The sequence below is a fragment of the Eutrigla gurnardus genome (assembly GCF_963514095.1).
Source record: "Eutrigla gurnardus genome assembly, chromosome: 6".
Classification (NCBI taxonomy): Eukaryota; Metazoa; Chordata; class Actinopteri; order Perciformes; family Triglidae; genus Eutrigla; species Eutrigla gurnardus.
Window position 1 is genome coordinate 11,881,359 of NC_139920.1, and position 72,089 is coordinate 11,953,447.

General features: G+C 41.0%; 1 protein-coding gene across 2 annotated transcripts; it reads right to left on the reverse strand.

Annotated features, from left to right (window-relative positions):
• Positions 1–3,548: 3,548 nt before the first annotated feature.
• On the reverse strand, positions 3,549–50,736 carry LOC311014705 (BMP/retinoic acid-inducible neural-specific protein 3-like). Of its 2 annotated transcripts, none has more exons than XM_084011466.1 (8): positions 50,148–50,736; positions 49,545–49,852; positions 33,988–34,178; positions 30,694–30,878; positions 15,235–15,340; positions 14,533–14,769; positions 10,219–10,441; positions 3,549–5,485 (listed from the first exon to the last, which is right to left on the reverse strand). In XM_084011466.1, exons 2-8 carry the CDS (start codon positions 49,796–49,798, stop codon positions 4,369–4,371), a joined length of 2,313 nt encoding a protein of 770 aa, XP_083867592.1. In that variant the 5' UTR covers positions 49,799–49,852; positions 50,148–50,736; the 3' UTR covers positions 3,549–4,368. The 2 variants fall into 2 exon arrangements, with proteins under 2 accessions (XP_083867592.1, XP_083867593.1); XM_084011467.1 differs by having other exon boundaries at positions 49,545–49,855.
• Positions 50,737–72,089: the final 21,353 nt, after the last annotated feature.

Below are 72,089 nucleotides of genomic sequence, written 5' to 3' on the forward strand. Positions count from 1 at the left end.
GACCACTGCCAATTTTCCTGGATGTTCAAGCCAAGGTTCAAGGAGGTTAAAGCGATGCACTCTTTGATAAATGTTATTTGTCTTAATCATTAAACATTTTTCACTTTCCTACCAAAATAGACTTGATTAAAAGCCATATGTGGATTGATAGCCATACGCTATTGATCCGCCCTCTCTGTACTCAGTTGCAGACATTCACCTAAGTAGGTGGCTGGAGGCATGGGTGCTCTATTCTGCCGGCGCTCCCTCCTCCTCTCAGTCCCTGTCATACGAGTGAGCGAGTACAAAAGTGATGGTTGAGCTGAGATTTCTCCTCCTCCAGGCATTTAAAATGCTTGATCAATATATCAGTGGGATGCTGATGTAGCGAACGCCGATGAGATATTATCATCGACATCATCTGCAGTCAGAGCTGGTGACTCAGCAGGGATGACCGGAGGCAGTAGATCATTGGCGGCTGGAGTGGAGACTTTGACGCCATCAGCCTCGAGCAACAGCTCGCTCACCACTGTTGGCATCCAATCTTGGGCAGCACTCGCCAGGCAAGCTTGGCTTGATGCTGCTGACCAACGCTCTCTGCATTCAAAGCAGGCATTGTGTAGATGAGGCCGGGACATGATGGAAACTGAAGTTCTTAAAGCAGCGACTCCATCTGCAGAGGCTAGCAGTCAGTAGGCAAATTTTCATTTGCTGAAGTGAAAAAGGATGGCAGACAGTGGCGTGTGCTTCCTTATATACTGTGAGGTCCACACATTATCAGGTAGGTATGTTGTGATCAGTGTTTGGAATAACCTAACGTTATTTTTTCAGTAACGGGGTAATCTAACTAATTACTGTTTCCGTCGTTACAACGCCATTATCGTTACTGAACGTTAAATGTGGTGTGTTACTATGAATTGAATTTGTCGGTTGTCGGTTAAAAAAAAAAGTCAGGATTGTGTTCTGCTTGCGCGCCGCTCGTGCCTGGTCTCGGCAGCCTGTTGTCCGTGGAGAAACGGGCAAACTTTCCGCGAGCTGGAACCGGAGTTGGGGCTGCTGCTGGTCTGAGCGGCGCCACGCGGGCCCCGGTGTCCCGCCGTTCTGGTGTTGGACGGCAATCCGATGCAGCTGTGGAGTGCGGATGGTGAAGACGGTGGTGATGATGATGATGATGAACGGCCTGGCGGCTCGTGGAGGCACCGGGGTCTCGCCGTCATTATGTCTACTGCTGTGCGCTCTGACCCTGTTTTGTGATATATGACAGACACAGCGTCTCCCACTGTATAATTTCTCCTCAAGTTTGAATTATTCCCACATGCGAGGTGCGGAGAATGCAGACTCGATGTTTCGCGCTGTAGGGGATTTAAAAAAGTGACGTGAGTGGAAGGGCGGCGCCAGGGCAGTGTGTGTGACTGAGTCGGAGACAGAACGGGAGAGAGATAAGCAGCAAGCGCGAATCGAAATCAGGGGGGGGGGGGGGGGGGCATTTTAATAGCGCATTTAATAGCGCATTTTAATCTGATCAGTTAACCGGTTTCAACCGGTTAATGAGGCTTGGTGGTCGGTCAAAAATATTTTTAGTTTTGGCCATCCCTAATTCGAAGAAGCAGCAGAGATGACGAGTCCGGAGCAATCCGATGAAAAGTTGGCATTTTCAAGGTGGAGATGTCTGTTCTACTCATTTCAACTGACTTGTGAAAACTGCTCAGAAAAATCCAAATTCTTTGACATAAAGCAACTTTTTTTTTTTTTTTACAGTAACGCAAATAGTTACTTTCCCTGGTAACTAGTTACTTTTATTATAAAGTAATTCAGTTACTAACTCAGTTACTTTTTGGAACAAGTAGTGAGTAACTATAACTAATTACTTTTTTAAAGTAACATTCCCAACACTGGTTGTGATTGACCAGTTATAGTTTTTCAATTTTCAGTGGTTGAATGTGTGCTCCAGATTGGAGGAGAATATTTCACATCGAGTCCATCAGAGGGCCGACCTGGCATGAGTAATGCTTGTCTGTATTAATGACAAAGTTTACATATTTTTATAACTGCTAAATTATTCAATCTGATTTCTATAGATTGAAACATGAGGCCAGATTATCAGCAGAACTCAGTAATACAGTAAGTATTTCTTTGTCTGGTAACAGTATCTTATTAACCAGATGCACTAATAGTTCTGTGGAGAGAGAGGGAGACAGTTTGTCCTTCTACAGCTCCAACAGACTGCTGCAAAATGATATGGAGATTGATCTGCCCTGGCAATGTGGAAAAACACATGAATTCCAATATTCACAGCAGTGGCAGGGCCAATGATTAGATATTATATTGAGGACCACATATGAAAATGGCCACACTACTTTGAAAATCAATGTAACTTGAACTTCCTTTTCTCAGTCGGTGATGCCATCACTGTTACACTATGAAATTGCCTACTGTGCCATGGCTTTGGCATTGTGAAGGTCTGGAGATTTTGAGATGGATCGCTTGAATGTTCTGGGAGGAGAAAAGCTAAAATGGTGGATCGTCACATGACCTATTACATCATTGTTCAAGGAGTATTCCTTTGCACTTTGGTATCACATTGGTCAGAAGGTTATACCAGTCCAATTTGAAACAAATCCTCAGGAGTTGGAAACAGTTTGCATAAATATTCCAAATGATTCAGAATGGCTGGAATGATGGTGTGGGCGGAGCTCATGAATGCCAATCTGACATAATGTCCAAAATGAGGGCAAATGGGCCCCAAATTTAGTGAATAATGTAGGCCTTATAAACCTGATAAACACAGATTAACCCAATCTATTCACATTCTCGTCGCATTGACAGGTTTTAAAGTGCTCACCATGTTTTCAGAGTTGGAGTATACAAGGGCTTCAGAAATGCATTTGAATGCTGAAAGTGATTAGGGTGCGCTTTAGAGCATGCCACACTCAAACCCAACTGGGACATCAACACATGTGTGCAAAATGTTTGTACATCCTGAATTCCTCAACCATGTCCTCAAAAATGAATACACAAAATCCAGGATGGCTGACTTCCCGTTGGGTGAAAACATTGTAAAATATTTGATCCTAAAAAATCGTGTGAAAATCAAAGTAACCTCATCCCAACACAGGCTTGCGTTTGGAGGTGCTACGAAGCCCACAGGCCACTCAGCAATTACTGCAGACATTTTTGCCAATGCTGAAAGAGTATTTCACCATTGTTGTGCTTTTAGGCATCTCAAGCCCCTAAAAAAATTACATAATGTGAATGCAACCTAAGCCAGGCTTGTGTCAAATCTTTGACAATCAAGTTGTCAAGCTAACTTTGCTCCGTTCTGTGTTCCTCATGAACAGGGCTCAGAGATTGTTCACAGCAGACATTTGACATGCCATGACAAGGAAAGTACAGGTGTTATTAATAACCTCAATAAAGGGCTGCAATCAAGCTAAAGGGCATTTTCCTCCTGCATGCTGTTTCAGTGTCACGTCCATATATAAATGCCTCCTTATTAATGGTGCTGGTTTTCACTGTTTCGCGGTATTGCGCATGAAGAGTACATCATGTATAGACCACACATAAAAATGTTTTATTTAGTGTATTAACAAATTGTATTATACATTTTATAGACAGGGTTTTTTTTATTTTACTTTTGTTTCACAAACAACAGCATTATAAAAATAAAAGCACATGTAACATATATTGTGATCATGGTGTCTTTTTTTTCTCTGCAAATCTGGAGTAATACAGCATCTATTTAGTCATTTGTTTAAAATGTTTTTTTTTTGTTTTGTTTTTTTTTTCTTACAAAAATGTGTAGTACAGTTAAAAAACAAAAAAGAGTGAGTTCATTGACGAATGGTAAATGAGGTGCCCATCATGTGCCAGGTTAAAAAGGGCCATGACAGAAAAAAGAAAAAATCATGTTTTTTTTGCACCTGGGAAATAAATGTGATGGGAGTCCAAACAATAAGCATGCTGCTCTTGAAATGTGTATATCAGTGAGATGATTACATTGCTTGGGTAATACTTCATCAGCAAAAGCTTTTGTTTACGTATGTGAGCGATTTTAAATTTGTGTAACCTACAAACGTCAGCACACTGGCAACATATCTGTTGTGGTAGAGCTTTAAATTCACATCATTAACTGTCAAACTGTTATTTTTATCAGGAGAGAAAAAGAAAAAAAGCTATGAGGCAAGTATGGTGAAATCCTCAATTCTACAATGTTGTACAAATTTATACCAAAAGCTGACATGAGAATCTCAAATGCACTCTTTAAATCCTTGACGCCGGTGAAAATGTCCCCTAAATGTCCCTTGCTCAGCTCCAGATTTGCTCTTAACCATCATCGGGCCTATGCGATAACTGCCTCACCATCTGTGCACCTGGCCGCCGGCCCACTTATTAGCTACATAATTTGGTTGTTTCATATTCCATTGAGTTGGGCTGCTTGGCACTGAAAGTCTGCAGTGCTGCCTGGATCCTGGCAACGTCCGTGGTGGACAGTTTGAGCCGGTGCCGCAGCAGACAGGAGAAGAGATCCAGAGGCTGAGCTCCGGGTGGGGAAAGCCTGTTGACCCGGTCCCGGATCTCCAGCAGCTGCAGCAAGGCAGAGTCCTGCGATCCCTGAGTATATGGGTAGTCCAGCTGTAAAATCAAGTCCTGGATCGCCTCCGGGTCGAAGTGCATACTATAGCCGTACACCTGGATGCTGTTTATCTTCATGTAGCCAAGATTTCGCCCCGGTTCCAGGTACTCCAAGGGTTCGTAATATACAGTTCCATTCCCGGTGCTCGAGGGCCCTCTGATCCGGCTTCGTAGGTAAAAGTGGACCGTCTCAAAAAACGTTTTCCACTTGTTGCCCAAAGTCAAAGTCCAGTTATAACAGTCATAGGGAAGGTCTAATTTAGTCCTCTCCCAGTCTGGGTAGTTGTTTTGATCAATGGGCATGATCCAACTCTCTGAGTGGCTCCCCCCGAACGGATTGATATAGACCGACAGCAAGGGGTCCAGAGTGCTGTTCTTGGTAAGGCAGATCTGTAGAGACATCCCCAGGAGCATGTGGACATGGTTTGACTTGTATTTGTTACTTTTCAGCGTCAGCAGCATCCTCTTCCTCCATGACGGGTCGAACCAGTTATTCAGCCTGACGTCGTTGCTGACAAAGATCCCGTGGATGCCGATGCGGTTGTCACGTTTCTGCAGTAGGTAGCGCAGCTCCAGGTCCTGCAGGTCCGTCTCGAAGCCGATGTAGTGGTCTGTGGAGTCGGGCACTTCGTTGCGGCACATGCCTTGACTCAGCATGTAACCCTGGTTACAGGTGGCGCAGCGGGAGCGGTTCTCGTAGGAGCAGGACGCACACGAGGTGCCCTCGCCCACCGTGCAGGGGATCACACCCTGGCAGGGGGGGTGCTCGTAGGGGCAGGAGCAGCTCCTGGTCTCCTCCACGTAGGAGCCGATGCGGTTGTTCTCGCTGCAGTACATGATAGAGAGGATGTAGTTCAGCCAGTAGCTGAAGGGCCTGCAATCGAAATAGAGGAGTATCAAAGATTTACTGACATGAATATATAATAAAATAAAAGTAGACACCGAAATAAATCTATCTTCCTCCAAAACATTTTTGTCATGCGTCATGCAGTTTTGAGTAATGTGAACATATTCCAAGGCACTTAGAAATAAATGATAATGATACAGAATGTCTTAATTGTTCAGCCATCTCTATCTGTCAAGTATGAATATAGTAACATAAAATAATAGATTATATTATCATCAAGATGCCTCTTTTCTCTTCCTGTATAACATGGAACAATTTTTGAAGATTGATCCATAATTCTATTAGTGTGATTTATGGAAACCTACTTAACACTCTCATTATATAAAACCATATTTTATCATTCATGTGCAGTCACATAGGAGAGAGATATGTGTTATATTAATGGCAAAAACACAACACAAAACGTGGCTAATATTTCCCTTTTCAGCTTCTTGGGTGAGGGGAATATAATAAATGGTAAAATGGTAAATGGTCCTCATTTATATAGCGCTTATATCCAAAGCGCTTTACAGTAATGACTGACATTCACCCATTCACACACACATTCACACACCGACGGCGGAGTCAACCACGCAGGGCGACAGCCAGCTCATCAGGGTCAAGGCCCTCCACAGTTCTGTATTGCTTCATATTGTCCAGAGACTCACGTCGCTGAGCAAGGCCCAAATTTAAGCATTCATTAAATCCCTTCATATTTTGATAAAATCCTTCTTGTATTATATTATATTTTTCAGTCTCAAAATACTTAACCTTGCAGAATCTGTTATGTATCTAAGCGAAAAAACAAATCCACATCTCTATATTTAAGCTAAAGATGTAAAATAAGCTGAAATCCGAAAGCCACTAATCAGATTCTGATCATGTTTTTGATTTGTGATAATAACATTTCTTTTCCCCCAACAAATCTCGTCCACTTTATATGATTGAGAAGAGCTCAGACACAAACTATCTATTCATACAAATACAGAAATTGTATTTGTATGAATAGATTCTAAGAAACAAACTCAAAATCAAAATTCCTGAAATTGTTCCATGAAAACAGGAGCAGATGGACTGCATGACAAGAATATAATGTAGTAAATCAGCCTTTCATTTTCTTTGTTCCACATCTGTCACTTTTTCTGAATCCTCTTTTGTTCCCTCGCGGAGTAAGCAGTTTTGTTATTGTGCTCATGTGCAGCTGCTAAATTAATTTAGGGCAAACAACGATGCATGTAAGTGATTTACATTCCAAAAATATAACATTCAACCATCAACCAACAGTTGTTTGACTAAGTAGACATCGGGCTGCATTTTAATGTATGTGCGATCAAAGCCATTAAAAGTCAGCCAAGTTTCCTTCCACAATTTCAGAAACGTACTTTAAAGCAAAGGCTCAAGGCTTATTTCAACATTTCAAAATAAAAGCCTACCATACACTGCCAATATTAACCAGAAGTAAGTAAGTAATTTGCAAAAAATAAATAAAAAGTTATTGAATAGATCTATGCTGCGTATTTTAAGTGCAACGGGGGCTCCTGGAAATCATCATTGTGCAGGCATCCCATAGAAACTGCAAAGTTAGTGTGATAATAGTATTTACATGTGTTGAATAATGGTACAATTGTACATGCAGGCAGCATTTTTAAGTCATGTTGTAATATAGAATCTTAGAAATTAAAAGAATACATTAGTAAAGCATTAATTAAGAAGTGTGAACAAGTGGAGATATAAATGCTAGATATAATTTCATTCCACTGCAAAATCATCACTTTTAAAAATATAAAAGTTAAAATAAATCAAGGCTGATTACACCTTCTAAATATAAAAGAAAACAAAGCACCAAAACTGTGAATGCTTTTTTTTCCTGTTTGGTGAAGAAAACCATGTAGAGCCAACGTGTATAGAGACAAAAGCAAAGTGAACCAGCAATCCACTTTAATCCAATATTCCATCATCAAAAGCTGCCAGCAATTTCATCAAAAGAGTATATACAATGCGTCAACAGTCTCAACAGAAATCAGCTTCTCCGAAACCCATCAGTTGGAGTCAGTTGTGCATATCTCCCCAGCAGAGAGGAGGCTGTGCACAGCAAGGCACAGGAAGCTGCCCCGCCACCATAAAGTGCATCATAGCAGCAGGACACGTAGTGTCATGGAGATGCAGTGTGCAGTGTGGGCCAAAGGGAAGCTGGGTGTTCACTCTGCAATCTGTTCTTTGTCTGTCAGCTCATTTCACACTGATCAATGCACCACGAAAACTTTCTACTTTTGCTAAAGTTTAAGATTTCACCAGTAAGCAAACTTTACTGAGAGGCACTCTTTTCGATTTATTCACCACTGCAAAAAAAAAAAAAAACACCCCAACACATCAGATGTTTTGCGCAGCTCCATCAATGAGATTCAGACACCTTGCATTCTCAAAGAGTGCAGCTGAAAACCAAAAAAAAAAGCATACTGTCCTTATCTTCAAAGACTGTACTGGCGTTAGAAGAGAAACTCCAAAATGGATTTGTGGCGTCACGTTACAAAGCATATCATATTTTTCTGTTTGCTTTTCCTTCATCTGACAAAGACCACGATGCTTCTGTACATGAATAATGCTTGCAGTGAAATATGATGTTTCCTTTATAAAGAATTTAAACAAGTAGGTCATTCCAAACGAGGCAATACATAACAAAGCTGTGAAATTGAGGAAATCAATGTATTTTATAGTGTATAACAAGAGAATTGTGCATTGCTGTGGAGTCTGTCAAAGTCAAACGTCGTTTCGTGCAAAGTTATGTCCCACAGTTAAAAGGATTTTTAATATAGAGGGAAATGCAATATTTCATTTGAGGAAGGGACTTTATCTTTTCTTTTTCCAATTGCTTGGCTTTGAACTGCGTTAATATGAAATAACAGACACTCCCTTAGATCTTTGAAAGCACAAGGTTATAACACAGCAGGATCCAAAATATCCAGTTTAAGTATTTACTTTCATCACCCTCACTATATCTCATGACTGCATTTACCTGCTCTCCCAAAATTTGCCCCAGATACTGTCCAGCTTAAGTGTTGAAAAATATTGATATCAGATTCAGTGCAGATGCTGCTGCACATATGAATTTGCCCTATTTATCTCAACATACTCCTACAAATCACTTATAACGTCATCATCCAATTTCACTGTTGTTAATAAGTGCTACTGACACTACTGCTTTTCAAGTCGTTTTGCCTCCAACCAGCATTGTCCTTCAAAATAAAAGCACCAGCCTTTAGAATATAAGGGACTAATAATAACACAGCAGCCTGAAGGAACCACTTTAAGTGCACAGACATGAAGAACAAAAGGTAATTTAATCATGCTGAACTTCACTACCGGCATTTTACAATTTCTTAAGGAAATATTCGTTAAATAGCCTGATGGCAGCTCAAAAAAGACATCCATGACGACTCAATTTATGGAAATGTTGAAGATTAGCAACATTTTTAAAATCCTTTAAGGAGATTATTTCTGTAAAGGTATAATGTCACAGCCTGCTCAATGACTATTACTGGACTGGAGCCGCTGTGAGCCATATAAAGTCAGGAAAAAGGGAAAAGTCATGTCGTATAACTGCTCTATCTATTTGGGTTGTGGCCGGCACTTTTACACCTGATTTTCATACACTTTCAATTCCACATGCAGTTTATTCTGTAGCAATGGTCAGTCTGCAGTGATAGATTATTACCCATTCATGCTCCCTTATGTTGCGTCTTCATAAAATACATATTACATGAGACCAAACCCACAATTTTGAGCCATGCTGCTCCCCTTTCATTTTAGTGGGATAATTATGGAATTATATTCGTAACTAACTAATGCAATTTGGCTTTTTAATGGATGGATTTAATGAATTACCCAATAGTGTGCACATCTGCAGATCACTGGCTATTGTGCTCTATGCTGATAATATTTTAGAGATGAAAACATGTTGGTATAAATAATGGACAGGTATTATATTCCCTTAGGTGATGGGCAATGAGAGACTACAGTTGCAGTTGAAAATCACATTGCCGGGGATGAATATTTAGTTTCTCAATATATCTCCTAAAATAAACCTGGCTGCATTAGCTGTACCGACTGGAGCGCATTTCTTTTTTTTTTTCATGAGATTCGGATCTTCCGACTATACCACTTTTAGAAAAAACACAAAAATAGATCGAATGATGTACTGAGCAGACATGGAAAACTTTTTAAGTCTACGATTTAATCAAAAGCTATATAGTTAACCAACAGGAAGATCTCCCAAACTTAGCATATTCCCTTTAAAACAATGCACACTTTAATTTCACAGGACGATGGCTTTGATTTCCTGAATGCGAAAGGAGACCCGGGCTGGGAGTGCAGCCAAGTCATCAGGTGTGATACTATATTTCACTTCAGTAGGACCTTGGCTAAATATGAAAAGCACTGACGTATTGTATGTATTATTAGCATAATGCATATGAGGGGATAACAAAAGCGCTGCACACAGAGTGGGCTGAAGAAAATAAATGAGCACTGCCGTTCAAAGCTTGCTTGAAAGGACTTGTAATGTGGCTGCAGGCTTCGAAAATATATTTTCACACATGCATACCACACCACGCACGCACGCACACACACACACACACACACACACAAACACACATGCACACATACATGCAGACACACATCTGTATGAACAGAGAAGTCAGCAGGAATATATATCAGCTTCTCACCTCTCCCTCAGCATAATAATTTTGGGCTGCGTTCGACACCTCTTGCTGAGGGTGAAGAGCTTGTTGATGATGCGTCGTGCTTTGCTCAGGAGCTGCTGGGTGCTGAGCTCCAGCTGTTTGTAGCGCTGGTGAATGGTCGGCTCCATCTTCCAGAAGTATTGGATGGCGGACGTGTTCAGGGCGTAGAAGGTGGGAAGCCTTCGCACGAAGTTCTGAAACTCATCTGGAAGGCAGGGAGAGATGCTAGATGAGCACTTCTCGAAAGAAAACTAACCCGCTCATTTCCTTCCAACTCTATTTGGCTAATCTCGTCGGAGTGAATGAGAGAATCACTTTGCAGAGGCCAAATGATCTCAAGAGCTGCAGGGCAAACTGGAAGTGATGTTCTTTGACACCGATGCTAATGGAAAAAGGCAGAGCTAAATATGAGGTTGGGGTAAGAGTTTTGTGCTTCCATTAATAAACAGCCAACAGCTTTACCAGGGCTAATTCTGCTGGACGGCCTGTGATATAATAGTATGGACAAGGAGCACAGAGGATAATATATGTCAACCGTTCAGAGCCGCAATCTGCCGAAAGCAATGCACAGCAAACTGATTACATTTCCAAAGCATTCAATAACAATATCATCATCAGTAATTATGATTGGTTGTATGGGAAATTGATGCAAAGAGCAACACTGATGAGAAAATGACTGCACTGTTTGTAATTAGTTAACGTTATCTTGATGACACAGCATCTGATTAGAAAACCAATTAAGTGTCAATGGCTTCCCTGGTGATTATGTGAGGTGTATTACATGTTCCTATGAAATTAATAAGTTGATTAAACCGCTCGTAATAAAATATATTAAAAGGGTATTCGGGGGTGCTTTCCATGGCCTACATTTTAAAATGAAAGACATTCTCCTGAGGAGAAAAGAAACTACAAGGTGCGGCTTCCATGTTCATGTTCATTTAATTCCTTGTATTCAGTTAAGATCTACAAATTCCCTGAAAAGACCCACACCAACTGAATTACCGCCTCATGATTTTATACCTCCGTCAACCATGTCTGTCCAAAATGTCATCCTTATCCTTAGCCTATTTGAGTAAAATTGGCATAATTAACCGGTTAATTCTTGGGTTATGGCCACAATTGTGTTTTCTGAGGTCAAGGTGACCTTTGACAACAAAAGTGGATATTTGTGACCAATTGTAGAGAAATTCCCGCAAGACTTTTCTGATGGAATAAATGGAACGGACTTGAGGGCACATTGACCTTGACCTGTGGCCACCAAAATCTAATCATTTTACCCCGTTAGTTCAGGTTGACGTTGATGCCATATTTGAAGAAATGTTGCGACAGGTGTTCCTGAGATATTGTGTAAATGAGAACGGACTAGATGGACGGATGCAACTATGTACCACGTCTTATAGATAATACCTTCAACCACTGCTGTAAGGGAGGCATTGAAACATACTTTCCTCCCATAGCATTAATCACCTTTATTTGTTTGCACAGATGGAAAATCATCCCCATCATTCACCATATAAAAGTAGTACTCTTTTTCTAGTTCTTATGAGACAAAATACGACTTTTTTCTCAGGAAAAGATAATGATTAAATAAATACCGTTCACAAAAATCTAACTAAACCTGTTCAGTGTTGAGGTTCCTGTGGGAGGTGGAAACTGCAATGTGTTGTTGAGCTCCACCATTATAAACAACAATACCGTATCCCTGGAAACTCACTCTCTGCCCACCATTATTATCTTGTCAGCCGCTGAACTCAGGAAGGAGCAGCACTCTCCCTTTGGTACAATTTTAAAAATAGAAGACACTGTCAGATTTGGAGGAGTGGAGATACATTCCGGGCATTGTTAAAACATGAATTGGGGTTGGAGGTTGATGAAGTTTATCAAGGGGTTTATTTGGCAGATTCTTCTTAAATTGCTAAATCACAAGGTTCCGATTAATAAATGATGCGTCTTAGTTGTTGGATTGATTTTAAGCAGATATTTTAAATTATTTCTCACTTCAAAGGCTAAACCGTCAAAAATTATTTTGATCACATTTCTTGGATCTGTACTAATTGGACCCCCTAACATGTTACATATTGCTCCCTTCAGTCATTACACAGTAGGCCTTTGTCTATTTCAATGTTCAATTTTAATATGATGATTATTTGTCTCACTGAAAACTGAAGATCACTAGGCAACTGTAGACAGCAGTGGAGAAATGTGCATCTTTAAAGAACTAAGACCCATCCTAATTAAAGCATCCCTCAGTGGAAGGACGAAGCGAATCAGTCCGCTATCAGCCGACTGATAAAACCTCATTTAACAATCTGAGTCATGATTATTAATCTCTCTGCTGCTGATCTTAGTTGTTCTCTATTAGATCAAATAAACAAGTGGAACCCCCAGGGGGGTTTCAAAAAGGAACTTTTTTCCCCTTCTTTATTTCATACGGCACTGCAAGTGCAATTTCCGGGGCACCTTGCTGCTTAAGTAATTGCCAGCTGTGTGCTTATCGAGTTGCCCTTAGTGCAGAAGCATGTTGTCAATAATAACACACACACACACACACAGCCAGCAAGGTGCACTAAGAACAACTTATGGCAAGGGCAGGGATGACTGAAACAGGTACATGCCCTCAGGGTGCGTGGATACAGCCCACCGTTTCAATAATGACATGAACACGGAAACAATTGGAGCTTTCAGCGAAATGCGAGATGGATGCTGTGAGGGTGCATTTGAGTGAACAGTCAAAGAGAGCCTTATCATTAATAAAATCACCTTGCAAAAGGCTTATTGGAAAGCTAGTACGAGTGCCTTTCTCTATTTCTCACACCAGGAGAACACTGTGTAGCACAATGGTTCACTGTATTAAACAAGGTTATGGTTATTGAGAAAAGTATTATATCAGGGTTTTACATCATAGCTTGATAACAGATTACAGCCAATGCAGTTTTTTTCCCTTTTTCTTCTGGGGCATCACAGCTTCCCCTGTCGGTACTGAATCCCCGTTGTTGACCTACTGTTGTCATATTCCTGTAAATACTACCCTTTCATTTTCTGGACAATGAGATTTGCACCGTGCAATTTCTGCACACAGACTCAGGCTCAAATGGCAGCAGATGGTAGATGTTTGTATGCTGAAGGAGAGAGTTGGGTGTTTTGACAGAGGGCACTGTGAGAGAAAGATTTGTCAACTGTTTAGATAGTTTTCTACGCCCTTTCTACCGAGTCAGCTATGCCTCCAATATCTCTGGCTGTATCAGGCCACAGAGAGAAATGTATCCAATCAATAGGCAGGACCGCTTTATGGCACTATTGGATATACAGGATTTTTTAATCAATGTCTTGAGCGTATTCTAGTCCTGCTCTATGTGAAAAGTGTCCCGAGATGACTTCTGTTGTGATGACACTATAAATAAAATTTAATTGAAGTTTCTAATTTGCACATCAAAATCTAAATATATAATGATATTGTAAAATTACATCATGGATTTAGTTTACCCCGCTTGGCAACGTCAGTTGCAACATCGCCATGTCTATTCTCTTCTCAGTTTTTTAATCATTTTTCTAGATACTGTTTTAAAAATGAATCCTCTGTGTTTTGTTGAATTACTTCACTTTGATTTCGTCTCTTTTCGTTGGCCTATCAGCTCCTCTAACAACAGTGACTCATGCCGTAAGTGTGACGTCGCGGCAATACAGTGCACATACAGCATTTCTAGCTGTACTGAAGAAATTTGATGCACTATCATTTGCATAAATCCCATACAATGTTTAAATATGTAATCCACATTAGGTAGTATAGCGAGCAACAAACTATGTCAAGGGAGGGGATTGGGGTGTATGGTAGGGTAAAAAACCATCAGACTCTCCCCAAGGAGACCGCTGCTCATGTGCTGTGTGAATCCACAACGTTGATTTTTTTTACACGTATTTTCTGATGAAAAAAAATTGTCTTGCAATGGTGTTTTAATCAAAAACTATAAAAGAGAGATTCAAAATGTATAAATAGTATTTATCAGATGAACTCATACTTTGCTGAGAAAATTTGTTATGTAAGAATTTATAGGCAATTAAAATCCATTAAATCTGATTCAGTTCAGCAAGTATGCATTAGATGCTCTTCCTCGTTGATTTTGTTTCACAAGACATTGGTTTAAAAATTGCTCCTCTGTGTACTGTTCGCATCACATTGATTTGACATAATTGCCCCTTGGTTGGCCTTTAGGTCTTTGTTTTCTTTGTCCATTGTTTCCTCTAACAATAGACTCTAATTTGCTGTCACTGGATGAGTACATAAAGGAAAACACTGACCTGACTCCTCAAAGTCTCGATTGATCAGGTTCCAGGAATCACGTATTTTCAGCACACTGGCTTCCATGGCCCTCAGATCCACCTTGGGGCAATTGCAGTGTGGGTAGTCCACGGCACATTGGCACCAGCAGTCATTGTCCCGACACACAAACTGGCCCTCCTCATTACAGCCGATGTAGCTGAGAGCTGCCTGCACGAACCTGGCCCTTAGGTACTCTGGCAGTATGGCCTGAAGGCCTGAGGCAAAGACGAAAAAAGGACAAAAACATGGAAATGTCACATGGATGAATGAATATGAGGCTGTAAGTACTTTCAGGTTTTGCAGAAACAGCTTATATGTTGTTTGTTGAGATGGCTGTTGTACGCTAAATCACTAAAGGCTGGAACTCATTTTTTTCAGTTTTTATTTGCCACACTTGACGCTTGGCGTCACATGCAATATGCTGAGATTCACTTTAAGTTTTATTTTTACTGCACAGTTCTGCTACTTTTGTTCTGAATCATTACTGTCTGGGATTCACTTCAGAACCCTGCAAGCATGCATTGCATTGCATTGCATTGCAAAAAAAAAAAAAAAAGCAAAAGAGTGATTGAAGCTAAATTCGTTCTGACACTCTCATGCTGCAGTTATAAGCTTGCCAGAGAACAGACACTGCGACAATTCCATCAGAAATTGGGGGAGTTCAATTATGAATGCCCAACCTTGCAAATGAATCTTATTTTCAGGGCTCTGAACCAAAACGGAGCTGACAGAGTCGAGGTTGTCATAGTTACTGCATCCGAGAGGGCCCGTCCTTGTTTCGGTCACCTAAAGGGAGAAAAAAAACAAAAAAAAACAGATGCACATAATAATATATACTGAGAAAAACCCTCTAATGTCATTAAATATACAAAAAAGAAGAGATAAATGGAAATGAAAGGGTAAAAGAGAGCACATGACTGTCATGCAAATTATGATTAATAACCTTCCACTATGTCATCTTCTAAGAAATATATATAAATATATATATTATTCATTTATTAGACCTGAGAGTGACTTGGGCTGGACAAATTGTTGTGATAAGGATCCCTGGAGTAAAGCATAATGAGAAAGTTGTCACAATGCGTTTCCCCATTACAATGCCCCTTGACACCCATAACACGCTAACATCTATTGTGATGCTAGTGTTAGCGTGTCCTATTCAATTATACACGCACCTGAGGATTCTTGCTTGGTGCAAACTTTTACATGAGGCGTGCAATATTGTTACAGGACTACACATGGGGTGAAACGTGATGTGAGGATTGGTAACAAAAGCATCTGTCAGCAGTTCTTGAATTGAGGCTTAAAAACAGGACTCAAAATACACACAGAATAGTACGCAGCTCCCTCTGGAGCACCAAAAGGCTTATACAGACAAAACATTTTTTTAAATTATTTTTCCTCTATGTATTCCTCCTCAAAACCTGTAAACAGACTCTGATGTGTGAAATTGGTTCCCCTTTAACTAATCCAGGCTGCATGTAACATGATCCAGATAATTAATTCTCATCGAGCTATCACCGTTCTCTTAACGTATTTGCTCTTGCAAAGGACTTGAACTGCATTTTTATTGACATGTCGTTATACAACTAAACAGGACCTCTATTGCAGTTGGATGATTGATTTATTAATCCCAGATAAGAAGTCTCCCCTTATGTCAACGAGACAAAGAGTCTACAGCCATAGCTGCTCTGTGAGGTACTTAGATGCATTTAGTTAAATGCAAATGTCAGTGAAATTACCCAGATCTTCTGCACTGCTTCCGAAGTACCGCTTCCTTTAACCCTGCAGCCACTTGGCCCCAGACTCATTTGCAAACCAAGTCATTTTATTGCCTAAACCTGATCACATTAGTTTCTGTGAAGATGGGCATTTATTCTAATAAGACTGTATGCATTTGCCAAGCCTGAATTGATGCACCTTTTCTTTATTTAACAGGGACAGTGCATATTAATTAACATTTCTGTAAATATGCCAGTGTAAGCCAAAAGGCTACTTTCCATCTGTAGTCCCTGGCCAGATGTTACAATAGGCTCCCTAAACAAATCAAGGCACAAAGTAAGGAGGGCCGAGGGGAAGAAAAACACATAACCAGGGTACAAGCAACACATTGAGATAAAAAAAATTAATAACATCTACATATAAAAAATGACATGGCAATAAAAAACAAGCAATAACCTTTTGTTAGATATATGAGGATACGTAGAAGAACTGGCCCGAAATTTTGATCTGATGATGGCGCTATGAAAAGTCAGCAGATCACCCAAATGATTATATTTATCCTTTGAGAATGGTGGCACTAGAGTTCAAGGACTTACCAAAAGCCACTTTGATTCACCCACTGGGGACTATGGATCTCAAACCTTTTGACGTGAAAGCTCTTTTGCTCGGACATCCCCTTTTTAATGTTTCATTCTAAGCCAACTTTAAAGGCATCAACAACAATCTAATCAAACTCACTGAGCCATGTATGCAGAAACAGCAATAAACAAAGACATCAACATTCAACACAGAATTCCTGGTATATCTATGTCACTGTCAGAAGCTCATTAAATCCTCCTTAGTGGTACAACAACTAGAATGTTCTTTCACAACAGACGACCCTTGGTCTTATCTACAAGGTTACACACTCCATGTGATTCATTGTCATTGTACATCACAGGGTTGTGCAACAAAATGGAGCTTCTGGGTCCCTATTTGCTACATAAGAATAATAGGCAAAAAAGTAAAACTATAACATAAAGGTAAATTAAGGGTTCTCACAGCCTCGGGAAAGAAGCTGCACGTGAAAAGAAGAAGCACCTATTCTCACCAATATCACTGATGCTCCATAGATGATGTTCTGGGCAGTTTTAATCACCCACTGCTGTGCCCTCCCATCCCATCTTTAGTTTCTAGCACATTTGAGGTTAATTGCAGGATTAACTTCCTCACTTGCATAAAATGGAGGCTGGCGGTTTAAAAAAAGGGTTAGTGGTGACAGCCGGAGCAGGATTATGGAACCTTCATCATCAATTCTTCACTTATGTACGGCTTCATCTTCTAAAATCAGTAGAACACAACTCCAACCCATGTAAGAGTGGAGCTTGTGTAACACGTGATTGGTTTTAGCCATTCTACTGCGTCTGTGGTGGAGCTGAAACAGAGCTACAATATAATTGTTATTGTCATGAGGTGTGACTACTTCCATCCCTTTTTCATTCTCTTCATCAGATTCGACTTGTGAAATAGCAGACTACGATGTAGCTATGGGGAGAACAGTACGGGGTAGGTTTCACCAGGAGAAAAACTGATGCGACTGCGTGGGAGGTGTGAAGTCTCCATGAGAGAATAAATGACACCCCGAGTCAGTGACGGAGGGTTGGAGGATATCAAATGACTAAAGCTTGAGAAAACGAGAGGAAAACGTTTCAGTCACACGGAGTGAGGCGCCAAACAAGTTGGCAGACATTGTCGGTTTTGAGCTGACAGGGTTATTTACAAGCCAGCCTCACATCAAGGATATGGCCACCTTATTTACTCACACTCCATGCGTCATTACAGCATTTTTTGTATATCTGACAATCTGTTACGCGACGGCTATGTGTGCATGGCTGGCATCTACAATGTTTCTTGCGGTTTTAAACGTCACACAGCTTCAATCAAAAAAAGAAGGTGTGGTCATGAGTGCTGCTTTGCCACGAGTGCTGGAAGCACCAGCTGGAGGCAGAGAGCGGACCTGATTTCACACACCTATTCTGAGTCGGGTTAATTAACTGAGAACAGGAGCAACCATGTAGGAGGATGAGAAGAAGGGGAGGGAACACATCAATTGATGCACATGCAGGCAACTCTGTCCACAGGACTTTTCCAGGCTCATATTTTGTGAGTGAGTGAGTGTTTATTTGAGGAAAGATTTGTACATACAGCAGCCTGCGGGCGATTCCAGTGAGTTGTATGCGTGGGGATCGTCTGGATTGTCAAAAAGCCATTTGTTTGTCTGAATACACAGTCACAGTAAACATCACTATGATCATGTCTGTCTGAATACACAGTCACAGTAAACATCACTATGATCATGTCTGTGCTGCAGAGCTACAAAATAAATAGCGTAGCAATTTGCTTTGTGTATATATATATATATATATATATATATATATATATAATTTTCCACAGCCATGAGGCTACACTCTCCTGTCAAAATTAATCAGGGACTAATGCATTGAGATACATTGTAGAAATAGAGGTGTTAAGTGTGCAAGCGTGGCTAAGATTATATGGTAATGGTATTCCTCCTGAGCAGTGTTTTAAAAGGCTGGACGGACTGAGTGTGTCTACATAGTCAGTTAATTCAAAGTCACTGTCAGTTATACTGGATAAACAATGTCACACGGTGTCCATGTGAAGGGGGCCTTGTGTTGACATTTTACAACATCGCTGTGTATTACAACATTAGTATGAGTTCCATGTCATGCAAACCCACCTCTTGTTCTCACAGAACTTCAGCTGTTGGAGAGTGTAACTATTCTTACTTTACTCAGTACTTGTTTTCATGCAGGCTTGCCTGCTCATGACATGTTATGAATGCACCTAATATTGTGTGGAAAGTAAACTGAAAATAGGCTGTCTTTACATAAAAAGGTCAAAGGGACATACCGCAAGAATGCAATAAAAAATAATTGGTGTAAACTTGTAGGTGAGTAACAAAAAAGTTAAGGCTAAACAAAACCTTCTCAGACAGGCCTAAAAATATCTCACAAGTTAACTTTTGCCGTGAGTCTTGAAAGATGCAACTTCACCAAGGGCTCAGAGGCATAACACCCGATTTGTGCTGACAAAACACAGACTCGCACAAAAGAATCGCTCCTTTTCAGCTCATGGTTAGATTGTTCACAATCTGAGCTCAATCATCCTTGACAAAAGCCTGATTTGGAGCACCCGTATATTTAGGCTCCACGGGCTGCAAAGATAAACTGCCAACCGGAAGGGAAATCCATCTCCTTCACTGTCACTCGCAAATTATTGCCAAACACCATGACGGAGTCTTCTTTAAATATTTTCCCAAAGGTCCAATAGAAGTAATAACATATCCTTGCTAGATTAATGACAGCGACTGTGGTATCCAGCCAGGAGGAAAAGGATGACTTTTGCCGCTGTGGGCAGAAAAGTTGTCTTGCTTTTGACAACTACAAGGTCAACAAGGAAACCAAATCAAACCAAATCTTTTTTTAGACCCTGTGTCTTCAACTAAACTAGAATCACAGCCTTGCGGTTGCCTCTGCCAACCAATGTTTGCTTTTTTTTTTTTCTTGGACATGTGTGGACAATTGTCATAATTAGCAATGAATTCAACAAATTCCTGAGAATGAACCAGACCAACAACAACAACCCAAAACAAAAAATGCCTCCAGCAACAACTGTCGCCAGCATAGAGGCATAGAAACAGAGCTACTGTTTTTTTTTTTTTTTTTTTTAAATTACTTGCTGTCTTTTTGAAGATATCATTTAAAGCAGGAAGGGCAGACAGAGCTGTGTGGGAGAGAGAGAGTGAGAGTAACTGACTTTCATTTCATTCCATTCTTTCTTCTTTTTTTTCATTATTGATGCGTTAACATAATTAATTAAAATCCGACCAGCCTCCGTTGGGATCCGCAGATTAATTTCTAACACGGACAGATGTCCAACTTAAAGTAGAAAATTGACCAAATGCAAATCTAAAGATGGCTTTTCTATGCATAGCAATGAGACCATCTGCAAAAAGAACCCAGTGGAGCAGAGCATGTGTGCACAGTCAGCCTTCACTAGAAATCGACCCCAAAAAGAAAAATCCCTTTTCTATATTTAACTACTTTCAATACTCCGCTGGGCTTCTTTTTTTTGAGGAGGGGGGGGCAAGAAAACATACAAGTGATTCCAACAATGTGATATGTAAATGACATAGAGCAGTCTGTGGGGGAAATGATTAATGTGCCATAATTGCGTACAAGATAATTGTGCTGACTCTGTTGGAATAACTAACAGCTGCATTTAATAGAACATTTAATTGCACTTAAAGGCTTTCCTAGAATAAACAGTTTGCAATGCTTACACATGCTGTGGACGTGACTGGTTTATTGTATCACTTACAAATTCCACGTTACCCTCGAGGGCTGTCTTTTGATGTCTTCTCACTGTCTAAATGCTCCTTTAGAATGCATTCATCCTGAAAATAGATCTCTGAGAGTCCCTAAATCTTCAGCTTTCCAAATGTCTCACGGGCTGACTGACTGGCTGATATGGATGCAGATTAATACCACCAAAGTAACAGCAAAATGAAACTTGTTTGGAAAAAATTGGAAATTATCAAATTTTCATAAATTCCCAAAAGCTAAAGTAAGGGAAGCTTTCTATCAAGCCAAGTCATTTATTTCTGCAATTCATCACTGTGCACAGAATCCTTGAACCAGTGAGCTTTGAAGTTGGCAAAGTGAAAAAATCTACTATCACACCAGTGTTCAGCTTCCCAATCTGCATAAATGCCCCACAGCATGGAAAAAAGAGAGGTAACGGCCAGGAAGACCACTACTGTGTGTGTGTGTGTGTGTGTGTGTGGGGGGGGGGGGGACCACAGAGAGGTGGTTAATCACAACGAGCCGTTGGCTACAGTGCTCCTCTCTCGTGCAGGCTATTAGAGGAATGAATGCCATTCTTCCCGAACGGTATTTTCTTTGTGTGTTTTACACAAAACACGAAGCTTTTTTGTGCAGCGTGATTACATTAAGTCAATGGAAAGACACAAATATATTGTAGCAGCATATCTGTAGAGGGAAGTGGAAGATGTGTATACATGCTCTATGGTCTAAACAATGATTGGCTGCCGTATCTACATCTAGATAATGTTATATTGAGTGTTGATGGATGAGCTCCAACGTCAGATAGCCGAGCACTGATCAATCCGATTTCCATTAAAAAAACAAACATTTTAAACGTTGTTTGCTTTGTCTTTTGGACAGACCTGACAATGCATGAAATCATTTATACAAATCAGCAACATTACGGAACTATTTTGGCAACCTTTTATTCCTTTTGTTGCAATTAAACAGCTGCACAATGTGTTTATTTTGGGTTTGCTGAAGTAAACCAATCGGTTGTTAAAAACAATTAATACAGCTTTTGATTTTCCAAGCTATCTGGGACTTCCACAGCATGTTCAAAGCAGTAGCGAGACGTACAAGGTGATAATTGGCTTCACGTTTGGTGTGAAAACGTGTTAAAGTCTCCTAGGTTCTCAGCTGGGTTGGTGACTGCCGATGCCATAGCATATAAGAGGCATCATTTTCATCCAACCAGTCACTGAGCTCTCATGCCCATGCATTTCTGATGTAACGCCACTCTTTCCTTTAATTTGTCATCTGTCTGTATATTCAAGCAGCAAGCAAACATTCCCGAGTGAGCCCTGAAGGCATCCTTTTTAGCTGACACTATGCCAGTGAAAATGTAGCTCCGTCCGCTGCCAGACACATTGTTCAGGGAAACACTGCGGCTTGGAAAGTTGACATAGCTCCACTTTCAGACGGCACAGCGGCCGGTCGTACAAGTGTGGTGGCTCAGGACTTGTTATTGCAACTGATGGAGCAGGTGAGAGTCCGAGTCAGGACTTAGCATCGTAAACAGATTCTAAACTGCACAGCTACTGGTTTTACTGAGTTTCTACAGCAGAGGGAGTGATATTGTCGAGCCTAATGTTCCCACTAGAATGCTCTCGAGTTCACATGCTTTATGTAGGAAATATGAGTGTTATTGCAAAAGCAAGTATACGAAGAAGCAAAGACACACACGAAGCAATTTCATTGATTAATAAGAAATGGGAAATATATCAAATTAAATGAATTACCATGTTCTCCCTCAAGCTAGACTAAGGATTCCTGCACATGTGATTTCATTGAGAAGATGGACTGAATATTTATAGTTAATAAATTGAACACATTTAACATGATCAAATTAAATGATGACACAAGTTGGCAATTAAAATACCTATAATACCTAAATCAGATCATCCCTGTTCTTGCATTCATATAGATGGATGATAGGGTCTGTTATTGGTGTGGGGCCTCGGCAGGCCACCACAGCACTTAGCTGTTTAACATGGTCCACTGATACACATGGGTCTGAGGCAAATCTATTATTTAACGTGTAAGGCTTTCAGATTATTATAAGACCAGTTAGGTGAGCGCATCTTACTGATAAAGATTCATCACTGCTGCAAATCCCTCATATGAATAATTCCACAAAAACAACATAAAATGTCACTTAGAGAGTTTGTGTTGTCGGATTGAGCAACAATGAGCTTTAAATGGCTGCACTTTCTGCTTGCTGGAGAGAGAGAGGGGGAAAAAAAGAGTATAAGATAGCATTAACGTTTCATGGAAATCATCGCTCATTTCAAAATCGCCTCATTCGCTGCACCTTCAAGAATTGTCGTTGGCTTAATCACCACGGCATAGTAGATGTGCAAATCCACATTTGCATCTGAAATATGCTTCCCGGCTGTTTATTCAGTCTTTGATGATTTCAATGCATGTTTTAAGACCACTTTGTTGCAGCGGCTTACACTCTAATGTCAACCAGCAAAGGGATAAGCTTCTAAACTATAGGCAAGAAAAAGTGGAAGAGGAAGAAAAATAGCATCAGAATGAGATTATTGTGTGCATATGAGAAAATAGAAAAAGCCACACGAAGCCACCGGGGAGCAGAGGGGAACCTTTGGTAGAAGAAAGTGGAATTTAATACCGTATGTGGTGTTATGTTCGCTGAGTCTCTCCAAAGTGAAGCTAAGCTATGCTATTTTACCGGAAGTACCAGGGACTTGAAAAGAGGCCAAGGCAGCAAATGTGATTCTGCTTATTTATTGGCTTTCCTTCTTTAAACCATGCTACAGGTTACGAAGTGAAATTCTTAAAGTTCTTGGAGGTCAGATATGAGACTAAAGCCGGGAGCTACCATCCATCTATTTATACCATGCCATTATCTGAGACTTCTTCACCCTCCACATTTCACGAAAGGAAACCTGTAGGTCCTGTTAAAGGTTAAAGGGGATGAAAACATGGGGAGAAGACAAAAAAGGCCATTTACGTTTCTTTCTGAATAATGAAGATGCAAAAAAAAAGAGCTGCTAGTAATGAATTATTCATCCACTCTTGTGATAACAACGCTTTCATTTTGTTTTGTTTATCCTGCCATCGAAACTGCCCCAAACTCGGGGAGCCGTGTTGCCTACTAACTGCAGCCATTATCTGATTTCTGGAGCTCCGCTCTCACTCCTGTTCTCTTCCATGGCAACAAATGAAGTGCAATGCAGCACGACTGGCTGAACATTCAAGGCTCACGCAGGCAAATTAGGTCAAACATTCCTCATCACTTCTCCTCACTGTCAACAATGTTCTCCCCCCAACTTTAGTTTAATTAATCTTCAATATAAAAGGAGCGCGAGCTGCAGATCAAAGGTAAGCGCATTGATTGATGCAGCATTTCCTGCGTAGATGCTGCATCCCCATCCCGGGTTAAAAGGCCCGCTAAATAAGGCCCGTCTGTCCTCATCTCATCTTCTTCTGTTCAGTCGCACATGACAACTTAACTCATATCCCAAATTGTTTGACAAATGACGGAGGCTCTCCAAGGAAATTACTGAAATGGAGGGGCTGATTCATCGCATCTAACAGCAGAAACATATTTTTCTTTTGCACTCCTATCTCATTTTTCCCCTCGTCTTTGATTATTTTCCATTACTGCTGCACTCAGCCCTCTGGGCCATAAGGCCAGGCATTTCTACTATTTAAACTATGTTATCTCTTAAAACCAGGGGGACAAATGCTCTTCTGAATGGCAGCTTTGTTTTGGCATCCATCTTCATTGGAGTGAGGAAAAAAAAGAAAAAAAGAAGCCATGTTTGGAATTAAACACCGCTGACATGAATATTTTACATCAGTCACCTGAAAATGCCTCACAAACAAATGTACCCCGGAGGGCTCCTTCTCTATTCATCTCAATCAGAGGGGTTTTTAGCAGCACTTTGGTTCAGTGGAGACTGCCAAATCAGCTCAACGTCCTCTTGCCAATTCACTTCAGAGAATGTGCAGTTTTATCTCTGATGGACTGTATAGTGGGGCCTCAGTAAGGGCGAGTCAATGAAAAATGGGCTGCAGCACAGAAAAAGGCAGGCAACTTATGTAGCTGCAGCTACACAGTCAGAATGAGGAATTTAGACCCTGATGTTCCAGCTTTATCAATGGAGTTCTGTCTGCGAGCTCACTGCTCACTAATGGCTGCTTAATGTTCTATGTACAATCTGGGCATGTACATTAACAGAAGAGTGTGAGTTTGCATCACTGAATATTAGACTAGTGGTGTGGAGGGCTGGACCGTTTTCTTATGATCTTCCCATTTCATTTATGAATCAAATCTAACCAGTTGAAATGGGTGGACCATTTGTACAAATTGATTTGTTTTTTGACAAAATAAATTAATCATTTATTCTTATTTATTAAAAAAAGTTAATTTATTCAATATTTAGAGCAATAAAATAGCGGAAAACAACCATTTGCTATTCGTGGTGGGAATAGTCAGTCACCTCAACATTCGATTTGATTACGATTCAGAGGGTCACAATTTGAATATTCAACAATTCTCTATGCATCTATTTTGGATTTAAATAATAATAAATGATGCCATCTATTGGGCTCAGAAAATAAAGAAAATGCTTCACGAAGCTTCATTTGGACATCACTAGAAAGACCCCCCCCCCCCCCCCAAAAAAAAAGTATAAAAAATCAAGTATAGACTTTACTGAACTGATGCAGAATAGTTCAACAAAGCATCGCGATGCGTCATATAATTGATTATTTCTCCCACCAATTAATATGTAAAGACACAGACAGGAGTAATGTAGTTGAGCAGAGAATGAATCGTTCACTCTTTGTGTGTTGTAATCAGAGCTCCTCTCTGGGCCGGCTGCATGTGCCTTTTAGTGCATGTTAGTGCATGTTACTGCATGTGAGCGTGCACCACTGGCTAGTTCATGGCCACCGTCCTTACCGACAAAGCATATAGCGCCCACCCTCGGGTTCCCCCTCAGGTAAACACTGCTGTTGTCAGCACTGTGGCCATTGTTTGCACTCAGCCGTCGCCATGTTGAGAGCTTTGTGGAGTTACTAGATGTGATCTGAAATTCGTGGAGCACATTGAGCCCCATTAAGTAATTTAAGCAAGTAATTATGCCAAACTAGTTCCAACTGTTCCAAAATTAGGATATTAATTTCCGTTTTAATATCAGTTTGATGTGGCCTGTTGATCCTATAAAACATGCATTTTGAAAACTTCGCCCAGGGCTCTGGGAAATTATGCTTGCTTTCTGACATTTAATACACCTAATGGTTAATAGCACCAAAAATGCTTCAAGCTTTAGTCCCACATAATATATGGTTCAAATTAATCCCCAAACTAATTCTAAGCAAACTTTTGAAATGTACAAAAAAATGAAAAATAATGTGAGCAAGGTGCAATTCCATCAACTGGTTTGGAGCAAATGAATTAGGCTATAGCATAATTTGGTCAGTTGGGGCCGTAAGCTACGCAAGGCTGGAATTTGCTTGTTAAAAGAGTAGAAGAAGTGCAGGTTGAGAACCAGAAAGAAAACATGTCGGCTTGGCCATCTAACTCATCTCCAAGACAATAATGGAGAGAAGCTTTCAGGAATTCAATTGGACACGTTTTAATTGTTCTTTCATGTCGGCTAGTTTATCTGGAGATAAAGACGAGCATTCACATATCACAGTAAATTCCAAGAAGATGCAGTTGGGGAGTAACAGCTGAACAGCATGTGAGCTAAATGTTCGCTACATCAGAATTTATTTGGTAAAGATGTTTTCCATAATCTATTTATCTGATAAACCACTTTTTTTTTACGCAATTGATTTGGTTTTATGGAATCTTCCCATTTACATTCACCTTTTTGTATAGTTAAAATGTGTGAAACATGGCTGATGAAAATGCGTATCTCCAAAATGGGACAGCATTCATTAATGGGCTGGGGAAATTCCCGAAGCAAATCAAACAAACAAAATGTAATTATCTGAAATCTTACAGCTGAAGACATGGTTGATGATAAACATAATTTTCACACCCCGGTCAAGGTAGAATCTTTATGTAATTTTAGTTCATATCAAAAGCAATACATGTGGATGTATTGGTCAGGTCTGTCTGGGAGTGGTACATCCAATCACAAAAACAACCACCGCACAGGCAGGTGAAATCACAGCACGCAGCATTGACGGTGTCTGAGCAGAGTGTTTTTGCAGGTTGCTGATATTACCTTCATTCGTGACGTTAATCTCTTTTTTACCGCAAGCGAGTGTAAACACATTAAAGCAACACGTGAGGCAACAGATTCTTCAGAAAAGCAAAGAGAATTCAGTCGGCGGTGCGAAAGGCAAACTCAGCCATTTCAATTAATTCGGCTTGATAACAACTGACAGAGTGATGAATGAACACACCCTGAAGGTATTAAGCAGTCAAAGATGCAAGGTGATATTTACATCATAAGCATATCTTGATATGCATAGCATGCCTTTTCTATATATGAGCCTGTGCACGCCTGAACGGGCGAGGAGCGAAGAATACAGTCCTACTCGCTTCAGCTCTTCTCTTTGTCGATCTCTCATTCGCCTATTGAGTGTGCATACACATTTTTACCCCTAGCTCAAAGCTATATAAAGGGCATACAAGGCAAGTTTCACAAATTATTTTTTTTAATCAAGCAGCTATATAGAGAATGTCAAGTAGATCAGTGTGTTTATTTTATTTTGACTTATTTTATGTTTCATTTACTAAAAACAATATTTGACTTTGAAATGTAAATTTGTGGCCCATCGACACTGCCAAGTTGCTATTTCATCATAATGTTTTCCAGATAAAAGCTATAATTCATAATAGGGCATGGCATGACATCTGCAGGATGGTGGTTTCCAAAGTGCATCACATGGGAATCTCGGGTGCCTGAAGGAAAGGCTAGGTATGGCAAGATATCTTTCAATTTTTTTCGTACCGAATAATGCTTCACCACATCTAAAAGATTAAATACACTACAATTCTGATGCAGCAACAACTGGTGACAACATCTCACTGTCTCGCATGCAGGGGTCTTATTGAAGAAAATAAATCAAAGTTTCCAGGATCGCAATTTTTCCAGATGCACAGAAACCAAAACAGTAACTTTCAGGGTGAGCCAATTAGAGCTGTGCCACTGTAAATATAGCTCAATACATGCTGATACATCTGTCCTCAACAACAAAGCAACTCAAAGTCAGAGTGCACCGTGGAGGCTACTTAGTTTTCTTAGCAGGGTTAGAAAGCTAGTTTAACAACACAAGAATGGGCCAATCTGCAGGGAAGGGATACCCAAAAATAACATGTGTTTGTGTCGAAGTGACAGAGCCCTCCAGCAGTCAAGCGATTATAACTCTTGTAAGTCCAGAACAAAAGTGGGAAGTAGCCCACTGAGAGACGATGGAAGGGTCAACAAAACATTGGAGACCGTGGTTTGTTTCCAGTCTACAGAGAGACAACACTGGTTTCTATTCATCATAATGATTCCATAATCTTCTAAGTTTTTATTTTAGTAACTATGATGATGACGGTCCCCTTTAACCCTTAATGACGTAATTTTAACTAAAAAATCATGATAATTGACTAAAAGTCATAATCAATGTCAATGAAAGCTTCAGTGGCGGTCCTAGGTTTCATGACGCCCTAGGCGAACCTCACCTCCAGCGAGCGCCCCCCCCCCCCCCCCCCGCACACACACACACACACACACGCACACAAATGGACCCCCCCTGCCCCCCTGTTCAGACCAGACGTGTATTTCTCCGCGACATTCGACAAGCACTTCTGCTCAGCTGTTGTTCATTCAGAGCAATTTTTTTCATCATAGCCTCATAAAATAAATACGCCAAGTTTCTGTAACCAAGAAGTTTGTAATTGTTCTTTCATGTCGGCTAGTTTATCTGGAAATAAAGACGAGCATTCACATATCACAGTAAATTCCAAGAAGATGCAGTTGGGGAGTAACAGCTGAAGAAGTTTTGTACACTTCTTTTATTTATCTGTTCAGAGAGAGAGAGAGAGAGAGAGAGAGAGAGAGAGAGAGAGAGAGAGAGACACACACACACACACACACACACACACACACACACAGACAGAGAGAGTGTGTATGGTAGTAGACAGTAGTAGTGTAGATATACAGTTGAAATACACATATTTGTTTATCTACTCTTCACATTTATTAAATGTATTTTCTCTTCCTGTTTCCCAGTGCGAGTTGAGATACACAAATATGATCGCATTTGTCAATCGCGGTATTTTATTTTGAAAATTGCTTTTATTTTGAAAATTGACCGGATTGTCTCGTGTTTCTTTGTGTGATTTACTGCCAGAATTGACGCGTTCGCTCGCGGCACGGGCAAAAAATAGAGCAGACGCCGAAACGATCGCTTCACGGCGCGGGACAGCGGCGCCTATTTGCGGCGCTTCGCATCTGGTGTGAACCACACTATCGCTTAACAAGGGCGCCGAAAGGAAGCGGGCTCTGCTCCGCGCCTATTCGCAGCGCTTCCGTGGCCGCCCGGTGTGAACCAGTCTCTCTCAGCAGCAGCCGCAGACGCACCTTTATAAAACAGAGGGTGCCTAGCCGCCCGCTCCCCAAAAGGCAACATGACATTATTGACTTGACGTGTAAATGAGCAATACAAAAACCAGAGGAAATGAATGCAAACAAATATTTGTATTTTTTTTTTGTGCGGGCGATCATGCCGCCCCTCCACGAATGCCGCCCTGGGCAGCTGCCCATACTGCCCATATGAGAAACTGCCCCTGGAGAGGTTTGATACCTCACTCATGTCTGTATTAAATATTAAACTATCACCAGCACCAGGTTAGCTTAGCATTACAACTGGAAACGGGGGGCAGACACATCTTGCCAAAAGGTTTTAAGAACTAATGTGAAGTCTGCAAAGGTTCTCTCACTAAAGGCGTACTCTCTGGGTAATTCCCCCTTCACAGCACCGTGATATATTTGGAGGAGTGTAGCTCTTGAAGTAACTTGAGGAAACCTGTGAAACTACTGCCACTGGGCTTTTGGCTATGCCATTAGGTGAGGTCTTAATGTGCATTCACTATGAAGAGTTCATTAATTAAAAATGGTAAAAAAGAAAAGAAAAGAGTGCATCATTTCATATAGAGGGTTCCGTCTGCTTTATGTCCTTTAAAATTACATTTTAATAGTCTGCAGCATGATGACATTCTGCATATGAAGCAGGGCCAGAGTAGACCACTGAGGGCCTGTCGATGGGTCGCCAACTGCATACCGTAATTGGTAGTGGTAAGTGCTTGGCAAGTACTGATCAGAGTGGAAGGATTTTCTTAATATATACAATTCCCAGAGGAAACCACCATTATTATTTTAAAACATAAGCATTTTACAGCAATAATTACTTTTTACACACAAAATGTTGTCACCTAGTGAACTGGACGCACAAATAGAAAAAAATCAGAGCATTGTGTATTTTCCAAGGGGTGTCAATAGCTTATTTTAGAACAATTAACAATCCAGCGATGTGGATGTTATGACATTCATTAGGGCAGCAGGTTGGAATGCACCATAAAACAATATGAGTCAATATTTCATGCAAAATATCCCATAATATTCTGTTAGCAATATAATGTTGCATATAAACTCCAGGGTGTCATGTGGGTCAGTAACTCATTAATGGTTGAAAGGATGTTTACTGCATGCTCTCGAAGACCAAATCCATTGGTCGGCATTAATAACTAGTCTCATTAATATGAGCAAAACTTGCTGATTGTAGGGTTTTCCATTTAAATGCTCCATGCTGGCCATGATTTCATTAATTCCTTAGTCAGTGAGCTAATCAAGACCACTTTCCATGTTTTGAAAAATACAATGATTTTGGTCATCCACTGAAACAAAAGCTAATTTGAATGATGCCCTCTTAAAATGTCTGTAATGAAGAAAGAAAAAAACAACAACAAAACAATGATGGCAATTAAAAGCTCTGGCAAATTACCTTGTTTGTTTTTTTACTCAAGAGCAGCAAACTTTTTTTTACCTTGATGGCAGTGGATGCGATCTGGATGTGGTGCAGCTTGTGAAGGGTGCTCTCCCTGTCGATGAAGTAGGAGGCAGCCAGCTGGTGCAGAGCTTCCAGAGTCACAGCTGTGCTATTGGATTCACTTACTTCAGACGTCCGACTCAACTTCCGCTTGTCCACAAAGATCATTAATGACTCTTCCCCTATGGATGCACACACAGACACATAAGCACACTTCATCAATGAGTCATCCCTTGTGAAATACATTCATCATGTTCTCAAAGGTGTAGTGGTAAATATTAACCCATTTACACAAGCCAGAGCTCATTATATGATCATGTGCTGTAGGCATATAAAGTTGAGATGCTTTAAGGAACAGGGCCCGGTTTCCCGATAACGTCCACTCTTAGCGCGCTATGAAGACTCCTACATTATGACTTAGTTGTTTACCTCTATAGTCGTGGTTCCCGAATGGTCTCTTAGGAGTCTTCTTAAGAAACACTCCTTACGTTGTACGTACACGGCGCTGTCCATAAAGAAAGTGCTGAAATCGATTGCTCAGAGTTCGATTTTCCATTTCATGCGCAGGTGCATGACAGCATTATATTATAAAATGTAGGCTATTGCAGTGTTTGCGAATAAAACATTGCTAGAAATCCTTCTAGGCCTAAACATTTATTTAACCATGGTCGAACACCATGTACTGATTAAAAAAAGATATAATAAATATAGAAACAGCGGAGGAGATTGAGCCAATTACATGCGTATTTGTTGCCGTTGTAGTCGAAACTTTGAAGTTGATCCTTATGAAATTATGTATTCCAACGGCTCCGAGGACGCCGACGTCTTTGGTTCAGCACGGGGATACGTTGTATCGCTGCCACAGTTTTGCCACCATTCACAAGCGTCACCGGCGTCCATTTATGACATTTTTTAATTGTTTGACGACGTGCCAATTTCCAAAATTGCTTGCAGGATTGTGCATGCCTTGACATTGACACTGTAATATACCTAGGCTACTTCTGAGGTTGAGGTAAAGCTTAGCCTTGTGATGAAATGCATGTGCATTTTATTTTTATTTTCTTCATGAATGACTTAAAACCACTGGTGAAACACAACACTGGCAATGTGCAGTTCCATGCGCAACGGGGATTTCCGGATTACCGTACAGTGGCGGCGACTAGCGTCAGGAGCGGAAACATCACTACGGTAGAGCTAAGAAGACTCTAAGAGCACTCCAGACCACTCTTACCAACGTATGACGTACGAAAGAGATTCGTAGCAAAGAACATTTCGGGAAACACGCGAAATGTTAAGTAGGAACTCTAAGTAGGGGTTACGAATGACGTAGCGTTAAGAAGGCTTTAAGAAGGCTTCGGGAAACCGGGCCAGGTTCTCTCAATACAAAACTGAGCCAATGCCTTCAGAGCGTGATGCATTGACGGATGGTGAGAAGAGCGAAAGATTGATGGAAAAAAATCCTTTCTAACAGCATTAGGTTTTATGGGAATATGATTTATTTTGGAGAGGCATTAGAGCTAACATACAGTGCATTACCACTGGGGATAGATAAAGGCTAACACTTCTCCAGTCTCCGCCACAGTGTGAAATTAAAATCTCAATTTTAATAAGTCACTGAAATCTTTAAAAAACATGTTTCCAATATACACAAACACACTAGAATAAAATGGTATAATTGTATTACTTTTATTGACACAAGTGTCTTCTAGGTTGTCTTTCTTCATGATAATGCTTTTTTCACTATAAAACATATCTAAATATGGGAAATCCTTTGGAAACAGATCGTCTTGCAAAAAAGGTTTTTTTTCTCATTGTGTGTTTTTTTTATTGTATCGCCCATATATGCCCTAACAATGGCTTGATATAAGGTTATATTAGGCCATGCTTTCAGCTGCTGCTCTTCTTTCTTTTTGTTTACAACAAATAGTAAACAATTGTCTTTTCAATCTACTTTAAACACTGTTGGAATTCATCATTGCTTTGAGAGTTTATGCACAGGAGACACAGATATAAAGAGCCAGCAGAGGAGCTGGGAGAAGATTGTGCAGCACATTGCCACAAGGGGTTTGCGGCGCATTGAAGTTGTCTGGCTAACTATCTATTGTCATGGAAACAGGATCCATTGACATTTTAATTTAACAACTCCAAACATAGATTTTACATGTTGAATATGAGTTTAAACAAGCACAACCAACCCTACGGACCCAGCTGTGACAATACTGAAAGGCAGCTTAGATCATTTGGAAATACCACAGAGATTTTGACTTTAAAAGCATTGCTGAACCGAAAAAGACCCGTCCCCTTCATTGGCACCTTTGTTCAAAGCCGCTCCCCCAAAAGCCAAACAAGTGCATGTGAATCGGCAGAGTGCACACAATCAGGAAGTAAGCATTGACAGACAGGCAGGCAGTCCACTTATTGTCTCTGGCCCGACTTTTTTGATTGGACGGGGTTTTACAGTCCTGCCACGACTACAGATTTTTTTTTAATTATTTGTTTTTATGTCAGTGAGTATTTCATGCATTGTAGTGATGTCCAAATGAAGCTTCGTGAAGCATTTTCTTTATTTTCTGAGCCCAATAGATGGCGCTCTCTGTTCAACAAAGCGTTGAAGGCCGATATATTTCCATTGCTTTCAACCCTTTGTTGAACAGAGAGCGCTATCTATTGGGCTCAGAAAATAAAGAAAATGCTTCACGAAGCTTCATTTGGACATCACTAGACATCACTAATGCATTGATGACTATCGTTATGTTATGATGATTTCAAGTATAATAACAAAGCGTTTCTGAATGAAATCACCTACACAACCTTTAATCAAATGTTTGAGCACACAAGACGCATCCAAAAACTAGATCTTGACCATTTCTGAAAAGATTACTCTTCACAACACAACATGGATGGACAAGAAGGGAAAGAAGCGGACGACAAGGTCCCAACTTAAATAGTTCCAAGAACAGGAGCTGCAAGGACTACATTAAGAACAGGAAATAAATGTCCCTTCAGACCTTTAAGCTTTTTTAAATTATATTCATCACATAATTCTTTGTAATTTATTGTTTTTGCTATACTCCTATGATATTTGAATGGATGTTGGAAAGGAGACCTTCAGTGGTCTCCAAAATAAAGATCCAGTGAGTGTTTGAAACACTTAGCAAATTCTGTATAGTTATATTTTGTTTCACTCACAACAGAATTTAGACCACATGGGTACCCCAAACCCCACTTTTAAACAATTATTTTGTCCCTTGTCTTAAGTTAATACATAAAAGGCAAGCATGCTTTGTTTACCTCCCAGTGTAGCGGAGAGCAGGAAGTGGGTTCCGTATTTCCTGATAATGTTGTCAGTGATGGCGCCGAGACCGGGCCTCCTGCCCAGCTGCCTAATGGTCTGGAGGAACTCGGGGTCCAGCGGCAAAGAAACGCCATTGTTCTCTTGTCTCTCCAGGGCCAAGCTGTTCACCTTCCAGCGGCCAAACTCCCTGCAATGTCATAGACACCCATGTTACACGTTAGCAAAGGAAACCCAACATGTGAACAGTGCACGTGAGGATGTCCAAGAGAATTTATTATGAACAATGCAAAGACTCAATGCGCCAACGTATCAATATGAATAGTTGTTTTCTGCTTCTTGAAAAAGGGAGTAAAATGGGGCTGGATGTTGTGATTCTAAAGGCGAGGCACAGCTTGTGACCTTCACAAGGAGGCTCATGTTCAGATCTTTGCCTCCTACGTGTAAAATACGTTGTCTGTGCAACCTCTAAGTTGACTCTTGTGTACCACTCTTCATAGCATGAATGCACCACAAGAGGAAAAAAAGATTGCGCTATTATTTAAAATCGGTGGAGAAACTATGTTTTTCATTATGGTGCAATCTGAGCTGGAGGAAGAAATCCCATGTGAAGTTAAATTGTTGAGAAATACTGGACATTAAAAAAAGAAAAAATACAAAAATCTTTTCAGCTGCATACAACTCCATAACAATGTGTAAAAGCTTCATGTCATGAGAGATCGTATAACACTCATAAATGTTAAATGGAGGGATTTGAAGGAAAGTGTTGCTGATGAACGGCCTCATGCCATTTCTACCTCTGACTCCGAATATTTGCTTTACACCATAGTGAAAACCATTGTGTTTCTCTGTCAATTTTAAATAATAGCTCAATCTTTTCTCATCTTGAGTCACATTGGAGGCGCTGCAGTTGGATGGGCTATAATCATGGTTGGAGTCTTGCTGCTTTCAAGGCCTCTTTTGGAGGTAACAGGCTTCATCTGAAGTCGTTTGATATTCAGCCTTGCTTCGGCGCATGCCAGCTGCCTTTATCTACCAATTGCAGACCGACGGCTGTTGCTTGATGCATAGATTAGTTCTTTTCAGATGCAGATGGTACTTAACATGGTTGTGTTCCTACCTAGTGAGGGAGAGATTGAAAACCGTGTTTTTCTGTTGGGTGACTTGTCTTTTGGGACAAGGACGACAGATCTGACATGCATTTGAATGTGCATTTGCTTTGAAAAGTTGCAACAGCTGAAATATGCATGTGGAATTACATCATGTTATGTCAAAAACTGGCTGCAACACAAAACACACCTCTGAGTTGAACATTTTTTTCTAGAGTCAACAAAGAAATTCTTCACACACACCACATTTCTTTTTTTTTTTATTGTTATTTGGATTTGATTATGCAAAGATGCTGTCTGGAAGATGCTGTAAAAAGACCCATCTTAATTATTTGCCATTTTGAATAGTAGTTTAAGAGTGTATTGGTCAACAGGACAATGGATTATAAAGACAAAGAAAGCGCTAACATACAAACAATAATAAATCCTGCAGACAGGTAGCAACATAAGCATTCATTTGGAGTTGTGTTACTGTCTACGGTATATAAACTCCCCCTTAAGCTCTGATTTGGTCTCCACCAACTCCTATCATAAACAGATGGGACTTTAGGTCCTAAATGTTGCACTCTCTTCAGCAGCTAGCTGCAACATGGTGATGGGCAGGTTGTGTTCTGAGGGTTTATCAGAGCATGTCTGCTGAAAGCAACCTGTTCACCGCTGCTGTAAACAGGATTGATGAGGGCACTGAGACTGAACAATAAAGTACATGTGACGAAAAAAATTTACAAAACAATGAGCTAAAAGTGTTAAAATGTGAGTTGTCAGTAATAATTACATGTGGGTTGATTAATGAGTAAAAAATCAAAAGGCTGAATATCTCATAACAATAGGTCATTTGTTTTTCTTCACAGGAGTTCATTTCAAATTTGTCAGGTGTTTCATTTCAATTACATTTTTTTGAAATTGAATTGTTTCATTCACCGGATTAGCCAAAAACTGACATCGCCATCACATTATGTAGTCTATATGGAATTCTAATTGATTTCTCAGAAGATGATTATTTTCAATCACATCAGCAATATGTTATATCACTAACTCCTAGTAGAATCCCATGCCTACTAATTTGCACTCGCAAGACACGGACACATACTCTAATGTGCATGCAAGACGGCTTTCGAGGGCAGCTTCAACACCGTTTTAAAGCACAACACAGAGAACCACTGCATGCCAGCTCATATGGTTATTGAGGACAATTCCTCAAACCTTATAAAATAAGCTGCTTGCTCCTCCTTAGCAAAGGAGCAAATGGGAAATTTAGATTGCCTGATTCACTATCTGACATACATAAAACCCCCAACACCCCGCAGACACACACCAACTCCCTCGCACAAAGCCACACGCATGCATTCACACACCCTGCAGCTGCACACATACCAAACAAAGCTGCCCTTGCTGCAGCAACTTTGCCATCGCCCAGAATATGCAGAGCCCCCATGGGTGCGCGCCAGCTGCCAATCAATTTCTCACCAATAACGACGAGCCCCTGAGAAAATACAAAACCGAAAACTGCTCATTAAGGCCTGTTTCATGTCTGTGTTTCTCTATAACGAGTGGCCATTAGTGTTCCTATGTGTCCATCGGGGCCCCGGCTGAAGAAGGAAGCAGCGGAGGGAGGAAGAGGGAGAACTTTACTGTGATGGACACAGTGCCTCGCTATGCTGCTCGCTGATGGACATTTATGAATGGAGGATAGAGCACGCACACACACACACACACACACACACACACAGATCTTTGTCCCGGACTACAGTTCAGACTCGCCTTCTGCTCCCCACGCACGTACACACAAAAATATCTTATTTCATGTAAGACTGCAGGTTTATTTCACCCTTTAACTCCTCTCTCTCTCTCTCTCTCTCTCTCTCTCTCTCTCTCTCTCTCTCTCTCTCTCTCTCTCTCTCTCTCTCTCTCTCACACACACACACACACACACACACACACACACACACCCGCGTACCGCACCTGCAGCTCTGTGCAGCAGGGGGCATACTGCACATCTACCTGTCAGCCCTCCCTCTGTTCGAGCTAGAGCGCTGTGCACCAGGAGGTGAGGAACTGCAGGAACTACAGGGGCCCCGCTATCAGAGCAGGGGAGTCATATGTCCATCACAGCCCAGGCGTCTCAGATCCATCACAGCATACAGCCTGAGGGTGACGCTCGGTGCCCGAATGTAACAAATCAAGGAATCAACGCGCCGATGCAAAACACCTCACCGTGCACAGCAATGCAGATTGTGTCAGTTCAGTACAGTTTGTGTCTCAGCAGGCTCAGTCAGTGTCTGCTACAGCTGATGTTATCTCCCGAGGCATGATAACAGTAACATTATAGGAAGAAAAGTAAATGCCGCATACATGAGACAGCGTGGTGCATCTTAATAAGAAAAGGGACACGTACAAAATACACTTTCTAGCAGCAATCTGAAAACATAAAACTTCTTTCCAATTCAAACACGCCTTTTGTAATGTAGTTAAAACTTAAATCTTCGTAAAAGACAAATATAAAATAAAATAAGGCTACTTTCATTTATTTATTTTGCTGTCTATTTCAATCATGATCTTTATCTTCTGTCCCTGGTAAAGTTCCATGAGAAGCGTATACTGGAACTGTATTATGTGTGATATTGTATACAACATGAACAAATACTGTGGCTCTGGCACACATACACTATTGTTTAGATCAGCCGCAATATCATTATTCATTGCAAAACAATACCTCAAGGACTGTCTATATAAAGGCCTTCTGCAGGGTGAATGCCTTTGGTTAATAAAAAGCCCACAAACTGTGTTAAGACTGCTTCGTAGTTAAACAGGGCCACACCACAACTTCAAACTTCAGGCAAAAGACATGCTGAAATTAAGTTAGATGTCATATTTAGCTGGGAACATTTGAGGAATTTAAGCAATTAATGAATAATCCAAATCTCTACAACAATTAAATGGATTTGCATGGAGAAATGACACCTTGTCTCAGATAGAATTGTATGACATAAGAATTTTATAACTTGTCCAATATGGTTTGCACATAGCAAACATCAAGTCAATTAATTTTGCAACTGTTCCTTTTTCTTAAAAAAAAGCATTCTTAAGTTTAAATTCCATCATTTCTTTGATTAAACTTTAAAATTCATCTGTTGCCGGCTTCTCAGTCATGCTAATATTCATGTAGTGAGTTACAATCCATTCACATTTGAACTCACCGAGAGACAATAGGAAGACAATAACTTGAATTATCATTGCAGGTGTATATTGCAGAATATTTGCATGTATACACGGTTGCCAGCAGCGAGCGATTAGCTCTTCTTCCATCTCTCATGTTGTTGCCATTTTACTCAGATAGTGTGTAATGACTTTACAAGCGTGAGGTCCAGATGATTACTTTACATATCAAAACTCTGGATTCAAACTGTGATTCATCAAGCAAATGCACAATATGCACACACTGGAGGAACACTGTGGATTGTAATCATATAAGTAATGTACATTTGGGGAGCCATATTGGGCAGGAAGTTAATTAAATTACTTGACTAATTCATGGAAGTCTAATTTCACCTCTGACTTGCCGTATTGAGCCTTTATTTAAATTATCTAAATCTTTATCTTTCATTGCACATAAGAAAACCCCGTGCGGCTCCATAGACACTATTCATGTACTTGAAATGTCTTTTACCAGTGAATAAGTGTTTTCACAAATTGGATTTAATTATCTTTTCTCATCTTGAGTCCCACATGCCATCAAAGCAACAAAAGGACTTTAAGCTACTGTAAGGAACTTTTAACTGGTTATGAAACAGTCTCAATTGAATACTGATGCTACTATATCTCTTACATTAAATTGGATAGTTATATATAGTTATTCTTGGTGCTTGTCAATATTGCAAAATCAGAAGAAATTTAACCCCCTCAGCTTAGACTCAAGCCGGAACTCAAGATCCAGCTTGGGAAATACATCCAGTCTGTTGACATTTTCAGTATTTTGCATCAACCTCAGTCTTTTGCTTATTTTAACCATGACAAACAATTACCATACATAGTTCAGTATAAAGATTTTGCAACGTACCAGGGGCCCGTTTCACAAAGCAGGTTCAACAAACTCTGAACCTAACCCTGAACTCTGAGTTGATCAACTCTGAGATGGGCAACTCTGAGTTTTCGGTTTCAGAACAGCGGTTTTGAATTAGTTCAGTCAACTCTGAGTATGTAAACTCTGAGTTACGCGCGTGCCTGCCGACTCTACAAAGCCATCATCAATGGAGCTCCGATACTACGATTCACCATGGCAACCGGGAGAGCGTTATTAGATATTACCGAGTGTTTATGTAGAAAATGAGCATATCCTGAGAAAGCGGAGCAACGTAACTGCAGCAAAGTAGCGATAGTTGGCGTGGCAGACAATTACTGCCCGATCTAATGTGTATAACTGAATGAAACAGTCGATTGATCTAAAGGTAATAAGTGTTCATTTTCAGCTTTGCTGAGCGACACTGTGGTGTAGTGGTTAGCAACGCTGCCTATGGTGCAGGCGACAGGGGTTCTATTCCTGTAGTTCACAAAGTAGCGCACTGAATGAATTATCTTTTTCATTGGGTGTAATCCCCCCAGGCACAGAAAGAAAGTGGTGTCAGTTGAAAATTAAGCATAAGAATATTGCGCAAATACGTTGACTAAGGCATATGATTTTAATCATATTTCACATATTAAACAGTAAATATAAGCAGATATTTCAACACAGGAATGTACTTAAACATTTCATAAATCTCCCGTTCGCAAAAAAGCTAGCTCCGCAAAGAAACTGGTTGCGGATTATGTCCGCGATATGAAATGTTGAAAATGTCGGAGAATATTGTTTAGATAATATCTAATGTGATTGGAAGGAAAGGTAATCAAAATCCTCTCCCGACGCAAAGCTGCTAGAATCACTTTTATTTCCGTATCGATTAGGTTGACGATGAAAGGACGGCAAATTTTTTCAGAGTTGCACATCAAAACATACCCAAAAGGCACCCCTATATTAACAAACATTTGATTACCATCAAAAAGGCTTCAGCTAGAACATGTGTGTGTGTGTGTGTGTGTGTGTTTGTTGTTACCCCAGATACCAGAATAACCCATTGTGTGAAACAGTTGGTTGATGTAGACTCAATGTTATTCCAAGGACCTCCCAAAAGAGAATTGTGCAAAATGGGGAAAAAGTCCTTCATGCTTCAGGAAGATAAACCAAATTACATTATTTGGAAGACCTTGCAAGAAAACTGCAATTGCTCTGCTGTTCTCAATGTTCAGACTTATTTTTCACTGCTGCAGTTTCCTCTTTTCTCTTCTCTTTCTTTAATCTGATGTGACATTCATCCTTCTCAATATGCGTGTGCCATTAGCAGCAGATACATGAGTTTAGAATTAAGAATGACAAACAAGAGAGGCTTTTCATTTGAGCGACATCAAAAGAAATGCTACACATTCCAGTTGCAAAGCTAGCAATTTCCTGAAAGGCACCTTCACAGTGGCATACGTCAACTTTGTTAATTGAGCTTCGGATGATGAAGAGGAGAGCGGGGGGAGTCAAATGAGAATGTAAGTACGATAGGACGAGGAAGAGATGCAAAGACTTCTGTCTTTTAGTAATCCATCCACCGTGGAGAGAAACGGGGAGCGACAGCGAGATCAAGACGAGAGGAGAGTGTAATGATGGAGTTAATAGCTGCTGGTTGTGAACGCTTCACGAAATTGCCACCAACAGTTTTTCCAACAACATCAAACAAACATCAGACCATTAATTTGTGAAAATCCTATTAAACCAGCCGAGAGGTCCCATAAACAAGATAGCGTACTGTTTCATGCCCATTTTGCTTCTCTGTGCCTTTGATGCGACCGAGTGCATTTCAAACACTCGATACCTAAGACTGGCATTGCACCAGCCATTTAAAACTCCTATAGAGGATTAGAAACTGGATTGATGGAAAACAGGGGAAAATAGCTTCCAATTTACCGGACATCTCATTCAGTTACACAATAGATGCAAAATTGATGACACTGTAACTAGAGCGGGGGTAGGTTAATTGATGACTCTAAATTGCCCGTAGGTGTGAATGGTTGTTTGTCTCTATATGTTGGCCCTGCGATAGACTGGTGACCTGTCCAGGGATGAATGGATGGAACCAGAACTGAGTGACTGCATGTTCATATGTCATATAAAGGTTGTTCAGGTTGTTCTAAAATAATGCTCAACAAATGGACTCGAGGGGACTAAAATCACCAATTATTATTATTCTTCAGGGAACTTCCTGGTTGCCTAGCAATATATATATATATATATATATATATATATATATATATCCTTTATTTAACCAGGTAAAAAAACTAATTGAGATTTAAAACCTCTTTCCAAGAGTGACCTGGCCAAGACATTGTGGTTGTTCTGTTGCCTGAACCTGAAGTTGTTTTTGTTTCAATTCACAACGTTAAGTTTCATTTTCACATCAGGTGCAATTTGACCCATCTGAAGCATTACAATGGTAGCGCTAACCACAGGGTGATAACCTTCAAAATGGGTGCCAAGATACAAATAGCAACCTTAAACTTCTTTAGGGGAGGTCGAGCTGGATGACTGCTTATACAGACACTTTTAGCAAACACATAAGCTTGTCAGGAAAACATACTTGTAGGGCATCATGATGACCCTTATCTGTCCTCCAGAAAAACCCAATTAGCGTCATTATTTTCAGGTGAGGGCAAACCCATTCAACGGAATGAAAAATGATGTTTGACTTAATGCATTTTCTTGAATCTGAAAATTGTCTTTTGCAGTATCAATCAGCTGCTTCATGCTTTACCATCAGCCACGTATTAATCAGCTGCTTGGCTATGAACAGTAAGATCCAATCATATGTGTACAGAGGTACACGGTGGCCTTAATAACCTGACATTTCTCACTAATTATATGCTGTTAGCTGCTGCCCTGAATCTTTGAGAACTCCCCCTCAGAGTGGAGCCTTTTCTTGCCAAACCGTATATGACTATTTGCTATAAATAGTCACTTCCTTGACGTAAATATGTGTCCAAGTGAACTGATTTCTTGGTTTTATTTCCCAACCAAGTTACTGCCTTGCAACATTTCAAATGAACCATTGATATAAAATGGTCTCTCCCTCTCTTTTTATTCTTTTGCCTTTTATTTGCAAATTTTTAACACAACAGCATGTCATGTCACCACATTTGATATTCAAACTCAGTGTTGTGTTGAAAGGCCAGCGTGTGAAACCTTAAAATGCTGCACAGCGTGAAAAATAGACTAAAGTGAGTGCGTTTTGTTAAAAAAAGCAATTGCTTTATTGATTTGCAGCTCCCATGAATATCACTACACCTCTGATAACACAAAGCAAGGGCAAGTCAGAGAGAGAGAGAGAGAGAGAGAGAGAGAGAGCATGATTTACAGGAGGGTTTGCTGACATGAAGACTGCTGATCCCTTTTGTACTACTATTTGTCATAACACTGTTGACAAGAGACTCCCCTCCTCACAGAAAACAAGGAATGCCTGGAATCACATTGTGTACATAATGAGGCATGCACATACTGTTAATACACGCTGTGCACACACACCAGATCTATCTAACACTCGTACACACACACACACACAGAACAGAAGATAGAAGAGCCACCAGCTACGCTAAACCCTGCTGTCGCTTCCTGTCAATGACATGCCTGCATGGGCTTTCTAAAATTATAATCACTGTGGCTGCAAACAAAGTGTCACCACATATGTGCGTAAGCTCCTTTTCTATATTTATTACACACTTAGCTGGTTAACACATTAAACGTTGGTATGTTTTTTTTTCCAGATCTGCGTCTTACTTTTGAGGTCATTCTTCCTCTCAATTATGATCACATTTTGCAGTGTTATCATTCTTTGTAAAAAAAAAAAAAAAAAAAAAAAAAAAAAACTGCAAGTTTGCACCTAAAAGTAAGCTTAAAAACAATGTTGCTTTAAAAAATGTCATTGAGATTTTGAATAGTTTGGATAGAACCTTTAACAGTGGGTTTTGTTTTTAGTTTCCAATAAGTCTAGTAAAGCTATATTAATGACCTTTATCATAATGCACAGAAGTGACGGTCAAAATTATGGCCATTGTGTTGGAGCTACAAGAGGCAATTTTACAATGTGGTAGATCAATATTGGTGGTAGAATATTTATTATTATTTAAGGTTTATAAGAAAGCGTTGCCAAGGCATTATGAAATGTCTCTTTGTCTATATCTTTGTGAAGAACAAATAAACTATGCTGTGAAGAGCCGTTATTGGTGAGTTTCATAATTTCAGTTCCGAGTGGGTGGCATACTTTTCTTTGTTTCACTCTAATATCAGTTGTTTTTATGTAAAAATCTTGCTGAAGTAGAAGAAAAACATTCAGGGGACAAAACAACCTACACTACCCCAATGATCACAGCTCAGACCATCTGAATAAAAGATAGCCAAACACTCATGCACAGTCTCTCTGTCATGAAAGCTGCTTCCATGGACCTCTGGCCCTGATAACTCCCCCATCACACACTTGTCAGAAGCCATAAGCTCCGCGCTGGATGAAGTCCTCGTCACTGCCATCGCTGCTGGTGATCCAGAGGAGGAGGCTGCTCTGCTCCTGTCCTGGAGACACATCCAACCTCTGGGTGGAGGACAGAGACTTGTCCCCACCACGGCTCTGTCATTGAACAAGGCGATCGTGCATGAGAGAAAAACTGCAGTTCAATGAAAACTGTATCTCGGTACACACTTCCGCCCTCTCTCCGGGTCTGCTCTGCTGTGTGTTTGCAATCAATCTTCACCGTAATCATCTCCCGACGCTAATATATTGATTATCAACAAACAAGACCATTGCACTGAAGATAATTCAGCCTCTACCTGCAGCGGCATTGTACATTATGTACAACAAAGTCAGATTTGATTTGGTTTTGCGTGCCAAAAGAGTGGAGGGGCACAGGGAAATTGATGGAATGTGTTGTGCATTTAAAGAAACTCAGCACCAACAATAAATGAAGTGTGAAATGAACCTGCATCCATTGGCTAATTGTATATTGTAATTATAGCAGGGTAGAATAGTCAAAGTTTTATTTTAGTTATCTCATTATGCTCAAATCGCTTGAATTAAGTGTTTTGATTTTGTGATTAGGAACATTCCTCCTAGATATGCGCAGTAACCGAGTTGAAACTCCCTCTTACACACAGACCCTCTGAGGAAGCAAGTCTGGTGTAAAATCTTGCCATGTTGAATCTCGGGATGCTATTTTAACATTTCTTTCTGACCAATAGTCGACCCTCGTGATCCGATCATTGACTGATAACTGAATCAAAGGTGCTGTGTCCCTAACAGGCCCCCCGACTGCAACGATAACCGATAAATGCATCGATTAGTTCAGCTGCGAGGTTGTCTGCCGCGCGTCTTCCTCTTTCAGGGTTCCTGCCAGCGTATTGCAAGCTCAGCGTAACGTTAGCGCGTCTCTGGTCCGGAGAGAAAGCGTGTGTGTGACAATGAGGATGAAGTCAGCAGAAACATTGAAGCTGTGAATGCAGCAGTGCAGTGTGCACATTTATTCGTCGGTGAATAAATGCTAAAGCTCCTCGAGTCCCTGTGTCTATCTTGCCACCTGCTAAATCAAGTGAACATGGACAAGGAAATTAGCAACATCACTGGCCCAGGCTCACTTAAGGTGGTCTGACCTTTAAGGTGGACCAGCAATTCTTATTATAGTGTTGATTGGGTGTCACAAGCTATTTGTCTTTGCCGTCCAAAACCATATGAAGAGTTTGAAAGTTTGCTCCTTTTTTTGCCATAACGCGGCTTAGCAAGGAGAATGATGGTGGAGGTTTAAAGAAGAAAATGTTGACATTAAGGAAAAGGGTAAGTTAAAAGTTCTAATATTTCTAATATTGTACTGACTGAACTGTCGCTGACCCTTTTGTGGGGTTTGTGGTGATGTCACACATTGCATCTGAGAGACAACTGTAATTATTCACATGGATGATTTAGGTCTGCAGTTTACAGGAGAGAGCAGCTGTGTCAGAGCAAAACGGTCTAACAAACGTGTTGAAGGCGATTTACCGCTCATGCAGCATTTGTAAAGCCAAATGTATTATAAATGTTTAAATCGTGCATTGTTCAGTTCATGTTCACATTGCTACGCTTCTTTGTGCTCTCAGCAGACCGTCACACTCCATGCAGAGATATAAAAATGTATCCATGAAGACATCCCACTCAAGGAAATTTCCCCCAAAAGAATCTCCCTGTCCCTTTGATTCGATAAATGAGACGTGCTCTGCTGAGCATGCAGTGCGTCCCACACATTGACTTTCTATGCATTTGGTGTCCCATTGTCGCATTTAAAAAAAAATATATGTTTTGATCCTCCCTAACAGAACAACGCCATCCGTGATTAGATTAAGGAGGGGACTAGTAGCAGCCAAGACAGCGCCAGGGAAGAGGATGGCGAGCTCCACTCTGCTGGTGCAGCCTCGGGCCTCGCTGTCTCAGCTGTCCGGGCTGGACCACAGCAGGACCTCAGTGGCCCAACATGCTGCTGCAATCTGCTCGCCAGGGACTGGATCCTGGTATAGGCGGCAGACTGCTGCACCGCGCTCACCCTTCGTTGGAGTGACGCACACACAACATTCTCTCGTCTCTCTCTCAAACACATTGACAAAGGAAAAAAACAACAACATGAATCCCAAAACTGAAAAGCTCACCTACTCAACGAACAAATATCCGAAACATCCAATATTGGGGTCCAGCTCTAATTGGAACGTTGCGCTTCTGCATTCTGTTCTCTCTACTAACATTTTTGCATATGATTGAAACACTAATCACTCCCCAATTAGAAGAGGCGACTCTTTACATCACACCAAATCAATGTAATAGCCAGTGGGCTGACAGGAGAAAAGAGAGGAGAAAACACAGGAGATGAGGCGTGATATAAAAGTTATGGCCCATGAAGAAGAAGAAAGGAGGAGCTGACATTTTGACTAATATGCTACTGTCTGTGGATACGGCTCGACTACAAAGCTTCTTGCGTTCATAGGAGTGGTTTTACAACCCCGGAAACTGCGGAATGACTAAATGTAACATGCTTTTGTTCATTGTACACCCAGTTCCAACTGTGATGCATGCGTAACAGCAACGGCTGTCAAAGGGTATCTGTCATTTGAACTTGTGCTATCGGTGGGAACAAAAAGAGCAGCCAATAAAGAAATGTTGTTATATTCTGTATTTGTCTTTGTCAGATATATCCAGGTGTATCCGGCGGACGAGGAAGCAGGCAGCTAGCCACAAAGCCACAGAGCTTTTTAGAAGATTTGCAACCCTCGCCAGGAGATGGCAAAAAAAGGAAAGAATGAAACGAATCACAATGGAAGTCATATTTTTATACCCGCAATTGTTGATTTACACTGCCATGAAAAACGCTTTTATGACTAAAATAACAGATGCATTTTCCTGCATTCACTGCAAAAGTAATACTGTTAAGTGCCTCTTATCCCGTTTTTTTCCACTGCTTTCGAATCAGTAGAATCCATTAATTTGTCGCTTCATCTCTTTCATTTTTATCTATCACTTCTTTCTTTCTCAGAGTTTGCAATTTGAAAATCACATCTTTTACAATGCTTCACATTACAGCAGTGACAGAGAGCTTTAATTCTCCCGGCTTTTAAATCTGTCATTATAATGCAGACCAGACAGGAGATGAAAGGTCGTTAGTGTAAAAATCAAACACTTTATAATTCATACTCTGAATACTACTCCACTAAAATGTCTATTTAAAAGGGGAAAAAAATATATTTAAGAAATGGCTACATACTGCTCCGTTGCAGTGACCAGCCAGAAGGGGGGGGGGGGTACTGAAACTCCTTTCAGTCCCTTCCCCCCCATCCCCCGACTTCCTCTCTCCTGCCCCCTGACGGGAAAGGCCAACTGAGCTCTGGAGAATATTTATGAGCGAGGGAGAGCAATTGGTTTGAGATCATTCAAGGGAGGGGAGGGAGAAAAGAATGGGGGATTGTGGGGGGGGGGGGGGGAGGGCAAAAAGGAGGAAATAGAGATAGACGTGGAGATAAAGGCAGAGGTTGATTTTAATGTTTTTATTTGAACTTCTTTTAACTAGATGGTTAATTAAGATGAATTACTTATCGCCATGCCTCTGTCTGTATCTCAGTGCGTATGTGCTGTGCATACATGCACTTATAGGCTCTTTTCTACAGCTACAAGGACCAACAATCTGCATGATCGTCGAGGAAAACTGCTCTTCAGTTCTGCAAGAGTCCAGTTTGAATTTTTGGATTTAGGATTACAACATGCAGGGGTTACAATTCAAGAGCCAATAACAAGCCTTTTACTGACCCATAAAAAGGGCTGTAATGTGTCCGCAAGGAAAACAGTGTTGGTGATCAATACAAATGACCCAAAGATTACTTTGCCTGGAGTTTTCTGGCTTTCAAAATTCATAAGTCTGTTTCAGAACAAAAACACTGCACAGCCCATTGCATTTTGAAGGCACTTGTGATCTCTTCAGTTCTCAACTGGCATCCTCGACTGCTCAGCGATGGATGACGGCAAGTCGGCTGCAAGATATTTAAAGCCTGAAAAGACTTTTTTTTGTTTTCAACAGAGAGGAAAAGGCAGAACTGTTATTCCACTTTTCAACATATTCTTCATCTTCACTTGAGGTTGTATTGGATTTTCGCTCCAATTAATCAACTTACTTTTCTTCAGAGGGAACTGAAAAGGCCATTGTGGCTCAAAGGGAAGGGAGGCTTATAGACTTGTCAAGTTTGCATTTGCTAATAGAGGTCAATAGAAGTCATACTGTAGGTTTCAGAATGCTAAAAAAAAAAAAAATTAAAAAAAGGTACCGTTTTTGAAATTAAATTGGTCAGCATCAGTGCATGTGAGCTCCAGTGGTGTTAAAGCTGTTAGATTTTCATGTCACGGATGGTGTAGGAGGACAAAAGGGAGAAAGGGAGGTATAGAGACATCCTGAGAGACAAATAAAGAAGAGGCCAGCAGAGAGGAAGTGATGGATGAGAGGAAGCCAACAGCGCTACAGTCTCTATCTTTGCCATGGCATTGTCACTCCTGTCAGCTGCTAAATGCCAGTGTCACTCAAACCACTGTTCAGCTGGCATCGGCCCCTCCACTTCATGGCTGCGTATGCTCCGCCAGCATCGCTCTCGCCAACGCCCGTCACAACTTACCTGACACAACACCCAGCCCCGGATGCAGACCGGCGAGCACGCACGCCCAGTCACGCTCACCCTGTTGTCGGTTGTCGGCTACAGCAACGCTTCATCACATGAGGAAACCGACAATGTTTACTCTACATGAAAATGCATTTTCGAGTCTGGCGAGTCAGGAAAATTCACTCATTATTGTAATTTGTAAAACATGTACACACACACACACACACACACACACACACACACACACACACACACACACACACACACACACAATGTCACTGTTACAGCATTTCACTCTGTGCTGCCTTTAATAGACACCAAACCTTTACAATATGTATCCGTCTGAGCTTCGGTGTCGAGTTTAAATGCTTTGGAGGCGTTTCAACCCTGAAGAGAATCAAAGTCAGCAGTAAATAGCGCTACACGCACCCACACTTGCATACACACAGACGGCTTACAAATGAAGAAAGCCTCCTGGGTACAAATGAGGTGTGCAGCTGTGTCACTATGGTTTGCTGTACGTAGCCCAATGCATGGCGAAATGTGGGAATTAACAGAACTGTGAACTTATTGATATAACTACATGCCATCTGATTAACAACAAAATGGATAATATCCTGCAATCGCATATGTGGGATGTTGGCTTTGGGAAATATTGTCCCGGAATCCTGTCATTTCAGTCTCGTCTCAGAAAGAAAAAAAATGTTTTGGTAGCAAGCTTTCAAACAAAACCCTGCTGCTTCCAAGCGCACACCCACCATACTTCACAACACACACATCCAAAGCCATCCTGTCTACCCACTGTCACACATCAACTGGCTCAGTTATATCTGTTACGTCCCGCTGCTTTGCCCAAACCTCCTCCTGCGGTATCTCCACTTTGAGTTGCCACTGATACGCAGCATTCGGAGCATTTTGTATCGTATTCAAACCATATGTCTTGTGCTGCCCACAAAAAAGAGGAAGCAGCCAGTTGCGCCCAAAAGAAGCTGTCACACGCAAAGCTTTCATTTGAATGCGAAACTCCACAAAGTAATCGTCTCAACGCTTCATCCCACAGATTGCCACCTACTAATTCTTCCTCTTTTATAGTGTACAGAAATATGTTGTTATATCTTGCCTATATACTTTTCAAAATATCCATTTTCATCCATGAAAGGCCATCATGAAATGGTTGATTCCACAAACAACTTTAAAGGCATCTGAGATTTGCAGACAACCCACTGTCTCTCACCTGTATATCTTGTACTTGGTGGTGAATCCTTGCTGATAGCGCTCTGTGAAATCAACAAACTCCTGGGAGTGGTGAAAGGGACCCTTGTCCGACAGGAGCCAGCCCAGTGGCCCTGTGGAGCCGCTGAAGCCAGCCCCGACAGGGTCCGCCGCCCCGGCTCCTACTGACACCCAGCTCTGGAGCAGGCTTAGTGTTAACCACTTCCATAGAAACATGAGGGCCGTCCGTCTAATGGAGATGCACGGGCCACTCATGCTGCTTCCCCCGGCCCCGGTGACTCCTCATTATCCCTGCAATCCAGATGAGTCCTGCTGGAGAGGGAGAGGAGTTGAAGCAGGGAAGAGACGGGGAACAAGAAGGTTGTGATTGTGGTTTGCGTGATTGAGGTCAAGATGAAGTGTATATTGCTGGGTCAGAAATTATGACAAAGGTCATTGGTTTGGAGGTTAGACTATCTACTTATTGTTTATTGTGCATTATAATGCAACTACTAATTTAAAATGTATGTTAATGGTATTCAATTAAAATTAATCTTGGACAAGCTTCAATGTGTAAAATCCCTTTTTTATTCGTATAATAGAATGATATTTTTTTTTTTTTTACCTTATTCTTTAAGTCCGTGACTTCCCGGAATTAGTGTCCGCAAAATCCACTGAGAGGACCGTGAAGTTGGGTTCGATTCGGCGCATAGACGAGACGACATTGGCGAAAGGACTTTTCTTTTTCTTTTTTTCCCCGAGCAGGATTATCGCCACAAATGCAAACAGACGCACAATTAGAGGCAGCGCAACTTGAGCGAAAGAGAAGATGACATCCAACCTCATCAGAGCGCGCTCGTCTGCTCCTCTTTTTTTTCCCTCTCTCTCTCTCTCACAGTGGCATATTTCCAGCGGAGAAGATGCTCGGACGATGCGCAGTCGGGCACTGTAGGTCCAATCCAAACGGGATGAGTCGCAGCGGACACAAGCGCTTCTAGAGCGCACGGGGGTCAAACCTTCCCAAAGTAGAGCAACGACTTAAACACACCCAAAGTAGGGAGTCGGTGAATGTGCGGGGACCGAACGAAACCACCCGCATGCGAGAAGCGCCTCTAGTTGCTGCCGTCTAACTCATTTTCGGCCGCTTTACAGGAGAGACTCCGGGCGCGTGCGGGGCGCACGGGAAGCCGCTGACATCGCTGCTGACGGTGCCCGGACTCCCGGCGCACTGAACGCGTGAATGACATTCGCTGCGCTCTCTCTCTCCCCCTCCCTGTACCATACCGCCCAATTTAATTTATTCCAGCAGCGCGCACACTCCCGGTTGGCTGAGACGTCACCGGAGGAGGGAGAGAGAGGGGGGGAGACGGTCCGAGGATGCCGATGTGCTTGAGTCAGATACCTCATTTTAGAAACCGGAGAAAAGTTGCCCGCCGTTGTGATGAATCGATATTAAAAGCAGAGTGGAGAGGAAAGAGGGGAAAAGTCAGGGCAAATAAACTTTAGTAACGGCGACTTCACGTTAACAGGCGTTTTTTTTTTCTTTAATTCACGCGGAAGGATTTAAAATGGCACAAGCCGTGCTCTAATATCAAATAAGCCATGATTGTCAAAAAAATTAAAATAGATATTTCATTAATTCAACAAAACAGATGGATCATAGTGGAATTTGATGTTATGTTTTATATAATTAATATTGTAGGACTCTACCAGTTGTCGAGTCAATCTGATAATTGCAGATCGTTAAACAAAATATACAATCTCAGTGTCAATTAATCTTAATTAAAAAAAAATACAAAAAAGTTTGCAGCATTTAAGCAGCTTTAATGATGGATGTGGTGACGATGAGGATCACGACGAGAACAGGGTTTATTCCGCCCCCCCCCCCCCCCCCCCCCCGTAGTTCACTCTCGTTATCGCCTTTGCCCTCTTCCTCCTTCTCCTTTCTTCCCGCAGAATAATCATCACTTCCACCATCAGCGAACTTAATTAGATCCGCTCTATCCGCGCTCTATCCGCGCGCCTGTGCGTCGGACAGCGAGCGTGGATCAGAGAGGCAGAGAGCGGGCGGACGTGGGGAGAGATCCGCGCTGCCTTTCAGCTTTCCCCGCAGACGTTCAAAGGGAGGTTTTATACAGGGATTGGATTAGAGAAATGAACACCATTGAGTCGCGAGATTCACTGGCTCCCAAACTCAAAGAGAAACCGAAAATCCCGTGGCATTGCGACTCGCAGATTCCGGAGTGAGAGAACGAGTTGATTTGTCACGGTTTCATCATCGCGTCTCGGGATTGGGTGGCGCTTCATTGTGACCCTGCCTCGCAGCCACGATGACTTGTGAAGGACAACTCGGAACACTCTTTGGTCCTTGTAGTTTTTGGTTTAAGCTTTTTATTGTATGTTTTTGTGCTGCATTGGAGCAAAACATTTATACAGTATTTTGTCTGCTAACAGACGTTAAAATGTAGTTTTTTTTTTTAAAGTTTTGAATAAAAGATGGAGTGTCACAGCGCATTACTTTCATAGACTCGTAGCATTTTTAGGCAGTTTTTAGAACACCGTTTCCAGAGCCCCAAAAACTCACATGAGCAGCGTGGAAACAAGTCCCCGAGGCTCCTATTTACTGTTTCAGATAAATCATTCATACACTGTGTGTGTGTGTGTGTGTGTGTGTGTGTGTGTGTGTGTGTGTGTGTGTGTGTGTGTGTGGGAGGTGAGCTTCTTTAACTTGTGTATTGCTCACAAGCAACTGAGCTTGTTTATTTCTTTTGAAAAGGGACCGTCAAGGCAACATAATAGATTGTCAATTGATGGAACTGATGGTGTCCATGGAGACCAGATGTGGAGCAACCAACAGCACAATAAACCAAACCAAACAAAAACAAAGGGAATGCCACTGCAAAGGGCTCATTATGGCACCAGAAAGGTGCGGGGAATGTGTGGTTCACGGCGACTGAGCAGTGACCTATAAACAAGGAGTCATCCTTTGAGGGCCGCAGTAACAACAGACTACAAAAGTGCAACCAGGCGACATTCAGGAGGGCTTTTGAAATTTGTAAACTGAAGAATTGCATAGAATTCACGTTTTTTTTTTTTAAGTTCAGTGTCTATTACCACTGCTTTATCTCTGTTTCTGGTCTCTGCACTAAATCCTGATATCCTAAATATCTGGCTTCTACTGTAAAGGCTCCATTATGTTCACTGGCTAGTCACTAAGTGTATCGGATCTTTGGTGCTGAGCAGGTAGTGTATTCAATTTTAAGAGCTTTTTTGTTGCTAAAAACAGCTCCCTGTTCCGTGCTAACATGCTATGAGAGTGTGAACCAAACACTGTGAAGATGCAGACCTGACAGATAAACAATAATGCCGAGGGGAGCAGTAAACCAAAACTATAATTATCTCTTAATCACCACAAGAAGCACTTTCAAGTTGTTATTGTTATTTAAAAATACTGATAATGGCCACTTTAAATCTTAAATTACATACTGCATAACAACCATAAACATGCTATATGAGTGTCCAACCCGTTCAGCTGTCAGTAACATCCTGTTGTGAGTCAGTGAAGTTCAACATCACACCAACAAAATGGTTTTGTTGCCTTAACCTAAACTTCCTGTATGAACGGAGGTTTATTTTGAAAAGACACTATGCATGTAATAAGCAGCGACACACTGCGACACATGCAAAAGTGATGCTAGAGGGGAGAGCGTCAGAGTTGGACACTTTGGATTTAACCAAGCGCTATCAGAAAGGCTAAATAACACCAGTGACAGAAGGCCATTTCAAAATAAAAGCAGACATTTATTAATCAGCAATCACATGAGAAAATAGCAGAGCGCTAAATATATTTTGAATTTATGAATGATTCTCTGTCAAAATCAGCAAGGGGGTGTGCATAGACATGCATGTTTGTGGCTTGCCTCTCTCTCTCTCTCTCTCTGTCTCTCTCTCGCCACAAGCAGCAAACAGACTAAGAAACCTAACTATTGATGTCTCCTGTCTGTCTTACAGTCTCTATCGATCTCCTCTGCTCGGTTTCAGTACTACGGACAGAGCCGCACCTAAACACGTGCCCGAGGTCTCTACGCACAACAAACAGCGCTGTCCGTGGTTCTGAAACAACAGCTGAACCATAGTCCCATATCTCAACCAGTGAGTCTTTTCTTTTTGCAAGTTTCTATAGATATATGAAGTAAAAACAGAGGGGGCTGGCCAACATCACACAGTGTCACATTCCCAGCAAGATGAACACGCACATTATTTAAATACACGCTCATTATAGATTAACCCCTCTGATCAAACACAGAAATTCACATAAAAACAGGCCTAGCTTGTTTACACAAATGGATAGATGAAACAATAGCGAAAAAACAACCAACATCCAGTCCCCAAGCAAAACATGCTCTGCCACAAGTCGAAATCAACATCATATTAATTATAACAAGGCAGCACTCAGAAGATAATCACCAATACACACGGAGAGAGGTTGCGTGTGCAGAGCCATGCATGCACCCACAAGCTATAGAGAAGCGCAGTGAAATTAAAAGTTAAACAATACGCGTGATAGGTAGGTGTCCGATTGAATCACAGCAGTCAGTGGGAGTGGGAGACGGGGAACAATACTGTTGGGTTCGTAGGTAAAGAGAGTGTGTACGCTTTTAAGGAAATCACAGATACAATGCGGGCTTTAATTCATACATTGAAACATTCACTTACTACGTTTTAGTGTGTTTGGGAGTCAGGGATCCACATCAATGCTAAAAGGAGAGTGACTATTGGACATTTGTTTGCCATGTGACCAAAAAACCCGAACTAATGTATATACAGGTATCTGCTGGATATGTGATATAGGATTAGGCAACCATTTGCTAACACTTTCGCCATGGCATGTTTACAGCTTGTTGTAGGCTACTACCCCAAAGTGGCCAAAAAAAAAATGCAGCTTCAAATACAAATTTGAGCTACTTGAGTATTTTCATGTTGAGCTTTCAGAAGGAAATGCTTTGCCTTTAGTTTTACATAAATATAATACTATATACAGCTAGTATAGTAAAATATGACTACCCAAAAGTATATTTTGCATGTAACAGCTGCAGAATGAAGGGACCTTTATGTTTTAGAGGACTTAGCGTATTTGTAAATGGAGGTACTGCTACTTTACTTTACCACCCAAAATAACTTCAAGTAAAACACACTGGAACACAATTTAAAACCTGGAGTTTATCTAGCCACCATGTCCACTTCATCTAACCTCATCATGAAAGTCTCATCAAATTTCCATTCAAATTTTCTCAGGGTTCATTGGGGCAGCAGGCGAGAAAACACCTTAAGCAGGTCACCGTTCTATTAGGGCGAACACAGATAAAGAGACATTCACATTCATAGTCACACAGGCTGACAGTTCAGGCTCCTGCAGATTCCGGACATGACTTGCATTTTTTTTAAAGGTAGCAGAATGAACCAGCATAGAGCTCCAAGAAGGCAGAAGATAGACGTGGAATCCGACTAGCATTCCTCCCAGCGTGAAGCAACACCGTGCCGCGCGATCGCCACGCACGGCAAAAATAATAACAACCTGCAAATGGCCTGGTGTCTAAAAGCAGCTGGTACACAGACCATGAGCTGAGGTCTCGTCTCTGCATGAGTGTGTGTAACCTTAACGAGTGGCGGGGAAGACAAGCAGTTGTATTCAGTCAGCACAGAGACAGATAGTCATTAGGGGAGGTAAACATTCACTTAAGCCTGAGCGTGCTCATTGATGCCACTCAAGGGTGTATGTGAGGACTGATCAGGGAACAAAGTGAAGCTGAGGTTTTAATTAGCCTGAAAACCTGACAGCCGTTGTCAGGGCTTTGTCACAGCAATGCTGGATTTACTTGTTTTTCTTCTCGTGAGCTATATGGGACAGGAGAAATCATGCATTTATTTCACACTTGCAAATGCTAAGATGAAACACGCACCTTACCCTACTCTAATATGTGTTTATGCTAAAAAATAAACCTTGAAAGTCATCTCGGCCTATGGGCTCTGATGGATGAGACATTGCATCTTCTTCGTTTTGGATACGTAGCACTAAGTAGCGCATTAACTGTTGCGATGTCTACAAATGATAAATTGTTTCCAGTGAATTGTGAATCAAAAAAGGACAATCATCTTCACTTAATGTTGTCCTAAGTACATATCTCAGTGTTGGTCAGAGGCTTACGGAATGTGATGATTAAAAGAGCCAATACCCTGACTACGCTTTAATCACAATCTGCATTACTTATTGCTCATCTGGGTCACAAAACTCACCATTAATCAACTTAAGAAAACGCTAAGCTACTTTAATACTCAAGCAGGATTGTACAAGGAGCCTATTCACATTGTTTTATACAATAATCATCCTGTTTCTATTGAACTGTCTGGTTCACTGTGGGGTCTCGTGTTGTTCTCTGACTGTTTGGGACCATGTGGCAACCTCTGGATCTGAAAAGTGCCTTTCACATGCACATTCAACAGCCATCAGGGAGCAAAGTCTATGGTCTTAATGGCTAGTTGCAATTCTCCTTCAGAACTGTTTTGAACATTATGTTTCTATTTAGAGCAAAAAAGACAATGAATCAGAGTATGCTTCAGGCCATGGCTATCTAGTGTTTTATCGGTTGCTGCCAAGGCGTTGTCTGGTCTGAGAGTTGCTGAATGCATGCTCAGTTCATGAAAGTTAATCATAACATTTTGGTCACCTAAAATGTCTTGTTCAGCAACCAGTTGTCAAAATGATCACATGCTAAAGGGTCCTGCATGATTTACGTGAAACGGTTGTGGTGGATAGGTTCAAATTAATTAGCGGTAGAAAAAAAACAACATACTTTGGCCTAAAATAAGTATGCTTGTGAGTTTACGTAAACTACAGACATAAGGTCACGTGACTCAGTGGTACAACATCAGGTGACATCACATTGTCAGCAAAATCACTCTTTTGGGTTCACATGGGACACAGATGTCAGCCCAATGATGAAAGGTTTGTCTGGAGGCTAAGTCCTCACTGCAGTGGCCCCAGGTTTGAGTCCGACCCGCCGTGGCACTTTGCTGCACATCGCCTCCCTCTCTCTCCCTCCTTTCACTCTCACGCTGTTCTCTCCATAAATAAAGGCAAAAAGACAAAAAAATTGTAAAGGTTCTGTGCCGTTTGTCTCCAGCTTTGGGAGAGCTTTCACAATGCAACCCATCAAGTATTGCAATATGAAAGATATGCAATCGGTAAATGTAATCTGATTATGTCCCATTAATTTTGGATGGCCTCAAACGCAACATCACGTTACGGTCCTCCCTTCCAGCTGTGAAAATGCTGTCATCATCCGAGGACTTCAATCGTTTGGCACTTTTGTGTTTCATGGTTAAATTGCAACTAGATTGCCCCGTTCATTCAGTTGCCTGACTCCCTTTGTGTCTTTGACCACAGTGGAAACGTATTTCATTAATTACGTAACACATCTTACATGTTTTTTTTTCTTCTCATTTTTGGTTCTGAAGCCCGAGGCAATTACAGACGGCACTGAGCGCCGCATCGCCCGCTGTGTGTGTTTGAGACCGGAGGGGGAAGGACAGTGGAAGGTGGAATACTGCATGCAATATTCTGTAAGTGGTTACCATAATAACAATAATTTGAATGTCAACTTTATGAATGAAGCATTGAACTATTCGCCCTACACATTTCCCAGCTTGTACAGTATTATGTTTGCTGGACCAGAAATTTTCACCGGTTCACATTTTATACGAAGCAGCTCTTCACACTAGATTGCCTCTCAGAAAAAAACAATAATCTCGCTGAACTGGAAAGCATGCAAAGGTATTTGTGGTGATTTGCACCGTGCTATGTCTGCTTTAAATGACGGTGAATGCCGTTCCATGTAATCCGTTATTCCCACCCAACCTGAGCAGCTCTTCATACTACGTCTGTTTATCATGGGAGACCACTGCCCAAGTGTCTGTATTTCACAGAGAGACCAGCCTGCACTTCCGATTCGAACAAATGTTGAACTCAAGACCTCAGAACTGGAGTCCACAAACAAATGGCTGCACAAAGCGTCAATAGGAGATGGATTAGTGTTGCCAGGCTGTTTCAGGGCTTGATAGTCGATCTTGGTCTTGGCTTCAGTGAATGATCTTTTCTTTTTCGTGTCATTCATGCTCTTTTCTTTTCTTACTGAAAATGTTTGCCAGTTTAGTATATTCCAAACTATTTCTGATTGTTTCAAAAGTGTAGCTTTTTCTAGATAATTTTATTCTTTTTGCACAGTATTTCTATCACAGCTCCACTTTTCTATAGTAGTTCATTATTTCTACATCTGGGCATGTGTGGCATTTTTATGAACTTTGTTGTGAGGAGAAGGTCTGCATTCTGCCGTGTGAAAATACATAATGAAAATACATAATTCCATCCTCACCTGTCATCAGCTGAGAGAGAAAAACAGATGTTTGGTGAGACCCTGGAAACCCATCATTGAGTTGATAAATTATAGACCAAATGTGTGAATGTGATCGTCTTCACAATGCTGCACTGTGGTCCAATTAATGTCGGGTATCTTCATAATTAGGTTGTGTAACACTTGTTCTTAGTTGGGGTTTTGTTTCACATTGTCAAATGTATTTTCAACCTTGTCTCCAAAGAAGAAAATGTAATTTTCACCTAGATAATAATAAATAAATATTCCCTTATAGGCAGCATCACTGTTACAAGAGATTTACAAATGCAACGTGGCTGTATATGACTACATTTTGGAGGAAGTTTTGTTCAGGGAGAAAATATGTCTAATATTGTCCCTGTGAATTTTGTTAAGTATGCAAGAATACCGTGCCCCTGTGGTGCAAAAAAAAAAAAAAAAAAAGGTTAGGGTTATACATTTTCAGCTGGATAGTTCTCTTATCATCCATCAAGTTTCCTGTATCTTCTTCATAGATTCTTGCATTGATTTATTGTAATTCATTTCCATTTATTTGTTGTCTTATGTCATGTGCTTGCTTTATAATTGCCATTACCCATTCATGCAAATAGACTGTATTGGAAGCAGGGGAGAGAAAAAGAATAATCAAATGTGTCAGTGTATTCACAGAGGGAGAGGTTCGTCCCTCCTTGCGGCCTCCCCAGATGTTCCCCTCCCCCCTGTTGTTGCCTCTCTCATTGAATGATTCTGGCATTCACATAGTCAGTCAAGAATGCAGTGACAGCGAGTGTGTTCGCGTGCATGCGCGTTTGCATACGACGCGATAGGAAGTCAGAGTGAAATCATTTACCCCGCTAGACTTTTCACCTCATTGGGGAGTTAAGATCATTTGCAGGAGCAAAATTGTTATTCGCAAACGTCACCCCTCCAGTTGAAAACCATTAACTTCAGAGATTGAAATATATACTGCGTTGCATAGTAAAGAGTAAACATTATTGCAGTTTTATTGAGTGGGGATACAGCGGGCTAACAAGCAGACGGCGAGCTCCAGCATGTCTGTCTTTCAAGATATGGTTATAGCAATGATACTGCTTCCTGACGCCGGGCATCGTACTGAGGTAGGTAAAATAACAATGTGAATAAAGATGATGTAAGAAGCTGAGAATACAAAGACACTGCTCTAAACAGAACATGGACGTTATAATCAAAATAAGTCATTAGACAAACACTGTATAGGTATCCAATTCATGGTTTGTGTGAAGATAACCAAAGGATTCAATAAGTGGTTGCCTAGCAACAGATTTAGAAAAAAACATCAAACTGTAAAGTAAACTGTAAAACAGGCTCTGTCAGACCAGGTCTTATTCCTGCTTTACATGAATGGAGAAGTCTGACAACCCTCTTTACACAATCTTTATCTGCCACAGCGTTAGTTAGCAATGAGTTCTATTTGCCGACTCATAACGCCGGTTGATTTAATCTGTTGGTTGTTAATTCCTCTCTTCCAAATTGTCGTGGTTGAAGTGTCAGGCGCTGTTCTGCTTTCAACAAGATTGTCTCATGATGGAGGTCTGGGTTTGATCACGATTTGATGAACGAAGCGTTCAAACAGAAACTTAAATGGAGTGGTCATGTCATTATTGCCACAGGTATTGTCTTTCAAATGATTATCAGTCATAAAGAAGAAAAAAAGATGCAACCAATCAGTCCTGTAAAGTACAAAATCAGCCACTAAGAACACCACCATGACTTATCTGATTTCTTATTCATGTTCATTTAATGATTTAATGTTCATTTGCAGTTGTTTTACACGTGGTTATTGGCTGAAATATCCATTTAATGAAGTGAATTTATATACATAAACCAAAAAAAAGACACAAATGGTTACTTATCTCCCTGACTAATGCCCGCCAACAGCTCCTTTTTTTTTTAGCTTAGCAACCAGTTTCATTTTTGTCCAGCCATGCTGAATGTTGTTAAGGGTCTCATAAAGCATGGTAAGAATGCTTATCGGACCAAGCAGAATGCTTGGCTGGCACTGCCCATTGAATAAACCTTGTTAGCGTAATGTTTTCTTGCCTCTATGTTTCCCTCCCTCTTCTGTTTTTACCTTTTCAGAGTTATTCCCCCTTGATACTGGTCTGCATTTGAAGAGGATGGTGGGGCAAGGACAATTCATCCCCCCCGGGAATGAAACACAAACCATTTACCAGTGATAGAGAGACTTTTTTCCGGGAAAAAAATCCCAGTCTTAGTAGGACATTGTCTCGGTTTATAGAGCACATAGGTCAGGGAGAGAATGTGGCCAGCCTCTGCCTGTGGTGACTAGCTGCTGATAAATGACCTCAGCCAAGAGCCTCCAGCCTTGTGCAGTGTCCAGCTGAAATACCCAAGAGCTCTGCTCCAATCCTCTCCATGAGGCAAACATATTGTATACAAGCCTGATTGGATTCGCTGTTGCTCCCCCATTGTGAGTGTAGCTGTCATCGGAGTATGTAAATGGCCCAAATGGCTTAGTACAATCAGTCTGTTTTGCACTCTCCTGACAGTCGACACTGCATGTGAGGCACACTTCTTGCCAATTTTACTAAACCCCAAAATGACAAATCGACTTTTTTCACCGGACACATTTCAATCTGAGCACTGAATATGGTTGTACCTCAATAGGGTTCCAAACAGGACGACTATGATCATGTAAAGTGTAAAGCCACACAGCTTTGGGGGTTAGAAGTTCATCGTTATTTTTGAAACACCACTGCTTGATCCACAACAACGCTTAGCCACTTAACTCAATATTATTATATTAAAAAATCCCAAATTTCCCAAGGTTTCAGACCCAAAGAGATAATTGAAGATAATAAAACAGCTTATTTTCCCATTTGAGAAGCTTTGGGAAAAAGCGAGTGCATTTTTTCTTGTTAATTAGCTCAGATGAATAATCAGTTATCAAAATCGTTGTCAATTAATTTACTTTTAATTAACTAATCATTTCAGACTAGAGTTAACACAAAGCCTTGTAGTTTTGTTTTTCACAGCCATGTGCTTTAATGTTCACACACTTTTCACCGTCCTCATTTACAGCTGCAGCTGGCACTTGTTTTGAGTGAAAAAGCTGCCCGGCACCAATTTGCGAACAGAAAGAGCTAACTAGTCAACACATTCCCAACTCATCATATATTGACACTTGGTCAGGATTCTTGGCATCACTCTCTAACTCACTGGGTATGACTATGTGGCTGTGACACTTTACTACGGTGGAGTAAACACATAGTTAAAGGAGCATACAACATTCAGAGCATTAATTTAGTTTGTGTTGTTATCAGAGCTTCTCCTTGCTTTGTTGACATGGCTGTGCCGGCTGGACATGCTTTTAGTGCGTTTTCATGCATGTGAGCATGCCCTACTGTGCACTACCCTCATACGGCGGTTGTTCTGTTAGCACTGTTAGCTACGCCGTTGAGAGGCAGTTGAAATGCTCCCAATCTCCTATTCTAGACCTTTATCATTGGAGGAAAAACATCATGGTTAAGCTTAAAATAAGAACATAAGTGGTATAAGTAAGGGAAATAGATACCTTCCAAATAATTCACTAGTTTCCTGGGTGAAAGTCCTGTGTTTGTTTGACTCCTCCATACACATTTTTTTCTTAGGAGCTGTTGGAGATCAAAACTAAACACTAAACGGAGATTGAATATTGTACTTACAGCCATCAGACAGCAATAAATACAACTCAAATTGAACGCTAATGTTTCTTGGTATCTGGTGTGTGAAAACATTTATAAGACCAAGATCGTAGGGCAATGTTGTATTTGTTATTCTACTGCCCCAAGGTCTCAAAAAAATAAATGATCTAATTATCGGATGCAAATTTTACCTTATTTTTTCCCCCTCTTCCTTTTGATTCAAACAATGCAGCACCACACAGCTTTGCCCTGCTTGGTAGCAACCAAAATAAACACCACACCCTGTCTCGGAATTATATTATATATGTGTAATAAGTACTGCATGTCATTATGGCTTTAAGAGATGGTAGACTGTGCTCATGAAGAGGGAATGACGCAGCAGGGCCAACGGAGCGTTGTGAGAGGGGGAAATCTAGGTGATAATTAGGTAAATATTGGACTTCTGAATACTTTGATTGCGCTGCACAAGATGTTTGCGGTAATTTCATGGTCATTGTTTGCTCACATTAGATCTTAAATGACCCCGTTATGGGTCACAAGTGAGAAGCTCCAGCAGCTAACTCGTTAAGGTATAATGACGAGCAAACTTTATCTGAGGAGAGAAGCATTTTAAAAGTTTGGTAAATTAATAACTGTCCTTGTTAGCATTACCTTTGACCTTCTCACACTAATCCGTACTGCAGTCATAGCAGAAAAATGAAAACATAATTTTTTAATTTCTTAAGACTATTTCCTTAACAAATTGTGGGTATTTCTCAGTCATTGCTGCGGGCTATACTAATTCTGTGGCTGAGGTTGAAAATCTGAATCTTAACATAATGGAGACATGGAATTTGTTCTCATGGTGCTATCCTAAAGCTGTGAATATCGCAAACGCATCATCACATATTGTGTCATGCACCAATTTGTCTCACACAATGTCCATTATTTATAGATGCGCACATTTTTTTCCGTTTTCATGTTGTCTGCATCAGTTTGAAAAGGGAAATACCTCCTCAAGTTATATTTACGAATTCGTTTTGATTGCTCTTTTCATATGGAACAACGTAACACCATCATTTTTTATCAGAGACCATATGTCCCCGCAATACTGCAATTACACAGTAGTGAGATTTTAAACGGCAGACAACAGACTGCAGTGAGATTTAATGGAACGACTGCAGATGGATGAATGGTTAGAGCGAACGCAGCACTGAAGACGGACTGAACTGGTTAAATATAGTATATTCGGCGTGCGTGTGGCAGTTTGTGTGACAGACTGTGTGTGTTTGGCTGTGAGGCATGGCCAGATGCTGTTTTGGGACAAGCTCTCCGGAGAATAAAAGGCTTGGCTCTCTAAGAACTCATCAGCTGCCATCAACATTGGAACAGTGCAGAGAAAAAAACAAATTACATGTGATCACAAACTATACAGTAAATGGAACGTGGTGATTTGAGGATTTGGCTGGAAAAATGACGGACACCTGCAGGGACCTGAGCTGTCAGCAGGCCAGGAGGGGAGACATGAAGAAAGAAAGACAGACAATCTTACCAAGTGTGAGATGATAAATGGGCTGCACTTATACGCCGCTTTTGTACCTTTCACAGACAAAGCCCTTTACTATCTTCATTCACACACAGATGGTGGTGTGGCTCATTTCACACTCAATTCATGTTGATGTATATAAATGCAAGGGATATGTTAGAGGAAAAAAAAAATTGACTTTTCTCTGTGCTGGTAGTTGTTGCTATTCTCTGACTGAAGGTCACCTTTTTGTTTGATGCAGAATCGTTACACAACACATCCACTGATTAGATGTGTTTAAAAATTCATAAAACTATGCACGATGAACATTTTCTCTCATTTTTTTTCACCACACTCACCTCCTCTACATTGGGCTCTATTTTACCAGGGACCCATATCTCTCTTTGATTATTATTTTTTAATTTATTCTTTTCCCTTTGGCTTTCATTTGGATGTCTGAAAAGCTGGACTTGAAAATCCTGCTGGTTTTATCCACAGTAATCCAAAAGAGCAAATAAGGGCAGGCATCAATATTCAGGATTTAAGATCTCATTTATTTCCCCCAAAGAATATGTTGGTCCAACAGTGCTGGCAAATAAACAGATAAACAGTACAAAATGTACCACCACTAAGAAACATTTTCTTTTTGTATTGTTAGTGGATGCGACTCTGCAGTGTGGCCAGCAGATGTTTTGACACCCTTCCAGCTTCTTCTTCTCCAGCCTGAATATTCTCACAAGGGTCTCCTCCTGGTTTTATTTTTAACTGGCATGAATAAATTAATTACTTGAGAAGGAGCAACACATGAAGCTCCTCTGTGAAAAATTACAAATCACACACACATTGTACTGCTTCACCCCTGTGCAGCACATTCAAGATCACACACACACAAACACACTAATATACACACAAAAACATGCACCTGCTCATAAATCTCTCCCCCCAGAGGGACCCACTGTAGCTAATTGCGGTCATGTAACTTGTGCGTTGCTACGTTGTTTAGCCTCGAAATGATCAGTGCGTAGCATGCGGCGATGTCACAGACATTGCCTCCACATTTATATCCTCATACCCCATCAGCTACTTTAAAACCTATGGGCCAAGACTTCTGATGCAGATGAACAATTCCTTCTCAGCTAAAACTCAACGCGTTCAGTTTGCTGGGTCTTCCTCTTCCTTTCTCCCTGTGAAATGGCATGCATCAGGGGTCTATACTTGGACGGTTGTCATTGTCCAAATCATCTCCATGGTAACATATCAAATGGCCTGTGATGGCCTGTGTTCTCTCAAAATTGTCTGGTAAATGTTTGCATCTATTTTTGTTTGAATTCTTCCATCGTTGCCAGGTCTTTTTGGAAAATAACATTTCAACCTATTCTCATTCCCAGGGCATCACATATTATTATTATTATTATTATAATGATTATTATTATTATTATTATTATTATTATTATTATTATTAATAATAGATATGTAATTCTATGAAATTAATCATTTTATTGCTAGAGCAGCTTTTAAAAAACAAAGCTTTAAAGTGTTTTTCCACCAAACATGATACAATAATGAAGAAGATATAGCAAAATGAAATAATTTAAATAGATAAAAACAATTCTACAATAAGTTAGGGAGTAAGCAGATCACTATTATAGGCAGGAGACGGAAGGGCTGCTAGGAATGTCATGTGGTCACTTCTCTTTGTAGCTATGTGTTAAAAGCCTGGCAATGACACTGTGTCAGTATTTTAAAGCACATAGAGTAAATCATTGCCCTGCAGCTTTATTGTTTACGCTTCGATAAGATATTCGTCTGTCACCATCAACTTTTCCATTTTTTAAACTGCATAAACAATTAAAGCACATTTGATTAAATCGCTGTTTCATTATTAAGGATTGCATTATGAATTCATCCTCGACAACTCGCAGGCACTTAGTCACCCTTGACATGGAAATCTTCCAAGACCCCATCCATTCACTGAAGGATTGTTCAGTAAATTAACCAAATCCCGGACTGCAGAAGTGTCAGGTAATGATTTCCCTAATTACACTTTAATTCAATTTTGTACTATATTGACACCCTTCAGTGCATCTCTTACTCTCAGCCTGTCTCCTGGCATTACTCTCTCCTCCCTAAAGAGGCAGGAAACAGCTCAGCACTGATGTCTTCCCTTCATGGTCTGCTTGTGGCTGCTGCAGGTCTGAGGCTGACTCTCTGAGCTCCTGGTTCAAAACCAGGACTACATTAAAAATAAAAGAAGAGACCGAGCATTTGGGGGATTGTTTGATTGTAAAATGTGTGAACATCAGCTGTGTTCCAGCTTGATTTGTCTCTGGTGCATGACACTATAAAACCTTTTATTACCAAGACTTATACCTTTGGGTCTTGCCAGTGGCCTGTATGTTTTTATTGCTTTTAAATGCTGAAATGAAGAAGAAGAAGAAGAAGGATCACATTTGTTGCCACCCATCCCAAACTGAGCCACCTAATACCAATCGTCCAGTGTCTTTGAGAGCTGCATTATGGAAAAGTAGTCTGTATCACAGCTGTTGTACATTTTGTACAACACTGACACAGTTGAACAATTGACCCATTGTGAATATCTCATCTCTTTTTTTAAAACAAATATAGGTATTTTTTACCTCTTTTTTTTGCAAACATGCATAGTGGTTCACAATGACAGAACTGGCTACAGTTTCCAGAGAGACCAGCAGTCTGAAAGCATTGTGTCAGGGAAGGTTGCTGCTCACAGTCAGATTGATATCTTAACTTCACAAGCTACTGGCTGAGCTTGAGGTTGGAATGATGGTTTTGTGAAGAGGCAGGTCTCTGCAGGTCTATGTTGGTGTGTAAGGGTGGTATGAGTAACTGTAGGTAGCAGGGCCGCACAGAGGCACCGACACGCTCATACCTCTCAAATTCGACAATCTGTTGTGTTCGTATACTGGTCCTTTTGGGAGGTGAAGGGGTTGGAAATAAAAAAGAAAGAAAATAAATCATGAATGTCAAAGTCAAATCTGCTACAGTGTAAAAGAAACAACCATGCAAAGCCCTCGAGGAATTAACCTTGTGAATGTCCAGAGAGGAATGTTTCAGCCTTTAGGATTACAGTTAAATGGGCTCATACAGGAGAACCAGGTGTTAGGTGCTGTTGCATTCAGTCACAAGGCAAACATATTTTCTGTAACCTTCACTTCAAGTATTATTTATTTAAAACCTGATATTAATGTACTATTTTATATGCATTGTATTGTTCTCTCTTGTTCTCTCGCATTCACATATGACTGCTCATCATCTCCAATTTATTTGACTTAAATATCTACATTTTTTTCCAGCTTCATAAAACCTTGGGATATTTCTTTAACGTGCCTCCCTCCCTCCCTGTCTGCAAGTGCATCGGCCAGCTTGCCCTCTGCAGCAGATCCCAATCTATATTCGAAGAAATCTCAGAAAAAGGGCCGTCGAGAGCATCGTGTCTGGCACCGTGGGCACTGGAGGCTCCCTGTAATGCTGCATCATATGAGCCATAATAAACTCAGCTGATCTCGGAGGAGCATGCGGAACACATTAACATACAGACCGGGAAGAGGAGGAACACACTAACATATGGACGCCCGCGAATAGAAATATATGCATGGTGTATGCAGGCACATTTTCTCCAGGCAATATGTTGTCTTCAACTACAATTAGCATAGCTCCACCAGTAAGTTTCCTGTGGATTTTCTTTGGTACACACATGGAGAAGAAGGAAAATGCTGTGGCACAAAAAAAAAGAACAGAAAAAAAAAACATACCGGGCAAAGAGACAGATAGAACAGGTGCAAATATTGCACACAACGAGGCTAAACAGAGAAGCCAGTGTCAAGCACATGAAGGCGTTTGTGCGAGAGCAGAAATATTTAGAAGGCTAAAAACAGTGGTGGCACTTAGACTCCACATCCATCACAGAGGAGACTGCTGTGTTTGTCCAAAAGGAGAGAGCTGTGCGGGTGTGAGCAGACTGCAAAGTTAGCTTGCTAGGTGGCTGGCCAGGAGACAAAAACCATGTGGATTATACATAAACGCACACACGCACACAAACAAACACACGCACACAGCAGAAATGAGAAAATCCCCTGACAGTTTAAGACTTTTTAATCAGATTAGCACAACAGCAAAAAGCAAACAGTAGAGCAACAGTCTGGCAGTTTAATAGCAGCTGAATATAGCAATGTTATTTTCATGTGGGCCCAATACTGTATATTTTTTTCTAAAAATATATCTATTTATTTTATTTAAATACATTAGCAATATATGTATATGAATATCATATATATCATATATATCATATATATATATATATATATATATATATATATATATATATATATATATATTTATATAGATAGAGTATCTGTTAAACACTCACCATCAAAATATTTCCCTTATCTCCCTAAAATATATGCTGTGTGATATGGGTGTTTATTGATCGGGCAGTTGGGATAACGGTGGCTTTGACTTGTTGTATAGCAATGGCAAACATCTGGTGTTAGCGAAACCAAGCAACTTGTTTATATCGGCTATTTGTGCCGAGGTTATGTTTAGAAAATGGCAAATTTGCATGTTTATAAAGTGGTCTAACAAAATAAAAGTCAGTCTCAAAATATTCCTCATGGTCTCACAATGTATCATTTCCAAATGATTTCCAATTGTTTTCTCGATGCTGCTGTTGGGACCTCACTAGAAGGACTACACAATGCGGCCTACAGAAGCCTACACATGCGGACAGGACAATGGGACAAAGGAGATAAAAAAACTACAACCACCATTTTAGTGTCACCTCCACCTGGTCACGGGATCTGACGTCACACCGCTGGCGCGCCATTGGCTGCGAACTGCATGGGACTCCAGGGGGTCCCCCGGTCCAGCCGTAAGCTATAAATCCCGCGGCCATCAGAAAAACTTTCTCTCTCCAAAGTAACTCACGTTACACCAGGAGGTGAATATAACGTCTGCAGCGTTTTTCCTTTGTCCTAGGCCGCAGTCTTTTCCCCAAACTCGCTGGACGAGCAACAGACTGTTTATCCCTCTTTCTCTCTACTCGTTTTATTTTTCTTTTGTTTATCATTTTGGATCCCGAGGAGACCACCGCGACAGCGTTACACTCCCGTTCCCCGCGGTAAGAAGAAACTTTCTTCGTCCCAGCTGCCAGCAGAACGGATAACTCTACCCGTCTTTGTCTGAAATCAGCTGACTACATCGCCGAGCCCCGCGATTGTTCCTGCAGAAGGAAGAAATACTAACTGTTTTCTTCAACTAATTGGATCCGGCGCTGAACCAGCGCCCCACAAACTACCGTCCGCTGCCGGCGTAAAGAAACGCCATCAACGCACGGGACGGAAACCTCACATCGACGCATCTCACATCGACAAAAGTAAGAGGCTATTTGTCTGGGCAGAAGCAGAGATTCGATAGTGTAGGACATGCTTGTAATTCTTGTTAATGTGTTTTAAGTTCTGATCGCGGATCGCCGAGTCCGTTTGTTTATGTGCTGCTGTATGTGAATGTTGATTGGGTACCCACACAGCTGGGTTGATTTCTGTAACAGTGTTTTCGACTAACCTCCGCCATATTCGCGAGCTCAGAAAGCCTCTACTATCAGTTAAAAGACCGGTCTCGCGGAATAAATTCCAGTTCATTCACGCGAGCCCGTGTGATAGCAGCACGGCTTTCTGTCCCTCCGGATATCGCTCGCGCATTTTCTCTCTCTTTGTTTGTGACCCGCTAACACACACACACACACACACACACACACACACACACGTGTCCTAAGCCAGCTGTTCCCGGCGGCCGCTAGGTACATAGCTACATCTGGTGGCTACATACGGCTATCTCTCTCTCTCTCTCTCTCTCGCTACTCCGTCAGACCTCAGTGGCTCCGCCCCTGAACGCTGCGAGGAATAGCTCCACCTCTCTCTCTCTCTCGCTACCCCATCGAACCTCAGTGGCTCCGCCCCTGAACGCTGCGAGGAATAGCTCCATCTGGTGGCCGCCCATAGCCACCTCTCCCTCTCTCTCTCTCTCTCTCTCTCTCTCTCTCTCTCTCTATCTCTCTCTCTCTCTCGCGACACGCACGCACGCACACACACGCACACGCACATGCACGCACACGCACGCACGCACACACATACGCACACACACTCCACGTGTGTCTCTCCCTTTGTGTGTTAGGTAGTTAGGTAATAAGGCTTTGTTAATTGCAGTGTTATTGATTGTGATCATTATTACTGATTTTAATAAATCTTATTATATTATAACTAGCGGTCTCTTGTGCTTGTTGTGTATATGTCACTGGATAACAGCAGGTTGTGAAGGCTAGTGCTTGAATTTCACGCCTTTTTAATTGTTCGATTGGTTTTGTACTCCTATGCCAATGATCACGATGATTGGCATGTGAGTATAAAACCTCCATATTGAGACTGAATACAGTTTTAGGTTATCTTTTCCCTGATCCCAGGGTGGTGCCCCGTTTATTCATGATTATATCATGATGATAGATTAAATATAATTATTAATACCGATAATCACATTGATATTGATAGTTAACTGTTGATAACCAAATCTGCCCCTGCTACAACCCCAACACTGCCTATGTTACAAAACTGACGCAACTCTTGAACCCACAGTGCAATTGCAACAACTTTTATAAAGTCACAAACATCAACTTTTAGTGACAAACGGTTTTACAGCAAAATTAACTAGTCATGAGTCTGAGTAACCTTTACCCCTCATGCTTTCTTGAGAATTAATTCATGAATACATCTAAACATTTTTTTCTATACGTCGTCAATGGAGTGCTTTGTATTCATATTTGTATTCTATAGTCCTCCAGTTTGTGGATATCAAATAATACTACCAGACGTGACATCATAACAAACTGTAGTCATAGTGTCTAAAATCTCTCTGATACTTGGCTTGTGGCAGAAGATGAATTTAGTTTTTTTATATCCAGGCTCAAGCTGTTGCTTCAGCTTCCAGAAGGTCTCTGAAATGTCACTGCCTTCAGTGCCGAATGTTTGAGCTCTGGTTGGTGCCATTACAAGACCGTTTGTTAGGCCACAGCAGCAGCTCAATGCCTGTAAAGGTTTCTGCTTCCTTGGATCTGTTCCAGAGTTGTCAACATATAATGCCAAAAGGTTTCCAATGTGCGGGTCCCGTCGCGCAGGACAGAATGAGCAAAATGCTTTATTTGCAGCTATTGGAATGTCCTAAATTGTCATCATGATCAATACGTCAAGTTCTTATCCAGTCAATGGTTTTGTCTATATATTGTTCTTTTTTAGAAAATTAAAAAAAAATCTTTTGAATGAAGGTGTTAGCTAGTATGGAGACATTTGCATCCGACCATGATGTCATTTACATCAAATCTGATGGATGGAGAGAATAAGTCGTTGCCACTGAGCTTTTTGGATCCCTTAAGGAAGGATGGGAGTCAATATCCGTACTTGACATTCAGTGGCTAATCTACTCTCCAAATAGGACGTCATTGCAAGATAACAAAATGCCACGCGTCTCAAATTGGGGAGAAAATGACTGTCCAGCAGAGCACAACAGGCTAATAGCCAACCCCACCACTGCGTTTTTTTTATCACCAGTCCCATCAAAAGATGCCTCCCCGCCTGGCCAGAAAGCAATGTGCCAACACTTCTGTCGTCTTTGAAGGCTCTAGAGAGAGAGGGAAGGAGGAGAAACTGTGCAGCTCTCGCTGTGAACGGCGGAGTTAACGTCTTGGCATAATGTTTCATTCATTTGCACAGCATATGTGGTCGAAAATCACAGCTGCCTGGCGTGAAGGCCGGCGTACTGTGCATCACAAGACCTCAGTCAGGATTGGTCCATGTGTGCATTTGTTTGATGGGAATATTGGATGGATTATTAGGGCCCGCGCGCCGACAACGTCGGGCTGCGAAGCCCTATTGAAATTGAAGGGATTATTATTATTATTTTGTTTGCTCTTTTTTACTATTTGTATCACTTGTGTACCTTGTAAATGTTTACCATTATTATTATTTTTAATATTGTATGCACAAAAGCAGCATACAATATGGAACAAATAAATGCACCAGAAGTAATGGTTGATGATTGGAGACTTGAGCTGAGTTCCATCTGCCACTTCCAACTCCATGCCAATGCTTCACCTTGGTCGAGTTAAAATAAAAGCACCTTTTAGAGAGAGAGAGAGACAGAGAGAGAGAAAGAGAGAGAGAGAGAGAGAGAGAGAATTTCCTGTGACAATAAATAAATAGGCTCCTGTTCTTGTCAGCTTGATATGTGTTTTGCTCAGGTATTATTGCCATTTGTTTCGACAGTGAATCAGAGGAACAACCGCTGAGGGAAGGTGCTTAATGAGCTCTTTGTCTTACTCGGTTTTCAATGTCCTATAAGAAACCCCTTTTTCCCCCTCCAAGTTTCTTATTTCTTGCATTGTGAAGTGGTTCTGCTATTTTGGCTTGCTACTCCTGCAAATAATTTAATAAGTACTGCACAATTCCCCAAGGACAACGAGCTGTGTTTGTTTTCTAAACTGAGCTCACTCATTATTTATTCTGTTATTAATTCGTTCTACACTCTTACACTCGCTACCTGTGGTGTACTTGTAAATAATTATGGGCACATTATGATCACCGCAGGGACAAACAGCCACAAGTATAAGCAAATAGCATTTCTTTATCTAAACTCTTTTTTAGATTTAAAAGACAGGACCCAGTTATCAAGTTAATCTACTTCTTCATAAGTAGATCATTCATTTGTTTTTCTAAAATAACCCAAATTATAACTGTTATGTTCATATGAGCATTCTCTGGCCTGACCTTCATGGTTCAGGTTAAGGTTATTAAAAGAAAGGTTGTTAAAAGAGACCAGCAGTAACTGGTATTAAATGCAATCTCCCATGTTGAGATCATCTGAACACCCAAACAATT

What these genes read in the sequence shown, in the direction of transcription:
- LOC311014705 (XM_084011466.1), bottom strand. Translation starts at nt 49,798, where the DNA reads ATGAGTGGCCCGTGCATCTCCATTAGACGGACGGCCCTCATGTTTCTA. An exon ending in AAATAAGATTCATTTGCAAG is followed by an intron (nt 14,770 to 15,234) that starts GTTGGGCATTCA and finishes TCTTTGCCTCAG; the next exon opens with GCCTTCAGGCCATACTGCCA. An exon ending in TCGAGACTTTGAGGAGTCAG is followed by an intron (nt 10,442 to 14,532) that starts GTCAGTGTTTTC and finishes CCTGCCTTCCAG; the next exon opens with ATGAGTTTCAGAACTTCGTG.